At 37.7% G+C, this 72,089-nt stretch overlaps 4 protein-coding genes and 1 long non-coding RNA gene across 7 annotated transcripts; all 5 read right to left on the bottom strand.

Annotated features, from left to right (window-relative positions):
* Positions 1–7,476: 7,476 nt before the first annotated feature.
* LOC149940278 (uncharacterized) lies at positions 7,477–8,382 on the bottom strand. The gene has a single exon (XM_090179204.1). The coding sequence runs from the start codon at positions 8,380–8,382 to the stop codon at positions 7,477–7,479; it is 906 nt and encodes a 301-aa protein (XP_090035330.1).
* A 10,489-nt stretch (positions 8,383–18,871) lies between these two features.
* LOC149940275 (core histone macro-H2A.1-like) lies at positions 18,872–42,964 on the bottom strand. Of its 3 annotated transcripts, XM_090177198.1 has the most exons (10): positions 42,883–42,964; positions 42,565–42,803; positions 39,130–39,236; positions 28,887–29,141; positions 26,973–27,065; positions 23,740–23,830; positions 22,809–22,898; positions 21,602–21,776; positions 20,306–20,479; positions 18,872–19,918 (listed from the first exon to the last, which is right to left on the bottom strand). In XM_090177198.1, the coding sequence occupies exons 2-9, from the start codon at positions 42,734–42,736 to the stop codon at positions 20,317–20,319; spliced, it is 1,146 nt and encodes a 381-aa protein (XP_090033324.1). In that variant the 5' UTR covers positions 42,737–42,803; positions 42,883–42,964; the 3' UTR covers positions 18,872–19,918; positions 20,306–20,316. The 3 variants fall into 3 exon arrangements, with proteins under 3 accessions (XP_090033324.1, XP_090033323.1, XP_090033325.1); XM_090177197.1 differs by having other exon boundaries at positions 42,565–42,926; XM_090177199.1 differs by lacking the exon at positions 21,602–21,776 and adding an exon at positions 21,282–21,456 and having other exon boundaries at positions 42,565–42,926.
* LOC149940277 (uncharacterized) lies at positions 33,185–34,879 on the bottom strand. The gene is made up of 3 exons (XR_016481128.1): positions 34,655–34,879; positions 33,613–33,841; positions 33,185–33,552 (listed from the first exon to the last, which is right to left on the bottom strand). It is a non-coding gene; the product is annotated as an uncharacterized LOC149940277 (long non-coding RNA).
* On the bottom strand, positions 34,969–37,467 carry LOC149940276 (uncharacterized). The gene is made up of 5 exons (XM_090177200.1): positions 37,312–37,467; positions 37,026–37,254; positions 36,771–36,968; positions 36,657–36,687; positions 34,969–35,217 (listed from the first exon to the last, which is right to left on the bottom strand). The coding sequence occupies exons 1-3, from the start codon at positions 37,453–37,455 to the stop codon at positions 36,814–36,816; spliced, it is 528 nt and encodes a 175-aa protein (XP_090033326.1). The 5' UTR covers positions 37,456–37,467; the 3' UTR covers positions 34,969–35,217; positions 36,657–36,687; positions 36,771–36,813.
* Positions 42,965–56,496: 13,532 nt separating the features above from the next.
* Positions 56,497–57,550, bottom strand: LOC149940274 (uncharacterized). The gene is made up of 2 exons (XM_090179203.1): positions 57,486–57,550; positions 56,497–57,400 (listed from the first exon to the last, which is right to left on the bottom strand). Exons 1-2 carry the CDS (start codon positions 57,548–57,550, stop codon positions 56,497–56,499), a joined length of 969 nt encoding a protein of 322 aa, XP_090035329.1.
* Positions 57,551–72,089: the final 14,539 nt, after the last annotated feature.

Genomic DNA, 72,089 nt, shown 5'->3' with positions numbered 1-72,089 from the left:
CAATAATAATTTAATAAACATATATTTCATAAACAATAATAATTTAATAAACATAATATATTTAATAAACAATAATAATTTAATAAACATAATATATTTAATAAACAATAATAATTTAATAAACATAATATATTTAATAAACAATAATAATTTAATAAACATAATATATTTAATAAACAATAATAATTTAATAAACATAATATATTTAATAAACAATAATAATTTAATAAACATAATATATTTAATAAACAATAATAATTTAATAAACATAATATATTTAATAAACAATAATAATTTAATAAACATAATATATTTAATATTTTTAAAATAAAAAACCCGAAAAAACCCACTGGGCTGGGTATTTAAAAAAAAAACGTTTTTTTTTAAACCCTGGATTTTTCCTTCGTCTTTTTTCGCTTTGAAATCGTTATGTTGTGGTTTTGAGTTGCCACTATTAGAGGTGTTGGTTTGGCGTTCTCTGTTAGAACTTGATGATAGTTTATTTTTACTAGAACGTATGCGATTAACCTTAAGCTGTGCCTGCGCTTGTGTATTCTTGTCCTCAGATTTGCTTTCTCCAATACTGTGTTTTGAATTTTCCATGGCTAGTAGAATTGCAGCAACGAGTTTCTGTTGCATGGCGTCGTCATTTATTCCGAAAATGATCTGGTCGACAATCATTTCATCTGGTTTGTCAAACTTACAATTGACGGATGGAGCTTGCAAGTCGGCGATAAAAGCCTCTACCGAGTCTCCCTGGTGGCGGTTTCGTCGTGGAAATCAAAGACGGGCAATGTACCGCAACGGTGTCGGGTTGAAATGTTTCGATAACATGTTTGTGAGCTCGTCGAAAGTTTTGGAAGCTACCGTATCCGGGCGTAAGCGGTTGCGCAATAGTGTATATGTCTCTGATCTTAGTACCGTTTGTAATACGGCCTTTTTTATTGGCATCCGTAATTCCATTTGCGGTGAAATACGCATTGAGCCTTTTATTGTCGAAAACGTGCAAATGGCTATCATTGCCATTTTGACTGCCTGCCTATCCTTTAGAATTTGTCGTGATCGTCCAGACTTGTTGACAAACCGCGAGTGGAATGCAGATTTCCGTTTACGTTTTACTTTATAAAAGAACCTTACTTTCTCATTGAAATGCGTTTTGGTGTATCGTTGAAAAGCGTTTAATACCGTATATCTCATAAAACGTTACCCGGATCGTTGTTCCTTTAGGCCCGAAAGTATTGTTCTTTGTTTTTGTTTTGTTGTCCGTGAAGTAGCTGTCTTAACCCTCGGATACACCTCGTGTAGTTCGTTCACAGGATATCTTCTAAAATTCAGACGTTTTCTTCTAGTGTTGAGATCCCTTCTCCGTCGTCATATTGTTTAGTTCGTGAATAACAATTTCTTTATCCAATAATTTTATTTAATGAACATATATTTACAAAGATAATACGGAACTTGGTTTTAGGCTAGCGCTCATCTTCGAGCCCCCGAAACAAGGATTGAAGGATGATAAAATCATTCCCGCCATGGACTAGCTGTATACCTCTTAAAGTTAAGTGGCGCCATGTATCGTATTTACTAGATGGCACCCTGTATTATAATTCTTAGGTTTAAACGCGTGAGTACAACAACATCTGACGTACATTTTCGTAACATTCATTGGTTAGTTCCTCGTCGGTTAGAGCATTGAAAAAATATTCTTTCAGTGGCAATTTGGTTTCATTATATTTATCCATATCACTCATGTAGTCATAAGGGTACGATTTTTTTTAAGTAACCTCATTGGGCGAATAGACTGAGTTAAGAATAGGGAATTTGTCAGGTCGACCCTTCGCTAAATTAGAGACAAGGGTTTCCAGAGATGCTAGCATAAATCGAACGGAATCGATAAAATGCAGTCGTTCAAAAGTAAAACTAATGTGAGTTTCTGCGGTGGAAGGGATGCATGTAATTTTTTCTTCCTTCTTTAAACCTATTCTTTGCATGATAAGGTGAGCATCATACCTGTTAATATGTAATCCACACTCTTTAAGCAAAATTAATTAATTTATATTCTATAAACGTGCTGAGATAAATTGTGCATAATAACTGGTATGAACTTTCCCACTCGTAGCCAGTAGCGGCGCTAAGGTTTTTTCACAGGTGGGCTAATTATTTTGTGGCCCCTAAGAATTTTGTGGCCCTTAGCGGGAACCTTGGATTGACCATATTTAGGAAAAGTGGTGAAATCGAAAAAACCCAAAATTTTCCAGGAAGCGAGAAGAGCAAGGTCGTTTTATTGTTGCGGCTCTCGTCGCGTTTTGTGGACCCCCTACTGACCTAGTATCTGACCTGGAGGGGACACGTGCATGCCTGGGATATTTCCCTAAATTCCCATAAGCCCCTTTCTTTTCAACTTTATCTCAATTTCCGCTACCTTCCTCCCGAATCCATATGTTTATGGTCTACTACCTTTTTGAGTAAACAAATTGATTTATAAAGATTTTTTCCAGAAAAAAGGTATCTTGGCAATAAAACAAATTTCTAGAGATAATGAAAATTCATAAATTAAAATATGTGGCCTCTTAATTATGAATATGTGGCCCTTTTAATATAAATATGTGGCCCACCCTTAGCGCCGCTACTGCTCGTAGCTTTAAATTACAAGAGTTGTGTGCAATTCCACGGAAACGCCCTGAAGGTGGGTGCTCAATAATTATATTCTTTACACAAAACTATATATTTTTATTTACCTGAATAATGACAATAATCTTTGGCCGGTGGATCGGCAAGAGTTTCGGAGCAAACATAGCATTTTAATTTCTGAGGGTGTAAGGTTCAGCGGGACGTTTTTCTTTAATAAATGATGATTTCCTGTTCCACTAGTAGGCCCTCCAGAAACACGTCAATAGCATCTGTCCCTCTATAAGTCACAGGTGCGTTCGGTGTGCCCAAATTATAATAAAATTATAGTCTAGATCAGGAAAATATTACAATTATACAATACCGTCTGGTCCTACAACTACGTAGCTCAATCCACAAGCTTCGTGTTCTGACAGTTTGGTAGTGGATGATAAGATTGAATCCGGAAAACAAGTCTGAAATCTCACAATAAGAGACTCGAAGGCCGCAATTATAACGTACGGCACCTGAAATAATATAAACTTAGTACATCTAATAATGTTCCAAGAAAAAAATATTGAGTTACTTTTTGTATCCATCCGAATTTGTCAAATTTCAAAATTGGAGTTTTCGGGGGCATTTTTATACCTTGGGGTCCATGAATATGACAGTTTTCAATATGATTTTAGTGGTGTTGTTTAGAATTTGCTCCAGAAAACCGATGTAGACAATACTGACATACGTAAATCTTACCATTATGTTTAGTGGAATTGCACAGCAATCTACTCATATTACGAATCACGCAAAAATTGTGTTTTGCTCCGGAAATAATGTACAGAAGTTCAATTTGTCGAACTTGAGAAACTTTATTATCACTAATGTGACGAGGAAAGACATTATTTTTTCCCAACCAAAGATATTAATTGGCAGATCCTTATTTTTTTCAAATTTTTTAAGCATTTATGTGTTAAGTTGAAAAGGAAACGTAATATCGGAGCATACTAATTCCATCTCAAATGGAGTATATAGATGGACTCTTTCACTGTGGTATTTGGCGGGATGGAGCTTAGGAGAATACACCACAATAAACATTTTTTATCCCTCTATTTTATATTCACTATTCCTTTGCAATAACGAAGATTAGCGGTGAAAACGACTAGCGCACCACCTACAAGTGGTCTGTACTTAATTATGTCTACTTGCAAAACAATAATACAATTAATTATCCATCCACTACCGATGTCTTGAAATTCCTCCATTGCCTTGCATATCTGATCTAGACACGTATCAATTTGGCGAGGGATTTCGTCGGACACCAAAGTGCATTGATTTTTGCTTCGGAAATATGGAAGCGCTTCCACTTCTTCCCCATTGTTCAGTTCGCGTAAATAACGTACACGTATGAAAATGTTCCATTCATACCGTTACTCGCAATTAAATGTTTTTCCAAATACCTTATTAATCCAAATTTAATTTCCTCAATTAATAGATGAAATTCTGTGTGGGTCGACTTTGGCGAATACCGCGTACTAACTACGACGTTTCTCAAAACTGCAAGATCTTCAATATTATCCCGAAAATTATCCGTTGAGGCTACAGGTTGCTGTTGATCTGATGTTTGAGGCTCGTCTCGGTTAGTTAATTCAGAGTGGCACTCGTGAACACGAAAGTGTCTTGAAACTCGATCTTTGCGCGCGAACGACTGTCCACAAACCTCGCAAGGATGATTATTCGCGTATGTGACGATTTAGAGTACATTTTCTAGCAAACTCTTTCATGCAAAAGTTACAAAAAAAAACATGATGGAGAATAAGACGGTGGTCTTATTCGGAAATTGTATTAGCGCAATTTTTCGTGGGTTTTATACTACGTTGACTAGACCTTTCACTTAAAAAAAATCGACAACAATGTACCAATCCTTATCCGTCATAAAACTTGAAAATAGCGTTTCCATTCGATTATCTTCCAATGTACATCATGGATTAATTAACTAAGGGATGTTCCAAAGCGAGCGTTAGCGACTGTTCCGAAATTATTTTAGCCGCGCATGCGCAAATCACCCTTTTACCGATACAACCGGATACAAGTTTTGATTTTTTCCCGCGTGTCTCGGATTGAATATCTCCTCCATGGATTATTTTTCGGAATAGATCGAACATCAACCACGTTTATTTAATCATCCAGAAAATCGCGAAAATTATTTGGTTTTAAGCAAGTTATGCATCAAGTTCATTTAATAATGAATGAAGATTAATAAAGTAATTTCATCATACAATTGTGGCTTTTGTGAGGTAAGTTTAAATATGAATTAAACTGTTTCAATATTACTTGGGCAAAGGCTTACTGTTAATTGTTTTGTTCATGTTATTTTAGGAATAAAATTTTTGCACAAAATGAGAATTATGCATTGTGTTTATAGTAGTTGCAGGAGCGATTCTCGCTATGCACACAAATTTCCGCGTCTTCACTTTGTCACGTTTGGGACATGTTTGAAAAACCCACTGCAACCGCCCGTCCGCGTGTGTTTGTTTGTATCGGTAAAAATTAAATTTCCGCTATTGGTAATTTTCGCTAATAGGTGGCGTTCGGAACAGGCAACTTCGATATTTTTAAGCCCGTACGAAGATCCAGTCGAAGACGTAAATAAATTAAAAGACCTAATTTATGAACTGAAATGTTTAATCGTTAATGTAGTTAAAATACACTATAATCAGTCTATTTAAAAAAGAGGTGATGTTATGAACTATAATAACCAGGGGGCGCCACTTGGTGGGGAAGCTGAGGGAGCTCTAGTTTTATGACCACCTACACAGTGGTCTACCGGCTGCCGACATGTTCGGTACTCTTACTTAAAACTTCATATGTAAAAATCATCATCATCATGGAAATAAATCTTATAGCTTCAATAGAGAGTGTTTAATTAACAAGAAGAAACACATCAGATTGATTAAATTAAGGGGTCAGCGCGATTTCTTATGGCTAAAATTAATACAGCCAAGCGCAGGAGAATCAATAGTCGGGTCGCTAAAACATTTTAAGACTTTATTTTAAGCAATTTTCATGCCCAAGATTCAGTATTGTGGATGCCTAGCGGGATTATTCTTACTGTCAACAATTATTGTCTGACAGTATTACAATTAATATTAATGAAACAGCGTTGGTGTACAGTACAGAGATACTCATACGGATTTGTTGCTACTGTCAACTTCAGCGAGAAACGTATTAGAATCCCGTTATTTAACGAAAGTTAGTCGACTGTAGATAAGAAGCTTCGTACTGTTATGAGTTAGTGTACCATTTTTGACATGGAAAGCCAACTTATCAGCTCGTAGCCAGTTTCCCGGAAAAATGCAACAATAAAATTTTGTCCGTCTTCGAGTTAACGTTGATTTTCGCACTTTACTCAAGAAATAATAAACCATTTCGTATGGGAACTTTATTTAAATCTCATTATTTATACGTAATTAAGTATTTTTAAGTAACAATAATAATTTTCGTAATTCATTTAATTGCAATTTAATAGTAGTTTACATTTAACCGTTAAGCCTTTGCTTCGTAGGGAAAATTGTCCTGTAGAACCCAATCATATATTCTAGGTTAAAACTAACGTATTTAGAAGTACCAGAAATAATTTTGTGGAAAGTGAAATTTAGTTTGAAGTTAATTTTGTTTTATCTCTTACATATTTTTTTTTACCCAGCTAATTTTTTCAGAGTTAAAAAAAAAATAATCCTTGAATTTTGATTTAGCATTGTGAAAATAATTTTGAGAATTTTAATTACAGTAATGAAGTATGGTAAATATTTGAATAATTTTTCATAACAATAAACGTTTTGGGCATTCAAACTTAATCCTCTATGTAAAGGCGTCTTAATTATTCAAAAGCTTAAAGATAAATTATTGTTATTTGAGGATCAGTAGTGTACGAGCCATACCGTTGTAAGGTAGTACAGCCAGAACAGGACTGCAGCCCCCCATTCAAGTAGTTGATAAATGTGCTTACTTACACTAAGCGCGTTAGAATTTTTTTTTAGATTTTTAATATAATATATATTCATATTAATTGCCTTTGTGGCTATTTTCATTTACAATGTCTGTGTACCCCATTCTATTATAATATAAATTACACATGGTTGGTTTTTTATTTGAAAGCTCGGCAGAGTTGGAAAACTCTTGATACATGATTGAGATAAAAGTAAACGATTAGAAGCTCTTCACAAATCATGCTATGCTACCCATAAACACTATCTCATCAAAGGTCTGTTTTTGATTGAAAGTTTTACTAAAATTAGCATATTTCACTTGCTTACTAGAACCAGTTATACACCTATTATCTTGTAATCTAAGTCTTAATGGCAAATTAAACCTCAATTTGACATAAACAATTATCATCTTTATTTCCCAATGTTTAGTAAAATATTTAAAATAATATTCAATATATTAAATTACATTCAATAATATTAAAATGTCTGTACAAAATGTTTTTTAAAATAAAACCTATTTATTTTCTAACTTATGGATTTTATTTTCAATTATAAGTTTTAGTCAAAATTTGCCCTGTGATGCAGAGCAAAGGGACAGCTATTAAATAAAAAATGCTTTTATCAAAGCAGTTGGAAGGTTGATTTAAGGGGTAGTTCGGATCTATGAAAGCACAGATATTTGAAATGTTTTAGATTAAAGAGTTATTTTTTGGAATTATTTTAAAAAGAAAAATATATTTCTAAAATAATTTCCATAAATATTCCCTCACCTTTTATATATTTTAAAACCATTTCCTTATTATTATTATTATTATTGAGAGGGGGCGGGGAGCCATAAATGCCCACCCATGCACTTCGACCCTAGGTCCATTGTGCACCCCTGACCCATGACTTAGAAAAGTCCTATCTCCGACACAAACCTTAAAATATTTTTGGCCGGCATATTAAAGAAGTCGTTAGTTTCTAATTGATGCATCCCAAGATGCTCTAGCCTTTGAGCCGCATAAAAGTCGCAGCTACAAAGAACGTGAGAGGCAGTCTCCTCCTCGGCCTTGCAGGCCCTACATAGTGGGTCATCACTGATACCAATAAGATTTAAATGTCTATTGAGCTGGCCAGTAACCAACCTTATACTAGATTTCGAGAGCGAAAGCAGTTCTTTCGCCCTTTGCCTAGAGGGGCCAGGGATAAACTCCTTAGCCTGTCTTTGGCCATGCATCTCGAGCCAAAGCTCGAGTTGACGGTTAGTCATGTATTTGGAGACCAGGCTGCGTATCAAGCCACGGGGGATAGGGATAGCGGGTTCTGGTCCACAGAACCCAGCCGTCGCACCCTCCCTGGCCAAGACGTCAGCCTTTTCATTCCCATGATACCCCTCATGTCCAGGGACCCAATAAAGTTGAACCTTATTAAGCGTCCCGAGATTAAAAAGGAGATCCAAGCAGCTAAGAACCAGTCTAGAAGAAACACTAGACTGGTTTAGAGCTTTTAAAGCAGCCTGGCTATCCGAACAAATTTGGATAACTTTCCCGCGATAGTTCTTCTTCAGACAGAAGTCAACACAGAAGCAGATAGCAGAAATCTCTGCCTGAAAGACACTTGCGTAAATTCCAAGGCTTTCGTAGAAGCCGTATTTGGTCGTTAGGCAGTACATCCCTGCGCCCGCACCTAGATGGGTTTTAGACCCATCGGTGAACCAGACAACTTCCCCTCTGGTACCGAGGGTAACATTTGACCATTCCGTGCGGCTAGGGAAGTACACGCCGAAAGGCTTATTAAAACGAAGTTCAGCAGCCATGTTGTCAGAACCCATTGAGAGAACAGGTAACCGACTGGAAATATCCCTAATAAGCGTAGTGTGGCTCTTTTCCCAACTATTGGCCATCTACCACCCATTTTGGTTTAGCCTATAGGTACCAAAAGTAGCAGCTTCCTCTATAAACAAATGTAGAGGAAGAATATTCAGTAGAATTTCTAGAGAAGCAGTTGGGGCTGTTCTCATAGCTCCTGTTATGCCAACGCAAGCTAGCCTTTGAAGAGCGCGCAGTTCTGACTGCACCGTTTTGAGAGTAACCCTTGGACACCAGACCACAGCTGCATAGGACAGTATGGGTCTGATGATCATTGTGTAAAGCCAGTAAACAACTCTAGGACTCAAGCCCCAGGACTTGCTGACCGTACTTCTAATTATCCAAAATAACATTTTTCCCTTCTTGATAATATAGTCAAGATGTGGTTTCCATGTTACTTTGTTGTCAAGGATAACACCTAAGTACTTCACTTCAGTGCTTTCCTCCAGGTTGGTACCGAACAAGGAAATACCATTAAACGCTCCCTTTGTCCTTTTACGGGTAAAGGGAACCAGAACCGTCTTACTGGGATTGACAGTGAGGTTCACTTCATTGCACCAGTTTTCTACCGATGCAAGAGCTCTCCTCATAACATCCTTAACTGTCGTTGGGAATTTCCCTGTGACAATGATAGCAATATCGTCGGCGTAACCAAAACAGCGGCACCCCCCTCTGTTCAGCCTCCTCAACAGTTCATCCACCACGAGGCACCACAACAGGGGAGAGAGAACCCCTCCTCCTGTGGGCACCCACGGCTAGTGGAGACCGTCAGGGAATCGCCAAGCAGGAGGGATGTCACCCTTCGGTTCGTCAGCATAGATTTGATCCAGAGACAAATTGTGTCATTGATACCAAACCTCTTGGCAGCCTTCATCAAGACTGCACTTGAGACCTTGTCAAAGGCCCCTTCAATGTCGAGAAAAACCGCAAGAGCGATTTCTTTGAACTCAATTGCTCTCTCAAGGCAATTGCTAATGCCATGTAAGGCGGTCTCAGTAGATTTGCCCTTTTGATAGGCATACTGAGCAGTAGAGAGAGAGGCGTTTGGGAAATAACCTCTTCCCTGATATAGCAGTCTACCAGTTTCTCCAAAATTTTTAGGAGAAAAGAGGTAAGACTAATTGGCCTAAATGCCTTAGCCTCCAGGTAGTTTGACTTACCGGGCTTAGGGATAAAAATGGCCCTAGAGAGCTTCCAGGAGCTTGGAATATGCCCTAAGGCAATACAAGCCCTGTAGATTCTGCAGAGCAGTGGGCAGAGAATATCGCTGCCCTCCTGCAGCAAAATGGGAAGGATCCCATCCGGACCTGGGGACTTATAAGGATTAAAGGAATTTATCGCCCACATAAGTCTGGAGTGTGTGACAACCTGTTTTGCCACAGCCCAGTCTTCCCTTTTGGTACGTTGTATCCTAAAAGGGAGACTATCAGTGCCACAGCTGTCTGTGACCCTAGAGTCTGGAAAGTGCGTCTCCAACATATGTGTTAGAGTTTCCTTTCCAGAGGTCGAAAAACTACCATCCTTCAACCTAATGGTGTCGAGATGTTTAGTATTATCATGTGCCATAATTTTCATTAGTTTGGCAGTGCTGGGAATATCAGATATATTCTCGCAAAAACTTCTCCATGATGCCCTCTTGGCATCGCGAATAGCTTTGTGATAGGCGGTTAGGGTACTTTTGTAAGAAACCCAGTCGCCCGTCTTTTTTGCCCTATTAAAGAGCTTCCTTGTTTTGTTGCGAAGTCCACCAATCTCAGCTGTCCACCAAGGAACTAGCCTTGGCTGGTTGGTAGACTTCACCGGACAGTTTCGGTGGTAGGAATCGATTATGGCATGTTGCACATGATCAACAGCTAAATCGAAGTCCAGCACCGATGAGAGCCTTGGCTTCTCATCTTTAAGATAAAGACCTAGGTCTTCCCTATAGCCAGACCAATTCGTAAGTCTGGGATTACGAATCCCTATGTCAACCCGGGTAGGTTTGACCAGGATACTAAAGCAGATGTGTCTGTGATCCGACAATGATGGTTCACTAGATGAATTACATCTGCGACATTCTCTGTACACAGAGTAAGATCAATGACCTCACTTCTGTTACAAGTAACAAAAGTTGGTAAATTGTGTTTATTGAGAATATGAAGTTTTGTACTAACCAAATATTCCAGTAGGTCCTCGCCACGTCTGTTGCAGTTGCTGCTGCCCCATACTACGTGGTGTGCATTTGCATCGCATCCGATGATCAGCCTCTTTCCCTCTCTCTCACAGTGGTCGACCAGGTTGGTCACCTATTGTGATGGAGGGGAAATGGCTTCATCATATGGGAAGTATGCCGATGCTATAGTTAGCTCTTCGTCTCCCGTCAGTCTAACTACAGTCGTATCCCTAGAGAAGTATGCAAGTCCTAGGTGTATCGCAGTTATAATCGTAAAAGACATTACCTGCACTTTTAAGACCAAGAATTTGGCCCTTGAGAGTCCATGGCTCCTGCATGAGTGCAACGTCTATGCCCTCCAGTGCAAACCTGCGGCATAATACTGCTGAGGCTGCCTTACAGTGGTGCAGGTTTATCTGAACCACCTTGATGCCCATCTTCTGGGATAGATAGCAGAGGAGTACCCGTCACTACTGATTATTCCCAGAGGTGGGTGTGAGAACCACACCACTCCCTCCGGCTTAATCAGAGTTTCTTGTATCCTCCTCTGTTGCCCCTTTAGATGAGGCATCTCCCTTTACATCGGGTTCTGCACCCAGCAAGGTGTCCTCTATATCTGAAATAGAGATACCACCCATCCCATCTGTTAGTGCATCCTCTCCACCTAACAGAGTGTTCTCACCTTCTGTGCCAGACATGTCTGACCCGGCCGTAGCCTCATCTTCGGGTTTATCCGAACTTGGATCGTGAAGCACTTTGAAAATGCCCCTATCCAAGCCGGTGTCTGCACTGAACTCTGCCTTCCTAATAGCAGACATCGAACCCCCATCTATCTGGAAAATCCAGCGAATGGAGGTTTTTTCTGCTATGCAGTTTACAACCCTCCAACAGTGAGTGTTCAGCTCACTGTTGTAGGCCCTCAACCTCTTTAAAAGAACAACTGGGTCCTTCGTCCAGACGTTCTTAGTTTTAAAGGCGACCTTGAAAGGTTTTGGAAGCGCACTGGCTACTGTGACCAGAAGCCTCGTGCCCTCCAACATCCTATCATTTTGGTCGAACTCCTTCTTCAACCATTCACATGACAAATTGTCACCGCATATATAAGTAATAGCACCCCCGGATAGTTGGAAATTCGAGAAGCGAGGTAGAGGGTTACCCGAAGGTATCCCATCTATCTGCTCAAGAATTCCACACTGGATGGTGTTAAACTCCTCATCCGATATAGTGGCGACTGGAAAGCCATCTTTGATGATGGCCATCTTGGTCGACCCTGCAACTTCACTATAAGGCCTAGGCCTTTTGGAAGCCTTCTGCTGAGACTCGGAAGATACAGCCGAGTTATCAGACCTTAGTCTTTTGCCAGAAGGAGGGTTGACTACGTCCCCTAACTGTGGACCATCTGCCCCCTTCTGCTTTTGAACCTTCTGGCGCTCTTTGCGCTTAAGGTTCTTGTTGGATGTTTTTGACTGGGTACCACCAGATCCAGACCCTTGTCCGGGTTGGGTACCCCCTTGGGAGGACCCTAACCCTGCAGACCGGGTACTGGTAGAGATAGACCCTTGTCCTGTACTATTTGAAGATTGGTTGCCCTGTTTGTTTTGTTTAAAGAATCCATGCAGATCCCACGAGTAAAGAGGAAAGTATACGGTCACCACCCTTAATCCTCTGTCCAGGTGGAAGGCTAGAATACAACGGGGTGTCGCCTGGTTCCCCGAGGGGATCGTTAATGATACCGTATTTTCGCTTCCCCGGTACCACTCAGCCCTCAGCACGATACCTTACACCTTAGCTTAAGGAAGAAGCAGAGCCTTAGTTGGCCAGCATGTAAGGTTGCCCCTCCACCTGTTACTCCCTTCCACCACGAAGAGGTACAAGGTAAACCATTTCCTTAAATTTAGGCCTTGAAACTGTAACAGTAAACTGAGAAAATTGTAAATTGTAAAGGATTACGTGTAAAATAACAGCATTTAAATTGCTGAAACTCATTATAGAAACTAAACTAGTAAAGAAGTCATCAATAAAAGAGATTTGCAATCAATTTCATGTATTTAAACAAAATTTTTATTTAACATATAAAACAGCATATTAATTAAGGTTATAATAGTTTGCGAGTAGTCGTTTAGTTGGAAACGCAAAACTGCAGAATCCAATTACGACAGCATAGCAGACGTCTATACAGGGCTTCCACATTTGATACCTACAATTTTCCTCTTGCGATAATTTCATTTTCGCGTTTTCTACCTAGTAATTCCCATTTTTTATTCCTCGCTCTTAATACTAATTTATATAGATATGAAGATTAATTCTTAAAATTATTGAAAATTTAAGGTTTCATTTATTACAAAATTACTTACATTTTAATAATTTTGCAAAAACATATCCTCAAAAGTTGCTTTGGATATTTAGATTGTGACTTTCATTACTTTTATAATGACCCTTTATTAAATTTCCATCGCTTTTCCCGTTTTCCCTTTTAAATTGCATTATTCCCTTTCAGCGTTTTTAAAGGTTGAAAAATTCTGGAAAAAGGAAAAATTCCCCGAATATGGAAGCACTGCGTCTATAACATTGAAAATCAATGCCAGAAATAAGCGTTTCAAAAATATGGTGCCTTATCAAGCAAAATAACTCAGCTCGTAGTATGTCTTCTCTTTCGAATTTTTTATCCCACAGCCTTATTTTATATCCATGGCGGCCGATTTTAAAATTCATTTTAAATATTTCCATTAGAATATACATTATTCTGAACTAAACACGCGTACTCCTTTACAATTTAAAATTTTCTCAGTTTACTGTTACAGTTTCAAGGCTCAAATTTAAGGAAATGGTTTTAAAATATATAAAAGGTGAGGGAAAATTTATGGAAATTATTTTAGAAATATATTTTGCTTTCTAAAATAATTCCAAAAAAAAACTCTTTAATCTAAAACATTTCAAATATCTGTGCCTTCATAGATCCGAACTACCCCTTAAATCAACCTTCCAACTGCTTTGATAAAAGCATTTTTTATTTAATAAATATTGAACTGAAACAAAATCCATTGAGGTTAATCTACTTATACAGGGTGTATCCTAAACGGTGGTAGGACCGAGCGTCTACGGGTTCTAGAGATTATTTTAAGACGAAAATGTTCTATGGCATTTTTCAGATTTAGGCCACCATTTCGAAGTTACGAAACCATTGATGTATGGACGACCCCTTCATTTAACATTACATTTTAATTCCTTAACGTAAATTAGCTGTTTCATTCAACGACATCTACACGCGGCCGATTGGTCATCCAGGATTGGTTTTAGTCTGATTAGTTTCAAGCTTTAATTTTGCGTTTTTCTTCAGAGCGTCAATTTCTTCGGCGTTATCTTGTTCCTGGATGCATTTGATCCATTTTATTTCAGCATTTTTCATATCGTCAGCTTCTTTGGGTGGGAACTCTCCCCTCGTTACGTCTTCGGGCCAATTTTCTTGGTTTTCTTTTAACCACGGGGCTCCTTGCCACCAAAGTTGACTTTTCTGTAGCTCTTCGGCCGTCATTCCTCTTGTGGGAAGGTCGGCTGGGTTTGTATTTCCCCGGACAATGCGAATATATTTTTGGGGTTTGCCATTTGTCGTATTTCTTTCTCTCTGTTTTCAACGAAAGGCGTGTGAGCTTTATTCGTTTTTTGGATCCCGTGAACCGCTATCGTTGAGTCGGTCCAAACGTACAGCTCTGGATCTTCGGGTTCGAAGATTTTCTTCAGCTTTTGAATCGTCTTGCGCCTTGGATACACCCCATTAGCTCTAGGTGTGGAAGTGTTAGGCATTTTTATCTTGGTTGAGCGGCGCCACCCTTGCCTTGGAAGTGACGAGGCGCACTCCTACTTCCTGATTCATGGTCTCGTACCTGACTTAAACAACAGCTGCATAGGCTTTGGTCGATGCGTCATAGAAGCAATGTAGTTGTATATTGGTGATGTCTTCGGCCTTGTGACGAGAAGTAAGTCCTTGAGCTCCATACACCATTGATGAAATTCTTTGCCTAGTCTTTCTGTCAGTTCTTCATCCCACGTCACCTTTTCTATCAATAGTTCTTGGAAGAAGATTTTGGCTCGGATCATGTACGGAGCAAGAATTCCAACTAGGTCGAAGATACACGAGACGGTACTCAATACGTAGCGTTTCGTTTTCTTGACATCTTTGAGTACGTCGATCAGGTTGGTTAAGTCGAATATGAAGAAATATTGTTTTAGATTCCATTGTAAGCCGAGGACTTTCTGGTTTGTAGCGCCGGTGTTTTCACCGAATCTGACTAAAGCGTCTTTTTTTTCCTACTTCTTGGCCCAATTTTTCGTTTAACTCGGGTGAGTTTGACAACCATTTTCTTAGGTTCAGAGCTTCTTCAACGTTTTTTCCTCCGCTTAGGAAATCATCGACATATAAATCTCCGTTGAGTGCCTTTGTTGCTTGCGGTTCTTTTTTGAAGTAGCCTTCCATGATGACTGCCGCAGGCCTAACTAAGCTAGGCAGATACCAATTTTTTTCATCTTAGTCGAACGCAGAGAAGCTACGATTCGCTGTTCGACGAACGATATTTAACCTGAGGAAAACGTGAAAATCATTGATATTTACAGCGCGACAGGACCTTAATCGTACGCTAGCAGCTCAGGTGGATGCTAAACAAGGTTATTTAAAAAAAAACCCACAAACAACCCTTCTTCAAGGAAAAATGGCTTAATACGTAATATTTACGTCATGAGAAGCCGTGAATATAGAAACCCGCGCTAATGGTGAACTGCGCAAATGAAAAAACTGCGGAAATGAGAACATTTGCGCAAATGGTAAACTGCGCTATTGAGGATCAGCCGCGGAAATGGCCACTGCGCAAATAAGAAAATTCGCAAATGGGAACTGCGCAAATGGTAGCCGCGAAAATGGGAACTGCGTATACGGACCCAAACCCCGTAAGTTATGAAACCGAACAGGATCATAGTGAAGAAGAAGAGAATGAGCAAGTTCCTTTCGAATTACTTAGTTTCAATATGGGAGGATGGAAACGAATCGAAAAAAGGGAGATCGTACTAATGATTATTATAAAAATGACAAGACAACGAAGTATATGATCTTACCCAATTTTATTTTAAGCCATCAACAAAGGCGAAATCAGATAATACGGAGTCCCATCTAAGTATATGACCCTGTTAGCATTGATCTTTCAACCGAATAACATTGAACCCTAGGGTGGTGCCATCTAGTGAAGACCCATACAGGGTGTTTCAGAGATTTCTGGCACAAATTTATAGGCGCGTTATTTGAGTTTGAAGTTTCTATTATTCCTTGGACCCAATTGTTTCCTTTCACTAAGCATTGGTTTCATATCTTTTACGATATAAAAAATCTAGTAAATTAAAATGAAAGTCTAAGTAAGCTACGTGTAGAAATACAAACAATATCAAGGTGTTTCTAATTAAGTGACTACGCTTGTTTTAAAAAAAGGGAATTATTGAATTTCGTTTTTTATACTTCTAATTCCATAAGTACGTACAAATTTAAAACCTTGTGAGGCGTTTTGAAACGTATCAGCTCTTCTCTGTGTTTTTTCCCCGAATGCTAGTACACCGAAGAAAAGAATGTATTTAGTCTACAACACAGGTTCTAATAGGTTTTTTTGGACGAGTACGAGGATCTAATTTGCAATAAATTGAGGGGCCTCAATAATTAAATTCACATCTCGTATCTTAAGCCTGCTGTGCTATGGCGTACTTCAAGAATGCAGAATATGCCAATATGCATCTTATGCATGGACTCGCTCAGGGAAATGCGGTGGAAGCTCGGCGCTTGTATCAGGAGCACTTTCCTCAAAGACAGCTTCCAAATCGACAACCGTTAACAGCGGTTGACAAACGCTTAAGAGAAACTAAAAAAATAGGACCCACGGGATCTGCTTCTGCAGAAAGAGATGTTCCAGAAAACATGGAGGAACAAGTACTTACTATCTTCGAGGATGATCCTACGACAAGTACGAGGCAAGTTTGACGTCAATTGCGAGTGACCATGTATTTGTCTAGCGTATCCTTCGAGGACACCGGTACCACCCATTCAAAAATGTTCAATCTTTAAATAAGGCCGATTATCCAAGACGAGTCGAATTTTTTCAGTGGTTTCAGCACCAGACTACCGACGTCAATTGGTTAAGTACGCTCTTAGTTGCTGACGATTCTAATTTTTACCGTGACGGAATCTTCAATTTACATAATCGTCATGAGTGGCAGCAAAAAATCCGCACGCGACTACCATTAGGTCACATCAAGTGTAGTTTAGTATAAACGTCGGGTGCGGAATCGTTGGCGACCATTTAATTGGACCTTATTTTCTACCACCAAGACTAACTGGTGAGTCGCACTTAACCTTTCTACAAGACACTTTACCAGAGCTACTTGAAGACGTACCGCTAGCAGTAAGACAACGAATGTGGTTTTAGCACGACGGAGCACCCTTCTAGTTAGAGCTCATCTTGATGCTGAGTGTCTTCAGAAAGGGATAGGTTGAGGCGGAACAGTCGCATGGCCAGAAAGATCTCAAGTGATTTCTATCTTTGCGGCCATATCAAGGACGTGGTATACAAGACTGAAGTTCGAGACGTTGAAGACCTACGTCCACGTATAATTAACATCTGCGACACAATCCGAAACACGCCAGAAATCTTTCGTCGTGTTCGAGAATCTTTCCGAAGACGCGTCCAAGCTTGCCTACATGCCAATGGGGGCCATTTCGAGCAACTTTTGTAAATACAATAATCAATGTAATGTTGTTAGGTATAAATGTAACCTCTGAGAAACTATAAAACAAAGAAATAAATTTTTAACTGCCTCTTGGCAATTTAAACCACCTTGTCATTATTTTAAATCGTAACGATAACATACTTCTAGATGCGAACGCTTTATATGCTAGCTAGTAGCTTTTGCTAGTAGAAATTTTTATTCACTTATTTCATAAGAAGTTTTTAGTCCTTGTTACTCAAAGAACATTAATTTCTATCCATATCCAACTTTTATTTCTGGAAAAATTGGTACACAAGACTGAAGTCCGCAACATTGAAGACCTACGACGACGCATTATTGATCGCTGTGAAACTTTTAGCGACCGAAACGGGTCTAGATAACGCAACGGTGCCGAACTGTATGCAGGGTCTAATTACGTCAAGCATCTGCTTAAGTTTCTAACTTGCTAGCTCCCACAGTGTATTATATTTAACCTCCGCTGTTAGAAAGCGCAACCATAGTTTTCGTTCGCGAAATCGTAAAACTCCTCGAATCTTCGACCGAGTTCAAGAATGATTTTCGTGTGCCCCAGGTGATCATTTTGTAATTCAGTTAATTTTGTATTTATGGCATTTGAAGAAAAAAACGAAATTCAATAATACCCTATTTTAATAGGCGTAGTCATTTAGAAACACCTTGTTATTGTTTAAACGTAGCTTACTTCTTAAATTTTGATAACGCACTTTTGATACTAGTTTTGTTTTTAATCGAAAAAGATAATCTTTCCATAAAAACTTGTAGACGTTAACAGTAACAGTAAGTGAAGGGAGCTGTTGGCTCACGTGGCTTGAACGGCTGGCCACCACCCTCCTATGCATTGATTATCATTCAAAATTGGTTGGACATTTTTCTGTGTGAATGATGGTCGAATTATCTGACTGCGAGTTGAGTCAAAAGCATCGACAAACCAACAAAACGTTTTATCAAATAACCCACCAATTAGCTAGCTATTAGATTCACAACTCATGACAATCCATATAATATTTATTGAAGCACGGATTTCAGTTTGTTTTAACTTTAAATGTGATCAGGAGCCAAAGTTATGCTATATGCTATTGCAGTTGTTTTTAGCATCAATAACATTTTGAACAGTTAAGTTTTCTAATATAGCATTTGATAGCTGGTGCAATTGTTTTCAGACAATTTTTCTCATTCACTTAGCAGATGAAACAGATGGTTTTTGGTGGAAAATGGTCAATCCCATATGTAATAAGTGTGGTAATTTTTAGAGCATCCAAGTTGAATCACATTTTCACTAAACACATGCAATCAATTCATGCCCCATACCCCATACTATCTAACTCTGCCTAAGTTTTCCAAATTTTCCTCTTGCGTACATAACAAGTTATATTTTTTGAAATAATAAAACCAAATAGTTTTATTGCAAATTTTGAACAATATATTAAAACATATCCACAATAATTTGCAAAATAGGCTACTTTTTCTATGCAAATTGTTATACTGATACATTTTTATTAGGTTGTGCAAATACCATTTTTTTGGGACAGAATCTTATGTAAAATTCTTTTAAGCACTTCAAATACCAAAGCGAATATTGAAATCGTTGAATTTGTATAGTTATTTTAAGGGAAAACTATTGACCAGTTTACTGATCAAATACCAAATATGTTAAATATCGATTAACTTTTCGTATTTGTTTAATAATTACATGAAAATAAAAAAAGGATTTATTTCAGTCACTTGACTCGCGTTATAATCAAATCAAATTCTTAATATCATAACCATGGAATAAAAAAACTATACCAATGACTTGCCAATAACTAAATAATTGATTTTATCAAGGCGTAAGAAAATGTTACCATTTCAAAATTCTACAAACAGCTGATAATGTTACGAGCAACAATGGATATTCTAGTACAAGGTGGAAACATTTTTATTAAGCTATTTCTCGTGACATTAAGAGCGTCATTTTCATTTATAAAAAGAACTATTCAGTAAATATTTCAAAGTAGCGATAGGTTGGTTAACTGCAGATTATGGTTCATAAGGATAATCAAGTATTTAATTAGGTACAGAAAACCTCATGAGGTTACAGAATTACCTAGGTCATACTCCGTTATTTGACTAGTTTACGACTATTTGATAATGATATACTTTATAACCCCCTTTCAAATATTAAACTATTTGATCAGGAAAATCAAATATTTACAAATTTTTTAAGCTAGATTCTATTTGACGAATCAAATATTCAATTTGATATTTGGTTGAATTATTCGTTGTCACCAAATATTTTGCACACACCTAATTTTTATTTACTTATCTTACAAAATCACATCAATGATTGATATATATATAAATAGAGAAAAAATCACAAATATATTGCAGTTTTTCAATATGCAATTTACACCAACTGTGAAAATCCATTTAACCAAAAAAATTTAATTGATGAAATATGTGAAAGTTTAATAATTGTCTATTGGCAGTGTACTCGCTATATGATGAGAGATGAAATTTCATGTAAAAATTTTTTCATTTATACATCTGTATAATATTTATATCCTTTTATCTCCTACAATCTAAAATTAAAAACATTTAACATTTAATTAAGCACTGGGATTCAAACCACACAAAAACTATTTTTGATAACTAAAGGGCCACACTATTTTAATTTTACTAGTTACACTAGTAGTAAAAACTAGCAGTTAAAAACTACTTTAAAGGTACAAACACTATATAAATCATTTCAAGAACCTCCATGCAAATAAATTAAATATCCTGCTATGGTCAGTGCTTGAAATGGCACGAAAGCCGAACCGTTTAATAAAAGTTTTTCCTCAAATCATTCTGGTTCATAAAGATTATTCTTTACTGAACAGCTCCCGTTTTTCAAAATAATCCGACGCTTTGAAAGGAAGTCCATTTCAAGCACTGGCTATGGTGTTTAATAACTATGATTGTCTTACCTGAATGTTTATTAAGAATCTAATTTTGCTAGTTCACTTGTGTAAGCCCCAATATTTTCCATATCATAGAGAACAAAATATATCTGTTTCAAGGAACTAGACATCACATTTACAAAATAATTTGATATCGCTTTTAATATTATTTGCGCTGCTTGTTGCTTCGGAAATCCAGCACTAAAAAAAAAAAATTATACGTAATTTAAAAAAAAAAGAAAACCAGCAGAAGAGAAATTTGAGAAGGGTTGTTAAGTTCTTACAAAATGCAACCCTTTGAACATGATTTAACATTAATAACAATCAAACTCAAGTCTACACGAACCTACAGCCAGAAATGCAAACTTAAAATATTTATCTTTCTTAGATGATGCAGTTGCTATTCATAAAATCAATTCAATTCTATTGACTTTCATTGTAATACGTAACTACGTAAAATGCGTTTAACAGTTTATAATTACAATTATACTTGTACAATAAAAACCACTCAAAAGTAATTCCAGACACACTGCTTGAGCTGTAATTCAAAGTAATAATCGTTCTACTTTCTAATCAATGAGAAGATAAATTAGAGGGAAATAGTCTTACTGTATGACTGTTGAAATTGTTTGTTAACCTTATAGAAGTTATAAAATAATATTTAATAAGAAATTGAACAGCAGTTAAAAAAATAAAGAATATAAATTAAATAATGTGAAAATAATTATAAAGTATATAGTAGTTTTGCGAGGGGTTGATCACTATGTGTAATCGGTGTACAAGCCTGTAGCTTTGACTGTACTAAATAGAATACGCATACAGAAGTGGTTATCCCCTTGAGTTTTAGCATCAATATTTTAAGCATTGAATTTTACCGGACTATAATATGGTTTTGTCTAACAGACTTAATTTAATAAGTGTAACTCACTGCCACATGAAATTTTATTCAATTATTAAATTTAAATTATTATTTATACTTAAATAAGTATAGCGTATATATTACCGGCCACTGCCAATAGCTGGCAAAGCTATGGATTTAAGATTTTCTTTATCAGCCAGAAGAAGGCAGTTTCTAACAGTAAGAGCCAAACGATCTTCAAAGTTGGATTCTCTTATAGTAGGTCCATTGCAATGAATGATTAACTTTGCAGCTATGTTGAAGGCTTTACATACGGCCGCTATGGACAGTTGACATGCGTAGAAACACAATTACGTTGAATGAATTCCAGGCACAAATTAAAAGTTCCAAGGATGGAAACAAAACCGAACGGACACCAAAAAGAAAATAAAATAAAATTACAATGAATGAAATTTGTAGCTTACTTTCCACTTCCTAAGGATGGTATTGCTATAGACTTTAAATTTTTCTCATCAGCTAAAGAAAAACTGTTTTTAACAGCTTTTTCTAATAAGTCACTTGAATTTGCAATCGTAAAGTTTGGAATGTTACAATGAATAACATATTTTGCCAGAAAATTTTGTCCCATGGAGATAGCCGCTAAAAATTAATAAATAATGTAAGTCAAATGTATAAATGTTAAAATCAAAGTTTAAGTGTCACAAAATTTGTTACACTGAAAAGAATGGATTTTAAATGTGTCCAGAAAATTTTAAAGTTGAATCAAAACAAATTTGGCACGCCATTTATTCATCAAGCTGTCAATGATCTCAAATTAAAACTTAATAAATCCCTCGATTAGCCTGGAATAAATTAGAAACAAGGTCAATTTTTGTAAAATGGTTTATGGTTCTGAAATTAAATGGGCTATGAAATTTTGTAGAAGTAGCCAAAAGTTTGTTTTATTGAATTCACTTTTAAATTGTCAAAATTGTGTATTTCAGTGAAAATTTGTCTTAATATCATTGAACCCACAGTATTTTTCTATTCACTGCTAAGTGAGTAGGTAAACTATTATGATAATTGCACATGGTTATTCAAAATTTAAAAATGATTGGTAAATATTTACTATTTTGGAGAGGAGGGGAAGGAAATTAACCCATGGTTGTTCTCTATAGAGCCGCGCCTAGAAAGTTACTTAGTTTCTTAAGCTAGAAAGATAAATTTGGTTTTAAGGGAAAAACAAATCAACTGTAACCGTATTTTTCAAATTCCCACGCTTTTCCAATTAGAAAAAGGTCAGGGATGTGCTAATAAGGCAAAACCAAGAGTGTATGTTTTTATACTTTAAGACAATTACTATGTTGAGACGTATTTAGCACTGCTCCCAATTCCCGTGCAAATAGTAAGCCTTTTCCCCCTGAAAAAATTAAATCAGCCCAGAATCTCATTGCTTGAATAAAACTGACGTCTTCCAACTTGATTGGCATACATATGACATTCCTAGCCCCCTCTAGTTTCAGGGAAAATTCAACAATGATGCCCATCACGTTCTTCCTAAATATCAATACATACATTTTTAGTTCAGTTTTTAAATTTGTTCCTAAAAGATCTCCAACAATACATTTCTTTTCCTAAAAACTCTATAGATCCATTATAGTTTTAAAATTTACTAATGTTTAGTTAACATACCACTAGAAACATCCAGTGCTCCATTTGAAGCAAATAAATCTTTAACTTCTTGCTGGAAATCTTTTCCTCCAGCTTTCTCCAATGCTTGACCTTAATATTAAAATACAATTTTCTTATCACAAAAAAGATGCTACAGTTGTTTTTTCAACATCACACTGATTTAATGCAGTTTTTGAAATACTTCATTAAAAAATTTACAATATTTTTCAAAACAATTGGGTTTTGTTCATTTCCAATTATTTTTAAGTTTTTACAACCATTCCTAAAACCCTTAACTTTCCTACGAAATGTTTCGGCAAAGCTTAATTTAAAAAATGTTTCATACACATTTTAAGAAAAATTTATGCCAAAAAAGATTACCACTCTGGTTTTTAGGGTATTGCTAATTATGGTCTAGAATACTGTAGGTTAGCTGAAACTTTTTTTTCATTAAGGGTTATATACGAAGTGTTTAAACAAAGCACATGTGATGAACGCTCATTTTAAGGTTGACTTTGACTGCATCAAGAACATAACTTCACTGGTTCTTGGCTTCTGTGGCCAGCACAATACCGTTGGAAAATCTCAAAAATGAAATGAATATCCAAGTTAGAAGTATTTTGGAGATGCTGCAGTGAACTTAAACCATACTTAATACTAGCATTATGTTTTTACATTTATTTTGAAAAGTATAGGATTTCCTCTTCTACCCAATGACTATTGAAAATTGTAACTGATTTTTCTTAAAATAGTTTCAAGCCATAGAAAGTTTGAGCTACACTCAATCCTTGTGAAACCCACTGAATGAGATATTTTTTGTTACTTTTTACTGGTTTAAACCACTTTTAATCAGTTTTGGTCAACCCTTATAGAAACATTAATTACTAATTTGTCATATTCTCATTAAGTACCATTACTATCCCTCAGAAAACTATTAAGAGTTAATACATACCAACTTCACCTCCAAGATAAAAAGAAGCATTGGTGGGATTTACAATTGCATCAGCAGCAACATTCACAATATCTCCCTGTATAACTGTCAACTACAAAAGATAAAACATTACATTCGTACCAATTTGAAAAAACCTTTCAGCAGTCCCAGTAAAAACTTTTAAGTACAGGATGTCCCAAGTTTCCTGATTATCTGGCCCTATATCACTTACAGTATTTTGTGGCTAAATGGCATAAGAAATGTGACAATTGAAGCTCTAGCTTAAACTAAATTTCAGTCCAACTCAGTGGCATAGCGAGGGGAGGGCAGGTGGGGCATCCACCCCGGGCGCCATTCATTAGGGGGCGCCATTCATTAGGGGGCGCCAAAAAACGTTTTACAACCTTTTTGTCAACGAACAAAGTGGAATTTTATATATTTTTAAAGCAAAAGGGCACCATTTCAGAGATTTGCCCATGGCGCCACAAACCCTCGCTACGCAACTCGTCCAACTCCAATAATAATATTCCACAACAAATTTTGAACTTAAGAGTCTCCTTAAGTCGACTTATTTTCATCTAAAGACATTTAGGTTCAAATCAATGTCATATAAAACAACTAAATGCCATATTTAATGGTGTAGGATATGCAGTTAGCCTAATAATCTAAGATTTCCAAATAGAAAAAGGATTTCTGAAATTAAGTCACTATTATGTTTCTACAATCAAGGTTTAAGTACTGACAAAAAGATAAATGGAGTCCAGAAAAGGAATAGGTTTGAGAGGAAACTTAAGTCGATTCTAATTTTTTTAACACCAATATGTTTAGTAAAATGGAATGAAACTTTCAATCAAGTTTACAACAGCACAGCAGCGGCGATCGGAAAATATTTATGTAGGGGCACGGTCAATTATTTTTTCATCCAAAAATTCTTATACTTAAAACTAGAGCAAGAAAATGTACAGCTCTAAATTTTTATTACTATATATATTTTTTTAAAGTATTCTTTCTAATATCTCATCCATCAATGAATACGTTGATAATAAAAGTTAAGTCGATTCTTTAGAAAAATATCTGTGTACATGGCTAGATAATTAAGCCCTTCTTGGCAACATACTTAACGAACGTATTTTAGGTAAAATAGGGTACACGACGGGTCAATTTTCTGTTTGGACGAATCTATCGAAATCAGTTTTACGGTTATATCATCTTAATGCTACTCACATCGGCAATCTCAAAATAACTTCTGTAAAAAGACTGAATTCGGACCCAAGTAAAGACAGTGGGATTATAAATTTTTCCCTGATTGCTAGTTTTCCTCAATTTTATTTCTGCCCTTGTTTCTTTTCCCTGTAGGGGCTCGAGCCCCAGAGCCCCCACGGAATCGCCGTCACTGCTACAGCAACCAAAGTGGTCCAACTAAATTGGACGTTTACCTTTTAAGGCTATATACAGGGTGTTAACTGAAAAATGGACCAGGGCGAATATCTCAAAATGTGTTTTAGCTACGATTTTGAAATTTTAGGTTTTTATAGAGCACTCAGGGGGTCAACCAACTATGAAAATTTCAATGACCTTGAGCCATGTCTTCAAGGTCATTCGAAAATTAACTTGAGAACCGTAAGAGTTACGAAGTTGGTTCCAATTAGAAAGTTGTTCCCCGTCACATTTTATGGTTAACTATCTTTGACTCGATCTGATTTGCGAAATAGGAAGTCGAGAAATGATAACGTGTAGAAGACGAGTTTTGGGAGCGGAAATTTTCAAATTGAAGACCCTCAACCACGATGAGGTTGTCTAACAAATTCCAGTACTCTAACAAGAGTACCTTTAAAGGTATCAGTTGAACATCGTCTTTAACACGTTATCAACTTAACGGCCTTCTTGATTTTGGCCTAACATTGCTCAACTTCCTATTTCGCAAATCAGACCGAGTCAAAGCTAGTTAACCATAAAATATGACGGGGAGCAACTTTCGAATTGGAACTAACTTGGTAGCTCTTACGGTTCCCAAGTTAATTTTCGAATGACCTTGAAGACATGGTTCAAGGTCATTGACATTTTCATAGTTGGTTGACCCCCTGAGCACTCTATAACAACCTAAAATTTCAAAATCGTAGCTAAAACACATTGAGATATTCGCCCTGGTCCATTTTTTAGGTAACACCCTGTATAAGCCACAGCCTTTACTGATATAGAAAATTTAATAGAACTTAGACTAGCTGGTAGCCGTTTTGATATTTAACAAAATGAAGTAGCTTTAAAGGTCTCTTCCTCTAGGTTAAGGGGTTGGGAGCAACTAAAATTGAAATGCTGTTGCTGATCTTCGGAATATTTTAAAAGTTTTTCCTTATAATAATACAATTTTAGTAATACTATTAAGTCTTAAATTTATTTATGAACAGTATTTGAAGAGTTCACTATTGCAGACTAGCTATAAATGACCAATAATAAATAGCCTGAAACAGTGCTTAAAATGGACCGGAACGTCGTTCCTTTTCATAAGTTTTTCTTCATATTGTTCTGGTTCGTAAAAATTATTTTATAATGCACAGCTCCTGTTTTTCAGAATAATCGGAAGCTTTGAAAAGAAACACGTTCTGGTTCATGAATAAGTGCATTTCGAGCACTGGCCTGAAAAAGGAATACAGTTGATGTTGTAAACTTGATTTTGCTATATTTAATAGATGGTAAAATCAATGGGGTAGTTTTTTTAACTTTCACTGCCACTTTCAAATTAAAATTAAAAAAAACTTTATTTTTTCAAGCATTTTACTTTAAAACTGGACACTAGATATGGATTGGTTGGTGCAAAGACCAATTTCTGACTGTCATAGAGTAGCAAATAACTAATTCATAATTAGTCGTGGAGTACGTGGCGCCATCTAAGTAAACTGACCATTATACTTCGCAAATAAAAGCTTGACAAAATGGTTGTTTAGCTGTAAATTTACCTATAACTGGGAATTTGTTAAAAAAAAATATAAATTTAGTCGAATCAAAATAGACGTAAAAAACGGTTGAAATGACTTCAGTGACCAATGAAGTCCCGAAGCAGTGAGGCTGGCAGCCATGCTGTCACAAAATGTTCCCCTTCTTTCCTACCCCCAAATAACTTCAGAGGCTCGAAAGCCATTTATTATTTTACAGTCTCAAATTATTTTACCACCTACAAGAATTTTAACACATTAACCTTGATTATGTCTAGGAGTATAATTTTTTAAATTATTAAGTTAAAAGTAATAAAACCATACCTTTTGGCCAAGGAATAGCTTTTTCTCGGAGAGAACAGTGATACCGCTAACTGCTGAAGATACCGCATTTGTTGCAGCTTCTTTAATTGGCTGCTATAAATAAAATTAATTTATCTTAAAGGTCATTCCATGACAAATCAACCAGAGGTGTCCACCCTACCGTCTTAGATTTCACTAAAATTTAATTGGTTTAAAGGGTAATTTTGGGCCAAAAAGGCGATTTCCAAATTTATTTAAGGAACTTTAAACGGTTTTGGAGATATTTGATACCAAATTTGGCCAAAAATGTAAAAAAGTGACCATGGCCTCTAAAGCCAAAAATTCATCTCTCTTGATATAAAAGTCTGATTGCAACCGAAACAAAGTTATTATAAAGACATTTTTGCGTTCTTTTCAAATAAAAATCTAGAAGATTCTACATTGAACCGTTATTTATGAAAATTCAGATTAAATCATTTGACCTTTACTTGTTACTCAATTTTTAAAAATATTTTAATACATTTTTTCAAATTTCCCAACCGTGATTTATCAGCTACGCTAATACCAAAGGCACCGCCTTAGGCCTAAGTAATCAAGCGACTTTTAAGGCCATTAATTCAGGTGGCCGGGTTACAACGCATATTATTATTATTATTATTATTATTATTATTAGAAGGGTGGTGACAAGCCCTGCATGTCACGCAAGCCAACAGATCCCTACACTAACTATTACGGTTAACCTCTACAAGTTTTTATGGAAGGGGAAAACCAATAAACCAGTGGGGAGAGAACTTGCAATTTTAATATATAATGTTGAAACCCCAATATATTGATTTTAGTTTTTGAGAAAAAAATGATTTTCTACAACACCAATTGACCAAGTAAATGCCGCAGCTCTTTCGTCAATGAAAGATATGAAAACCTTCAGGGCAATGAGTCTCGAATTACCACATGTCTTTGGTGAAATATCTACTGGTGATTTTGTATCATGTTTATGAAAACCATTACGCTATAGCAGTAGTTGAGAAACTTTCGCATGAATTCGGCGATATAAAGGTATCCTGCATATGTCAAAATGGTCATTTGGATTATTATTCCCAGCCTTTAATTAAGGATCAATTCTGAGTACCATCTGACAATATGTTGTGCAAAATTGAACGCAGTTTTAGATAACTAGGCTAAGGTAAAAGTATACTACTAGCAAAGAATACCAAAAAAATTAAAATTTCAATGAAAGCAAATAATAATTAAACACTATTAAAAAAAGGGCTCTTGTGTTTGAAAAAATGTGAGGTATTTACTTGGTTGATAGGTGGTGTAGAAAATAATTTTTTTTCTCAAAAACTTAAAATAATATATTGGGGTTTCAACATTATCTATTGGGAATTCGAAAAAATTTATTAAAATATTTTTAAAAATTGAGTAACAAGTAAAGGTCAAAGGTCAAATGATTCAATCTGAATTTTCATAAATAATGGTTCAATTTAGAATGTTCTGGATTTTTATTGGAAAAGAAAGTAAAAATGTCTATATAATAAGTTTGTTTTGGTTAAAATTGGACTTTTATATCAAAAGATATGAAGTTTTGACTTTAGATGCCATGGTCACTTTCCCATTTTTGGCCAAATTTGGTATCAAATATCTCCAAAACCGTTTGTAGTTCATTAAAAATAATATGTAAATCGGCTTTTTGGTCCAAAATTACCCTAAAAACCGAATTTTAGCGAAATCTAAGACCCGTTGGACAAATTGAAAAAAAAAAAAAAAAGGCTGATTTGTCATGGAATGACCCTTAACACACTTAACAACAGTGTTTCTAAGTGAAAAAATCAAGATGGAAAATAGAGGAAGACACCAGCCTGAAGAATAACGAATATCTTTACTAAAAAAAGTTAAAAGGTACTGTTTTCATAAGAGTCAGATGTAAATAATTACCTTTTTCGGCGTTTTTGCTACAGTCTTTGATACAGGGGTTTTCTTAATAGGTGGAAGTATAGGATTTTTTTTTCCAGGAGACACTGGAGGTAACAATTTGGTCTTTTTCGCTACTGGCAAGCCAGAACTAGATGCTCCTTGTGAAGAATGAGCAGGGGATGGCATGACAAATCTACTCCCTTTCTTTTTAGCAAGAAGCTCTGGGTGAATCTTTGGCAGGACTCCCCCTGAAGCAATAGTTACACCCCGTAAAAGCTAGTTAAAAATAAAAGAAAATTAAAAAATGTATTAGACTCATAACACAGGAAAACATGTCTTTCACAAATAGATCGAGCCACAACACTATTTAAACTCCAGTGAAATGTTACAGAGGGTGCCCCAAGCTACATATTGCAGAAGGGTATGTACATCAAGTGATGCACAATGAACCTTTCAACGAAGAGCTTGGATTACTCACCCCACTCAATACAACCAAGAAAACATAGAAAGACACACTTGGAATGCCCATCGCAGCCAAAGCTGTTCAAACTATAGGCACACATGCAGGGCGGGGCCTAGCTCCATTGACGTCGCTGTCTTTAACGTCACTAACGGAAGTTCTAAAAGTCGTCCGCTTAAGAAAACAAGGCTTAAGGTAGACGCGGAAAATGGCAGAGAAAGGAAGTCAGTGAAAAAATATTAATACCAATTGATATAAATCTTTTAGATGAAAAACTAATTTTAAAATTAGTGAAATGAGTTTGAAAACTAGACAATTTTTAGAAAAATATTAAGGGTGTGAGAGTCCTGTTTTTTGAAATTCGAGTCGAGTCTCGAGTCTTAGAAACTTGGACTCGCGAGTCCTCGAGTCCAAATATTAAGGACTTGATCGAGTCCTAGAGTCCTAAAGAATTAGGTTTAAAGCTTTAGAGTCCAATACGAGTCCAGAATGTTTTTAACGAGTCCAATTCGAGTCGTAATTTTTATCGAGTTCAATTTGAGTCCTAAGTTATCGTGGCCAATTCGTCTGAAATTTATTTGCCGCTGTTTAAATAATCTTGCCCAATAATAATGGACTCGCCGAGTAATATTAGACACGCCGGGTAATTTTCAAATTATCTATTTACTCGAGTCCGCTTCGAGTAATTATGTACCCTTTTCGTGGGAATCGGGTACCCGTGCGAGTAATAAAATTACGTATTCCGAGTCCGAGTATTCTGACTCGGACTCGATAACGAGTACTCGCAATTTTCGAGTACTCGCACACCACTAAAAAATATGATAAACATATACTTAAAGATAACGAAGAAGTGTTTGTTGGTTCTCAAAAACATTGGGTGAAGTGTAGTACAGCGGCCTCATCGAATTTGATATTAATTTTAGTTGCGCCTGATAGACCTTGTCACGTAGATGTCGAGGGTATTTTTTATTTTGGCCGCAAATGATTATTTAATTGTTTAACTTAATTTTTTTAATTTTAAAAATTTCTCATTTTCATTGAATTTTATAATAATTTTGGTTGCGCCTGATAGACATTGTGGCGTAGATGTCGAGGGTAATTTTTATTTTGGCCGCAAATGATTATTTAATTGTTTAACTTAATTTTTTTAATTTTAAAAATTTCACATTTTCATTGAATTTTATATTAATTTTGGTTGCGCCTGATAGACCTTATCACGTAGACGCCGAGAGTAATTTTTATTTTGGCCGCAAATGATTATTTAATTTTTTAATGTAATTTTAAATTTCTAATTTTTGGGTATTTGCACGTGTTTTGTTGTACTTATTTCCGTCGTGTGTTCGCCGGCAACACAGTTTCGGTGTCCTAATGAATTCCACGTGATATTCCCTTTTTGTATAAAATCAATTACAGTTTTTGTTCATTTTCTCGGTGTTTTCTATTATTGGGCCACTTTGTTTCTGATTGAGATTAAAATTATATACTTGATGCGTAAGGCTTGGTACTGTCCTCTAGGTCGCGTTATAGATGGCCCATCGCTTTTTTTAGTATGGGGTTGGGGAGGCGCTGCGCGCCCCCAGCGCTTGAGCGAAGCGAGTGCGCGGCGCCGTCAGGCGCCAATACGGGGAGTTTAGTAACGTCTTTTACGTGTTTTGGAAGTAATTATCTTCGTCGGGTTGTCGCCTACACCACGGCTTGTTACTGTTTGTTTAGGTTTCCACTCTACTAACTTTTTAACATTAAGTTAATTAATTTAATTATCATTTTCGACCCAAAAACCAAAGTTTCGTAATCAACGCGTCAAGTGCTACATTCTCCGCCACCCAAAAATACAAAAACACGGTAATTTCCTACAATTAGTACATTTTTAACATTAAGTTAATTAATTTAATTATCATTTGCGGCCCAAAAAAATTAGTTTCGTAATCTACGCGTCAAGTGCTACATTCTCCGCCACCCAAAAATTCAAAAACATGGTAATTCCCTAAAATTAGTACATTTTTAACATTAAGTTAATTAATTTAATTATCATTTGCGGCCCCAAAAAAAATTAGTTTCGTAATCTACGCGTCAAGTGCTACATTCTCCACCAAAAAAAAACACGAAATTACATGAGGCCGCTGTAGTGCAATTTTGCCAAAACATTCAGTGGTAGGCTTAAAAGTCATGGAATTTTGGGATGAAACTGAAGGAACGGATTTTAAATTATTAGTTAGGCTTTTGTGGGAAAAATGCAGGAAACTTTTTAAACTTTACTATAGCGCCGGCCCTGTCTGTCGTTACCTGGGGTCTGAAATTCCTATAGGAATGCAAGCGTTCTCAGGCCCTGGCCCACCCCCAAATTATTTTACTCAAAAACTTGTATTTTTTCAAATAGTCAAAAAAATTTAGTAAGGCACCTGGGGGAGCGGGGGCCCGGGTTACTTTTGCCCTGCTAACCCCACCCCCCTAACGCCGGCTCTGACGACAGACTTCATGATTGTCTACAACGAAGAAGGAATTTATGCTTTGGAAGGAGCCTTAAAATTGGTCAAATTTCTATCATCAAGTAAGATACATTTTTCTTGTGTAGATTACAGGAATGGTCCATTTTATAAATTGTTTTGCTTTTAGTTGTTCAAGTTAATAGTCTAAATGCTACAGAAAAGGTGGAGTGCATTAATTGCAACTTATCTTTGGTTTTACAATCATCAGGCACTTGTATGTCATTGTCCTCATAAATAAGAATAAGTTGAAATATATTTAGACTAAATGCTATAATGTATTTGACATTTACTTTTAGAAATAATTAATTTCAGAGATGCTATTGCTCATATTCTCTGTCAAGAATATCTGACTGAGTTTGATCGGAAGAGTGAATTTCTACCACCTTGCCTCAAAGAATTGGATGGTGGTGGTTTAAACCTCAATTCAGAAAATTTCTTTGGAAATTTGACTTAAAAATCAAAGAAAGTTTTAACAAGGAATATTTTACCATTGAGTATTATCAAAAAGCAATAACTTAAGTGGCCTAAGGTGGAGTATATGTTTTTTAGGAAACGTGTCCAAACCTAAAGGCTGACCAAGAGCTTGTTATGCAATTGACAGCTGAAATATTCATGCTGATAGATAAGCATGACTTTGTTAATTTATTCGCAGTTGAGCTTATCTCAAAAATGTGCCATGCCAGGTATTGGGATTTCATTAGTTCCAAATTTAAAGACAGTGTGGAGTATAATATAGGAAAAGGTGGTTCAATGTTGATAGACGATTTGAAAAAAGTTTCAAAAAACTAAAAGAAAAGGAATTCTAGTCGTCCTTCTTTAGACTTAGTTATTCAGATATTCAGTAAAGAAAAACCTAGTCAGGAAATTGAATCTCATATTATAGTTCCTAGTCCTCATCCGAAAGTTCCAAGTCAAAGCAGTAATATGTGTAGTGAGATTTTATGCAATGTGATAAGCAATGTTCCTTCAGAAACCTTTCACCTTGCCAAAAATTCATTTAAAGGTTCCAATAAATCTAGTCAGATTTTCTACAATTTGGTACAAGAAACAATAGAGTTTGTCATTAACAATTATATCGGAGAAGAGTCTGAAAACCCTAGTCAGTCAGAATCTTCATCCAAAAAAGCTAGCAAGATTCAAACCAAAAAAGTCTCCCCCGAGAGAAAAGCTTTCATGAATATTAAGAACACATTCGCTTGTCCAGAAACACCACTAATAACAAGTGATAAGAAAAGAAGCTATAGAAAAAAAAACAGCTCCAAGGAAATTAGTTTTGTAAATTATTTATTCAAAACTTAACTTTGTTAATTTTGCAAATTTTCAATGAAAGTTGGGCTTAGCTAACCAATTGAAAGGTTTCAATCTGCTTTAATTCATTCAAATCAATTCCAGGTTTGATTACTTCTTCTTAGTTCGGTTGCCGCAATGGCTATTGGGGCTTTTCTATAATCATCCTTGGTAAATTTTTTTCCATGAATGTCATACTTTACTAACAAACTCCTTTGCGCATGACTATAATTTATTCCTGTCAGTTTTCCTGCCGATGTAAAGCCAAGTTGTCCAAATATAGATTCTAGTGCACTCCCATTAACCTTTATAGGTATTATAAATCTTCCTGGGAATTCTGAGATGTCTTTAGCAAATCCATTGAAACCAAAAACCATCACCCTCAATAGGTCCCATGTCTGCCACAATATAAATAGTTTTTGGTCCTTTGATGTGGCGCAAAAATCTGTATTTTCTACATAAATGTGAAAAAAAATTAACTCTTCGATACAACTCAAAATTCCATCTGTTTTACCTAACAACTTATTTATCCAATCCACAAAGAATTTGTAACCTTTCAAAATACTTTCAAAGAAAGGGTCATTTACAGACGTCACATTTTATGTTTTATCCAAAATCACATGCTCAAATATTAGATTGCAGTTGCTCAGATACTGTGGAGTCATAATTTCAGTAGCTCTAGCTTATGGTGGGGTAGTTGATGGATTGGCAATTTGATACAATGCGGAAAGCACTACTTCTTGCTGTAAACATTTAAAACAGAAGACATCAAAGTTGTTATAGGGTTGATGGACATAAGTGTGATCACTTATTATTTCCCCAAATATTATTATAACAAAATAATTGATGAATAGATAATGAAATATGCTTAATTTTACACATTTTGTATATTTTCAATATTAATTTAAATTAAATTTAGTTTTTAAAAATTTTTAGTTGAAAAAATGTTATACTCTTCTACCCAAAAGAAAAGTTCTAACTGACATTTTGGTATTTTGTAGTCTGCTTAACCTTTTACCTGCTACAAAAATTTTGTGTTTTTGCTAATATTTTGAGGTTTTCAAAATTTTATCTGAAAAAAGTAAGCATGTGCGAGTACCCGATTTTAATCGAGTACTCAATCGAAAATTGAGTCTGGTACTCGACTAGATACCCGAAAATTCTTATAAAAAAAACGAAAAAGTTTTGGGTCTAAACTCAGAGCATAGGCTTAGATTTTCGGGTACCTGACAGGCCAATTTTTGCAAAGGCCCTACCCGCGAGTTTTCAGCGGGATATTAAAAAAAACCCGTTACGTTTTATGAATTCCCCTGTAGCAAATTAGAGTCGGGCCGACGTCGGCAAAGGGTACTAACACTAAAGTAGGCCAATCTTTGGATTTAGGGTCGAAATGTCCTAGGGGTAAAAGGGTCGGCCGCCTACGAAACGTCGACTCTTTACCGCCTTTTAATAGACCTAAGCACCAACTCCGAAACGACGTCATCCCGACTTAGAATGTACTGTATCATTATGTCGGCCCTCAAGGGGTCGGAGTGTGCAATAACTGGTGGCTTTACCGGGGAGTCGGGGTCCGGCTCTTGTAACCCGTAAGGGCGGTGGCGCACTGGGAGATGTTAGCTCCGTCCAAAGGGTCCTATCTCCAACCTCCGACTTCGGTCAGGTGTGGGCTGGATACTGGGCTTTGGCCCAGGCTAATGGAGAGGGGCCGGGCAAACTGGCCGCCTCGGCGGATTGGGTTGCCTGCTGTGGGGCTGCGGGCCTCCGTATGAGGGCGCGGCGGACCCATCTCCCGGCCTTTTGGGTCACACCAGGATCTCCGGTGCCAGCTGTGCTCTCTCCAAAGGGCTTGGCTCCCTGCCTTTGTAGGTGGGGTGTCGGCCGGAGTTGCTAGAGCATCCGTTCTCTATCCCACTGCTGTGTGCGAAGTGGCGGGCTGGTCGTCCCATTGTTGCACCTTCTGCTGGGTTGAGCGGCTTGCGTCGAGGGTGCGACCATCAGTAGTGGGGTTCTGCTACCCATGCTGGTTTTGTCACCTGTCCGGGCTTGTGGACGCTGGCGTAGGGCATTCTGATGATAGGCCTCCGCTGGTGTGGTTTCTTGATTTTACCGGTACAGCGGGCTATAAATTCTCAGATTGAATATAAAATCTTTTTAGAAAAAATATAATACAGAAAGGAAGTTATTTTAAAAATATTTCAATTTGTTTTATTAAATAGCCAAAGTTTCACTTTTTTGAGCGATTAATTGGCAAAGCGCGACCTTAAATTGACTCTTTGCGATACAGGGGAATTAATTAAATGTAAGGTCTATTTTAAGTCGGATAATGGTCGGCATACCGACCATAAATAGTCCCAAAAAAGGATTTACGGTTTTAGTGTCGAAAAACGTTCGGACCTTTTTAGTTCGGTATTTGGTCGTCGACTATAAAGCGACTTTTCGACCGTACCCCGACCCTAAAACGACTTCATGTGCTACAGGGGTTTATTTCCAAAAAAAAACCATCTTTTTGGCTCCGCCTTAATCCTCTAATTGGTTGAAGAGTCAGAATAAATTCTTAGGTTCTTCCTGATTGGATATTGTTTTAAAAGCAAGTAAAGGTACAAAATGAAACTGAAATCAAAAGCAAAACCATAACTTTAAGTTCCCTCAACTCCCAGTACTTTTTGGTAGCTTGTTAATCACTAGTCACGAACCATTTGTAGGTGGTTTAATTTTAGTTTGGAAAGTTATGCTCAGTAGTGTAGTATATTTAAAAGCTTTAAATATGGCTCAGTGTTAATTCACCAGTTTTGAAAGTAAACTGTTTTTTCCTAATAAAATTTAGAACTGAATACTCGAACCATAATTTTTAGCTAAGCATAATTATTCAAGTACTCGAAGTTACTCAAGTACCCGAGGTTACTCGAGTACTCTAAACCCCTTTTTTAATCTAAGCCTAAATACTCGAAAACCCGGAAAAATTTAGATACTCGACTCAATACTCGAAAAGCAAAATTTTTAATACCCAATACTTCACCCGAAAACCCAAAATCAATATTCGCACATGCTCAGAAAAAAAGTCTTTCAAAATTTGCAGTGCGGGGTAAGTGTGACCACATGAAGATATTATTTTACAGCTACCAAAAAAATGAAGCTTTATTGGGACACCATATTTATCCGCTATTGCGATTGGTCAAGGATTTCACAAGATCACAATTACCCAACCTCCCTATCTCACTTGCAACGCATTTTAGGAGTAAATGTGACCACACAAAGATATTATTTTAGATCTACGAAAAAAATATAGCTTTATCGGGACACTATTTTTAACCTCTGTAATTTATGCGATTGGTCAAGGATTTCAAGTGATCACAATTACCCCACCCCCATATCACACTTGCCCCCAAAATGGGATGCAAGTGTGATCAGTAAGAGTTAAATTAAATAATTAATATTTATATCACTATTTAATTGATATTATATTTGATTGCGTGGTTGTGTAGGATAAAGTGTCTGTATTAATGGTACCAATTCTAAAGATTCTTACAAAATTAACGAGAGAAAGAAATCAGACAATACCTGCATGATTTTAGCCGGATGCACGTTTAACCTTAAAAGAATAAACCGACTTAGCCCAATTTGTAAATTATCTAAAATTTAAAGACACTTAAAACAATATTATTATTATTATACCTTGTCCAGTTATCCTTATATACGTAACTCTTCAGCAAGTTCTTCACTCTTTTCGCATCGCCATTTCCAGCTCTTTTAACGTCAAAATCATAAACTTCTTCGATAGCAGTCCAACCAAAGGTAATGTTGTTATTTTCAAAAATCTTCGTACCACCTTATATTTTTGGCCATGAGGAGTATTATTGCCATGTTTTTTAGCTAAAAAAATTACGAGTGATTAATTTATAAATTTCAAAGTCATTATAAAACCCTTACCTGGTGTGACGGGCAGATTATAAAATGTATTTTGTGGAATGGCCTGTATCGATCGGCATGGACTGATCGTATGAATCTCAAATAAATCTTCATTTTCTTTACGTCCAAAAGGACCGGAAACATGCATCAAACTCTTGATTAAGCTTAGATTGACACTGGCTCCATCCAATACGTTAAATTTATATGATTCGAAAACTCTTAGAACATCGTACAAACTACAGAGCAAAGCCTGAAAAAAGTTTTAATGTAAGCAAACTGCTATATGGATAAAATACATTAGTTTAACCTCTTTCCTGACTGGTCCACAAGATGTACAAATCAAAAGAGTACGAAATATCTCGAGAATGTAGTTGATAGGTTTTTTCTCAATTTTGTCGTCCTTGAGCAGTTCATAAATATCCTTCAGTTCACTATAATCACCATGAGTCATTGCCAGACCAATCAATTTATTTCTCGAGGAATTCCACATGATTTTGGAGTTTACTCGAGAAGGAATATTAATATTTGATGAAGTTAGATCTAACTTCATCAAATATTAAGATTCCTTCTCCTAGGGGTTCTGGAAAAAATTTACTAGTTTGTTCCGATTTAATTTTTCCATAAAGATCTCGCTGTTCTACTAGGTAATCGTGGTTGATTCCGCTGTCTTGAAGCCGAGCCTGGGTAAAATCTTTTAAAGATCTTTCTTTAACTATTTCAATCATTTCTTTATTCTGGTCATCAGAAAGTGATACAGTCATATTTGCAATTTTTTCTCGGAGGCATGAAACTTCCTTTTACAATAACATACAGCTATGGCAAATGCTCTTGATACGGACATCATGGCTTCTTGGACTTAAAACTGAAAGTTTCACACTAGGTGATACATCTGGTTCACAAGTCTTTTCTTGAGGGATTTTAAGTTCTTCAATTGTTGTATTATGTTTACGTTTCCTTTCATTTTTTTTAATACTTATAACCACCCCATTCATCCAAATTTTGCACTCTCTGCATTTACTTTTGTCAACACTTTGACCAGGATTTATGAGACTAGTGCATCTTGGTGCCTCAAAACGACAAAATGGAATTGTTTTAGGTACTAATGAGGTTAGTGTAGTACCACCAGGATTCAGCTTTATATCTTCCATCGTAAACCCCTCACATATTGTATAATTCCCATAGGATGTTAATTTTTTAATTAGTGATGAAAGTTCTCCCGACAGTTAATAATATTTGAGACTACGCCTATTTCATAACCAATACCGCCAAACTGGCTCCTAAAGTTCAAAACGCAGTAGGTTTCTTTCCACTCTTGTCCTTTCAAGGCGATTACATCGTTAGGCCTTGCACATGTAGGAAAATAAACATGGTCCTTTCTTCTTAAAATATACTCGTATCGGTTGATTTAAACCGTTCTAAGTCGTCAAATGGCTTATAATTAAAGCATTAATCGCAGGTTTAACTAATTCATATAAATTATATTCCCTACAGGAACTTTCTTGAGAAACCAATTCCATTATCCCCTCATTAACTTTTCCCTAGAAATAGTAGATGCCAATTTCCGGAATTGTTTTTTTTTCTTCAAATTTCAATCGAATTACAACAACCAATCAGGCACTTAAATGACATTACGTAATAAACTCACAAGTTTTAGCCATGCCTACGGTGTGTGTCTATTGTTTGCAGCTAGTGTGTTCTATGTTTTCTTGATACAACTTATATCAAGTAATTTATTTGCTCAACACCTTAGCTCCCTTAGCTAAGGATCCTGAATTAAATACCAAATCTGCTGTGATGTATTGAGTGTAAGATGGTGCTACCTCCACCTGCAGAATTTCTAGAACTTTTGAGAGCACTCCCCACAGCAGAAGGAATCAGACGGTGAGCCCAGTAGCAGTGATTACCGCATATTCACTTCATTCATTTATTTGTTATGTGCATTCTTTAAGTAGTAATAATAACTCATTGTTATTTAACCAAAGGTCTTTACTTTAAATGCATATCAAGACATAATAGCTGCTTAGGGGTGATCATTAACTAGCCCTTATAGGCCCTTTCACCTTATCGCAGTATACGTTAAAAACGGATTCAATTCAGCAAATTGTACTACTTTAAATTCACATACTTGATGAAGTTCCTCATCATTTGCAATAGCAAGAAGAATGTGTCTTGGTGTAACACGACATTTCTTATTATCTCTAGCTGCATTTCCAGCCAATTCCAAAATTTCAGCTGTAAATAAAAAAAACAATGAAAAAAAAACAGAATTAGTAATTTTTGGAATATGAAACTGAACACCAGCTTAATTGAAGTGAGAATTAATCTATTTAACTGATTACTTGAACTGTTCAGAAAATGAACTATAACAAGCTGATTACCATACCTGAATTTTAACATTAAAGGGCAATAAGAGAGGAGTGAGGGAAACTAACAAGGAGATGACCCGAGGTGGTTCTCACCGATTTTGTTCAAAGTTGGGGGATTGTTAGACCTAGATGTAACATGAATAAAGCTAAAGGGAAAAGATATGTAGAAAAATTGATTAATCGACGAATAATAACGGAACTTATTGCACCATGAGTTTTATTGATACCAGAAATTTTGCAAAATGGCATCGGATTTTTATGAAAATCTATAGTACTAATTCACTCGGGTAGATTATGTAACATAGAAAATCTCAGAATAATCGGATACAAATTACTGAACTTATCTGACCATGATTTTTATTTAGGGGGGGGGGTGGAGTGGTTATCGCTTTCGCCTCGCAGCAAGAGGAGCCGGGTTCGATCCCAGCTTGTGGCACTGGGTGCAAAACTCGGAACTACTCCTTCTGCGTGGAGTTTGCCAGATCTCTCCCCACTGGCTGAAGGGGTTTCCCCTGCGAGTTCTTCAGTTTCCCTATTCCATAAAAAGTTGTTGAGGTTAACGGTAAAAATTAGTGTAGGGAGCTGTTGGCTCGCGTGGCTTGGATGGCTTGCCACCACCCTCCTACACCTTGTAACCCGGCCACCTGTTTAAAGGCATTATACGTCGCTAGATGACTTGCGCCCAAGGTGGTGCCTTGGGTATTAGCCTAGCTAATGATTACTTTATTTATTTATACCCGCCATTTTCTATCAAAATTTAATAGGCTGTTTATATATTGTTCAGATAATATAATGTTGAAATTTTCAGACTTATTGGCAAAAATATGAGTTATCACAGCTTAAGTTTTACTAATATTTTGAATTATACCCTTAGAATTTGAAATTTTCCCATTTTATTTTACGTTGAATTTTTTTATTTGTAGTTGTCAGAAACATTTTTGGTTGCCATGGCAAAACGGAAGTCCAGCGTAACTTTTCCCTTTAGCTTTTTGAATGTTACATGTAGGTCTAACAATGCCCCAACTTTGAACCAAATCTGTGAGCACCAACTCTGGTTGTCTCCTTATAAATCTGCTCAAACTGCACCGTGACACAAGCGAAATGGGGTTAATGTGGCATCAAATAATTCCAAGAAAGTTCACCTATGACGCTGATGTGCAGTTTAAGCAATTTTCTCCTAGCCACTATTGTTGCCCTTTAAAACTATTAGCAGTGGTGTAAATAGCAGCCCGGCAGGGCCCACAAATATGGGTCTCAAAAGAATCTATACAGAAAGATCCTAGTGATAAGAAGGGGTGGGCCCCAGAAACCTTAGTTACGCGCCACTGATTATAAGTAAAACATTCTGAAGAATTGGCCATCAAATTCAAACTAAACATTTCCTATTATTGTCCTAAAAACTAATAACTCATCAAAAGACTCAAATAATTACTAGACTAATCATACTAATGATATAACATTAAATTTTTAGAAAAAATTTGATTAAATAATTACAGACTTATGATAGATAGTAGTATAGATTTTTCTTAAGCCTTAAATCATTTTCTGGAATTTTTGCCAGTGCTGTTGTTATTTTCATCATAGATTGATTTTACAATTAAAATTTTATTTTCATTTGGCTACCAATTCAGAACAGCTACGAATAATATGAAGTGTGGTTACCAGTAGCGGGATTTGTTTCAAACCTAACCCTTGGAAAACAAACTCTGAAATTATGGAGTTATTAAACATTTCCAATGAATTTCAAAATTTAAAAAATCTTTGGTTCTAATAGGTGCATTAATAAAATCAAGGTCAGTGTTAAACTTGGAGCCTATGCCATTCTCTTTACTGCAAAGGCCAGTGGGGTAGTTCCATGAAAGATTTATGTACTTGTCCACACTAAACATTCAGACTTTGTGCAAAATTTGTATCTAGGGTAAACATTCATACAGCCCTTTTAAGATACAACAAAGCAGATTTTACGAAATTTTAAATTGACTACTATTCTAATCCTCAATGTATAGCTCAGTGTCAAAATTAGGTGGGTGCACACCGTGCAGTCCATCCCTTGCTAAAATTTTGTTAACCGAAAATAATTGAAAGGAGTGGCAAAAAGTTGCAAAACCAAAAGCTGCCTTAACCAGAAAAAAAGCCAAAGGTTTAATTCAATTTGAAGATAAAGATAATAAAAAGTCAATAAAGTTTTGTTGTCTCTATTAAATTGAAAGGTTTGAAATGTTTAGGCTTTTAGCCCTCAAAAACCTACTTTCTTTTCAAATGATTTATCAAAATAAATCATGGTTACAGTTTCTTTCAGGCTGTAAGCACATTTTAGTTATAAGGGCATTTTTAAGTGTAAAAGTGTTTTTTCTTTGCTCTGAAATTTTTGAGAACTCTTGAGACGATGGCCAAAGCTTAATTTTTAATCTGAGCCATGCATTTTTTTGTATCCAAGGGGTAGGGGTGACACCTGCATAAATTTGTTGTGTAAGTACCTAACAAATGAAATTTATTGAAATATACTGACATACAAGTTGTGTTACATTATACCGTAAGACAAAAAGGCTTGAACTTTATTTTAAGGACAATGCGATTAATGCAATTAATAAAATTTATAGTTGCCAAAACAAAAGTAATCAATTGCTGTTCAAATAACCTGGATCAGCACGAACAATTGCCCAAATATGCAAGTGCATAGGGCTTACAGAAGGGAGTTAGATTTCTAGAGATAAAAACCACAAACTAGTTATATATATACAAAACCCCAAAATCTCAATTCCTGGCAGAAATTTGTTTGAAGTTAAATTTGGGTTTCAAAGAAGAGTAGAGTGGGGTGTTGAAACTGCAATATTTTTTCCATAATTTCTGCTAGCCAAAGTTGTGTTTCCCTTTCATTTCTAGTGATATCGAGCACATGTCATAATTGTAAATATAAGATTTAAATTTATCCTAATATGATTTCATCCAAGGGATAGCCAAATTATCAGCATTGAGTTCCCTACTTTCACTACCTTGATAAATTTTTGTATAACATGATGTAGCAAGCTAATTTAATATCACTTTTCAGGATAGAATTGGAAGATCACCAAAGAATGTAAATTATCAGTAAGTCGTCAGCACCTTACGTGAGTATCATTGAAAGCTTCATTGTAGTTGGCTTGAGAATATGGTAATGAACATTCGATACAAACAGCTAAATACTCGGACCTTACCAGTCAGATATTCAATAACAGCAGCAGTATATATAGGGGCACCAGCTCCAATTCTCAAGTGATGCGTGCCAATTTTTAAATAACGGTGCATTCTACCCACAGGAAATAAAACTCCAGCTTTAACAGAGCGAGAAGTAACTTTCCCTCTCTTCTTGCCTCCTCTTGCAGACATCTGTTAATTAATAACACCGCGATGACTAGATAAAAGGTTCACGTAGTAGTTAATTTCACGTCATGAACTATGAAAATAGCCCAAGTTCGAAAGAAATAAAAATAAATTAGGTTCGAATTCTCATTTTAAGCTGTAAAAATTATTACATATTTAAAATAACCCTAGGCTGTAATTTTAGTAACTCTTTCAGTTTTTCTACGCGTCTTTTAGTCCTATTTTATGAAGCAGACGACAATATCGTCACACTAAGGTCACGTGACCGATTTTAATTTTATCTTTCTTTTCATTCCAATAGCAGAGGGTGCACCATGGGGTGCACAAACTCCGAGTTTAAAATAATAAACAATTTATAATTACATTTTTCAATTGACTCTTCGAGACTCTCCGAATTGATCTCATTCCGATTGAACGACAAATGGAACATATTTCAAAGATTTCGCTTCATTTCCGAGCTAAAACAAGAAAACAGGCGAAAATGGTTTCGAGTGATCTATACGCATTGGAGCACGTTCCATTGACCTGTTGGTTAGGGGGGACGAACGGGGCAAGTTCCCCCTGTTTCATGAACTATGAATATACAAAGAAAGGTATGATGATTGTCCTTCCCCATATAATATACTTTTATTTTAGGATTGAGAAAGTGGGATACACTTATTGTGCTCCTGAATACGCACTTAGTAACGTACAACAGGGAAAGTAGAAATACAAACAAAAATACAAATAGGGAGACTTAAAGGAGAATTTACACAAACACTATGGAAAGTTAATGAATAGAAAAGGGTATTTACAAAGAGTGGGTGGAGGTAACCAAAAAATATATACAGAAGTATTATAAAGAGGGCGGGATAGACTAAAAAGTCCAGCCACGAAACTTGTCCAGACGGGGTTTAAAGGCACAGACCGAGGATTTAGCTTTTACAATCGAGGGAAGCTCATTCCAGTCATTAATCACACGTTGCGTGAAAAAGACCCTTTTGGTTAGACTTTTGCATCTGGTTTTGAACAGAGTTGGAGCTTTACGGCCAGTCAACTTAATCGTAAAAAATTGGTCGGCTTCCACATCGTATAAGCCATGAACAATTTTAAAGGTCTCGATTAAGTCAGTGCGAAGTCGACGGTCAGAAAGGGACAAGAGGCCCAGGCGTTTAAGGCGATCAGTGTAGGGGAGGGTACGTAAACCCGAGACACATTTTGTAACTTTCCGCTGTACCCGCTCGAGTCTCTCAACATCTTTAACTAGGTGAGGGGACCAAATACTTGAGCAGTAATCAAGGTGGGGACTGACGTAGGTACTATATAATATTTTAAAAGATTTGTCACTGAAAAAAGAAAAGGAGCGCTTTAATAGGTACAGGGCTCTCATTCCCCGGGCAGAAGCAGCTCTGCAGTGAGTGTCCCCCAACATGCGGCCCGAGAGCATTACCCCTAAATCACGAATGATATGCTTGGACTCAATAATTCGGCCATCAAGACGATATTGGAATTGGGGATTATTACTCCCGCAGTGCAGGACTGATGATTTTGCCGAATTAAAGCTCATACCGTTAGAGCAGACCCAAAGGTCGAGAGCATTTACATCTGATTGAAGGAGCAAGGCGTCGGCCGTTGAGGAAACACCCCGTCCAACCTTGCTGTCATCAGCGAAAAGTTTCAAAAACGACTCCTTGATCACGAGTGGGAGATCATTAATAAAGATGACAAAAAGTGTGGGTCCTAACCATAGATATAAGAAATGTATATAAAGGTCTAGATAAATTTCGGGTCGTCTAAGCCTAACATAAAATACGGAATTGACACCTAGCAGACACCGAGGAAGGCACGTGACCAAGAGCGCGAGCTCTCTTAGCATTTTAGGCCGTAGTCTTTAGACACCATCTGTTGGTGACTTTTAGTATAATTTTTAAGCAGGAGACAATGGCTCTCGCTACGATAGCATTAGCTTTCTTACCGATTGATAGCGCCTTATATGGATAGCCTGCATAAATTTACGCGTTTCTGCTAGCTGTCACCTCCGTATTCACTCCCTTTGAAATATTTTATCTAGACCTTTATATACGTTTCCTATATCTATGGTCCTAACACCGACCCCTGGGGGACACCACTAGTAACCTCGCACCAGGATGAAGCTACACCATTGAGCACAACACGCTGAGACCTATTGCTCAGGAAATCCGCAATCCAGTTAACAATAATGGGGGAACCTCTAAGAGCTCCAGCTTGCGAATGAGTAGGGAGTGGGGGACACTGTCAAACGCTTTTCGCAGATCGAGGTATATAAGGTCAACAGAGGTTCCATTGTCAAGACAGCGCGTGGCCTCCTCCATTGTAGACAGCAGGTTTGTGAAGCAGGAACGTCTGAGGAGGAAGCCATGCTGGTCTTTGGAAAAGAAAGACCTTTTCATGAGGAAGGATATAAGAGCGTCACGAACGTGCGTTTCGAGCTCCTTACTGGGGAGGCAAGTCAAACTAATGCCACGGAAGTTGTCAACCGAACAGGAATTGGGGCACTTTTTGGTGGCAGTGATATTTGCCTGTTTCGAAATAGACGGCAAACGGCCAGACTCAATAGAGTGGGTAAAAATAGACAATAATGGGGAGGCAAGAATGGCAGCACCCTCTTTAAGAAGACGTGGATGGAGATCATCCGGTCCCGGGGATTTAGAAATGGACAACCGATTGAGATAAAGTCGGCGGAGCAAGAAATCTCGTAGGAGGTCGGATTGCGTTCAATAGACGAAAAAAAGTCTCCCAACAGCACTGCTTCTGTGTGAGACTCAATCGAGAAAACCGATTGAAAAAAATGTTTAGAGCTGATACTATTTCATCGGGGTCCCGGATGACCTCGCCATCCGAATTCTCAACAACGACGACTGGCCTTTTGGGTTTGGTAGAGCGGGAAATATGGGCAAAGAGGGCTTTAGGGTTCCTTGGGATATCGTTAACTAATTGGGCTTCATACTTATATTTGGAAGAGCGAATATGGTTGGTGAGTGTGTTACGTTTGTTCGCGAAGGCGTGCCGAGTCAGCTCAGACGGGGAGACGCGAAATTCTCGGAACGCAGCGCGCTTGTCACTAATTAGTTTTTCGGTGTTAACTGTCCACCATGGTTGTCGATGGAGCCCCGACCGCTTGTGGGGGAGAGAGGCAACCAATGGGACACTATCGTCGCGAGCATCAGCAACTATGCCTACGTAGACTATAGAGTGTTGTCGTCTGAAACCCTGCGACGTCACCATTGTAATTTGATAAAACCGGTAACTGTCATGGCGGCCACTATTAACACTACAGCTGTGACGTTACAAGTTTTCGAAATCGTATCAGACGACAACACTCTATAGTCTACGTAGGCATATGGCCCCTACCACAACACACGAAAAATTGGTCTTTGCAGATGAAATGAAGTAAACGAGAGTTAGTTTAAACATTTATTAGTAAAATATTAGTAATCCTAAAATATATCTACATCGAGTTTATATACAGTATGCTTATCAGAAACGAGTTCTTTTTATTAGATAAAGATTCGTAAAACATTATGTAATGGTGTTTAACAGCTCCATCTACTGTGAGATGTTAGTACTACTTCAACCCCTTTTTATTTCGTGCCCCCCCTCCCCTCGTGCAAGATTATATTGAAAGAGGGATTGGGACGCTGCCACTTGGATGGTTTCCCGCTAACATTGGGCTACTTTGGGAACGCTATAGGCGCTTAAATAAATCATCCACCCAGGAAATCGCAAAGAAGTAATAAAATTATTAATAATTAATTAAAAAATGTTTGCTTCTATCATAATTTCATAATTGTTATGTAAAATGTATGGTTCACGATCATAAATATTCTTACTGCTATAAGCAGAAATACATGTATTTCTGCTATTATTCCAACTATATATGTCACTATAATTTAATGAAAAAAATGCAATTATTAACTTTTACGACAAACAAATTATTTCTTAAAGATATTAAAAGTATTTTTTATATTCGTTACACTAAAATTTTTGTTGCATCACTTTAAATATCAGTTTAACTACTTGCCATTAAATAGTTTTAAATCCCACCCCAAACGTTTGATGAAAATAACACATAACTCGACACCAATTTGTGTTACATCGAAATTTTCGCAGTAGGTTTCTCCCTACATCTTGTATACGACTTGAATATTTCAAAATCGTACCTAAAACAAATTTTGAGATATTCACCCTGGTTCATTTTCAGTGGACACCCTGTATAAGCGTTATTTTTGAGAGCGCTCGTTTTATAATTTGAGCGCGCTCTCTAACTTTAACAGAAAGATAAATCTAACCTAATCACGTGATCTCTCGTATTTTATAGAAAGACCTATTGAAAGGCTGTAGGACAACGTGATTACGTAAGGGAAGTGAGACTTCACTACATAAGGGGGATGAAATTTTGACCCAATGACCTAAGTTAACTTAACTGGTTAAAAAATATTAATTCGTGATTTTTTACGCGGTGAAGCAATATTTGAATTTCATTAAAAGCCCGCCCAAAATAACAATAACTTATGACCAGGAGAGCAATAAATAAGTCTGACACTACAAAATTTGAAGAATTCTAACAAAATATAGACAGAAGTAATAAATGTGACACCAAAAATTTTTCAAAATTCTAACAAAATATGGCCATAACAATAACGTATTACCAGGAGAGTTATAAATAAGTGTGGAACTAAATATTTCAAAAATCATTCAATAAAATATGACCATAAGTAATAAGTGTGACACTAAATGTTTTATAAATTCTAATAAAATATGATCGGAAGTAATATATAAGTGTGAAATATTCTTCGCGATTTCTGTACAGGTTGTATGTACAGCGGGACTAAAATATTTACCGTGATTTATGTACAGGGTGATTAAGGTATCTTAGGTATTTATGTACAGGGTGATTAAAATATTCTTGCTGATTTATGTACAGGGTGATTAAAATGTTCTTGCTGATTTATGTACAGGGTGATTAAAATGTTCTTGCTGATTTATGTACAGGGTGATAAAAATATTCTTGGGGGTTTAAGTAAAGGAGGATTTAATTCAGGTTGTGATTAAAAATTTTACTCAAAATTTAATTTCATATGTGAGATATATTTACCACATCGAGGAGTAAAAAGTTTATCTACAGTGTAAATAATTTACATGCTCGTATAAAAACGCATTAGTTTAAAGCCAAAGTCTAAGTGACTGCTCTTTTGAATACCGACGTATTGGTAAATTTATGCACTGTAGTTACAAAGAAAAAAGATTAAATCAAATATTTTTATACAAACTTTACACTGTAATATAAAATTAGCATTAAAATTTTGTGGGACAAATGTTAATTCTAATATAACGCGATTTGGATTTTTACTCTTCCCTTGTGAAAACGATACGAATTAACGCTAACATTCACTGGAAACAAAATAAAATTAGCATCAAAATTATGTGGGACAAATGTTAATTCTTATGGGTTACAAGAGCCGGACCCCGACTACCCGATAAAGCCACCAGTTATTGCACACTCTAAGCCATTTAGGGCCCCTATGTTAAAGAGTGGCCACCGTCTACCCTCAGGATAACCGGGTGGGCAACCTATACAAAAACTGTTGAGGCCATGTGATTTACTATCGTTTGATATATAATTTACCATCCTATGTTAAAGAGTGGCCACCGCCCACCCTCAGGATAACCGGGTGGGCAAACCAATACAAAAGCTATTGAGGCCATGTGATTTCCTATCGTTTGATATATAATTTACCATCCTATGTTAAAAAGTGGCCACCGCCCACCCTCAGGATAACCGGGTGGGCAAACCAATACAAAAACTGTTGAATCCATGTGATTTCCTATCGTTTGATATATAATTTACCATCCTATGTTAAAGAGTGACCACCGCCCACCCTCAGGATAACCGGGTTTGCAAACCAATATAAAAGCTGTTGAGGCCAAGTGATTTCCTATCGTTTGATATATAATTTACCATCCTATATTAAAGAGTGGCCACCGCCCACCCACAGGATAACCGGGTGGGCAAACCAATACAAAAGCTGTTGAGGCCATGTAATTTCCTATCGTTAAATAGACGGAAAGTATCAAAGGTGAAATAGGTAAGCAAAACACGACGAACATAATTCTTTTAAATTATTGAAATTGGTGGAAACATGATTTAAAGAAATTCTTAAACTGGGATTCAAATGTGTTTATTTTAGGAAATTTCTATCAAACATTTGGGTAGTTTAGGCACCAAAAGTCATGTAAATTCCCAAATTCATAAAAACAATACCTATGAATGTAATTTTGCAGAACAGATATTAATAGAATATGTCATTCTCGAATGTTTTATTATATCGGTGATTAAATTGGTATTTTCTTAGAGCAGATATTTAATATGGATTATTAACAACTGCATAAATCATATTATTGCAAGAATGTATTTATGTACTAAGAATATGGCAAGACGGATATTCTGTCCCCATGGTCGCATACGTTTCAGCTTAAGGGCCTGTTGCCAAAGTGCTAGGCAAAGTGCTAGCCCATTGAATTTAACATGTTTGATTCTAGCAAAGCAGACTTTTGCAACAGGCCCTAAGTTCGACCGCTTTGGATTTTTTGGTCTCACTCTTTCACGTAGACGCGAGCGTAGACGATTCCAATCTTTTACTTTTATTGTTCTATCGAATGAGACCAACTTTTTTTCGGTTACTCTCCCTTTAAGGTGGATGGTCAGAGGGGGCGGAAAATAACGGCACTGCGTGCGCGTCAAAGAGTTCTATCGAAAGAGACCAACTGGTGTTTTACGCTCACTTTCCCTTTATGGGGGTTGGTCGGAGAGGGCGGAAATTAACGGCACGCGTGAGGGGCGGAAAATCTCTGGACGAACTATACAAACTATAAAAGTGTTCAACGTTAAAATTCAAGCATGAAGTTCGAAGAGAACGGCGTGGCTCGTTTGGTATATGCGTCGGTTCTGGAAACTACGCGGCCAGCAGCTATCTGGAGTCGAATCCCGGTGTCGTCAATAATATAAATTATTTAAATAAATTTAAATATTTTTGTAAATTATTTTTCGCAGCTCCATCTACAGTGTCGTCGCTTTCCACAACAAACAAACAACAACAACACATTCCGTCCTTAGCAATAGTCCCACTTTGATATATATATCTCGATGTGGAACTAAAAAGTACAAATTAATTCCGAAAACTCAAAGTAGATGGCGCATTAACCATCAAACCTCGAAATTGTTTTCGTGCACCGTATCAAGGCCGAGGTCAAATAAAACTCTGAATTTTGAAAACTGATTTTCATCGGAAAGAAGGAAGCGAAAGAGAAGACCCTATCGTTCGATAAGAAATCAGCTTCATGCGAACGCGACGCCCAGATATTTTGGGCACGTTCTCTCTCTGCACCGAGAGCGAAATCATCTTCGTTCGCGAGTGACTCGTTCGTCACGCCGTAAGCGCCTTCCGTTGATCGCGGCATCTCCACGCTTAGAGAGAGCTCGCTCGCTGAAGAGAGAGCAAACGAGGAGAGAGCTGGATTCGTTTAGCGAAGATTTAGCTCGCTCGCTGATAAATCGTCTATAGTTGATTTTGCGATATTTTAAGAAATCGATGTGTAATACTATCAGCAAACCAAAATAAAAAATATTGTATCTTAGCTTGCTTTTTTATTAAGCAAACTGATATGAACTTTTTTGGCTTACTTTTTGAACGTGATTATTTACATTTAAGTAATCACATCAGTTGCCCATGTTTGGGTTAGAGACGTTATCGATCCCCGGGGAGGTATTGTGAAGGCCAGAGATGACATCGTATAGCTCCGTTTCCGTAAAAGGGACGTTATACCTGGTCGGCGGTCTTTCCAGAAAAGGTTCCTGTCGGTAAGGCTGATCCGGACCGAGTGTTGGCTGGGGGTGAATATCTGCTCCGGCGGACTGAGCCAGGCACTCGGCAACTGGGTAAAGAAAAGGTTATCGACGTTATCGGGTGGTATAGGGGGTTTCTAAGTTGGGAGAGCTACTATTTATTGCAGATGCCGACTGAAAAACACCTGAAATTGCTTAGTACTACTGCGCGACTAAACTTATTTAATGACGAGGCGATGATTAAACAAAACAACTTTATTACAACTCCAAGACGCTACACTTTGCGTAAATGAAAGTAAATTTTCCGCTAACTGGAGAGGTGGTCTCTACGGCGACCGATTTTCGTTGAGAGTTCTAACTAACTACCTGGTCTCTTCCTTGACCGCTAAAATTCGTCTTCTGTTCGGAAAAACCCCGTACAACACGGGCTTTCTCCTTTCAATATTTTTGAAACTTTCCATTTCAAGAGCTGGCGGGCTTAACCCTCTGCTCAAATTCCACGGCCCTACCCGTTTCACAATATTTCTCAACTGGTGGCTCCCATACAGTAACCTTGAATTCGCAATTACCATAAAAATAAGCCAATTTTCCCACAAATAAATTCAAAATACAAATTAAACAGCAAAATATCTTGATACAATAAATAAAAAATCGGCGTACTTCTTTATTGTCAATGCTCTTTGTCCGCACGTTTAAATGTCGGAGCATTGTCGGTGTAGACGACGCTGGGGACAGAGCGTCTGGAAATTAATCTTCTGAACGCCATCATGAATTCGTAAGTGGAAAGCGAAGGCACCATTTCAAGGTGTACGGCTCGCGTTACTGAGCGGGTACATAGATGGATGTAGGCTTTCTCTAGTTCCTTGCCCATCTTAACGTGAATAGGCCCGGCGAAATCTAATCCTACGTTCTTCCAATCTTTCTTTTGGGAGTGGCGCTTCTGGAACTTCGCAAGGCTTGGCTCTGAGTTTTCTGCAGATGGTACAACGATTTATAACCACGTTGGCTAATTGTCTAGCGGCTATGATCCAATATCTACTTCTTGATTGCCTAATGATGTTCTGCACACCGGAGTGCATAACTTGCTGGTGGCACCTCTCCAGTAACAATGTTGATAAATGGTTATTTTTATTTAGGATGACCGGATGTTACTCTTCTTCCGTCAAATTTGACTTATCCAACCTTCCTCCCACGCATAAGAGGCCGTCTTGATTTAATTGTGGCTTTAGTGTGAGTATTTTAGAGGAATTGAATACCTTTCCGTCCTTCTTTAAGCCCTCTAATTCTCTTGGGTAATCTTGACTTTGGGTGCTCTGTAACCATAGAATTTCGGCGTTGCTCAGTTCCTGAGCTGTAATCGCTTCGGTTTCCGTTTCTATCTTTCTGCATTTGTGGGCGAATCTTCGAACGAGCGCTGTTACACGGAACAGCTTGTTCACTGAGCTGTAATTCCGAGCGTTCATTAGTTTACCGACGCGTGCAGGGCCGGCGGATAATGTGGGTATGGTGGGTAAAAGTACCCACCCGGGAAATTCCGGGTGGGTATTTTACCCACCCGGAATTGATGTCATCAAAGTCTGTACTGTGGGGATAGAGCCACGGCCATTGTCACAGAATAGCTATGTTTCCACTCTCCTCGAAAAGGTTTTACAAAGAATAATAGAGCCATGCCGCCTACAAAATAATGTGCACAATTTTCCCGGGACTACGTATTTTTCCTATCCCCTCCTTCATTAAGTTAGTACCGGCCACAATTAAAAATTCGTCACTGAGAGAAGAACCGCTTTCCCAGTTTTTCCCCACCTTCTTCTTCGCCCGATTGTAGGAGTGAGTCCGAGTAACGTTGTGCAGTGAAAATTCAGTTCCTGGTAAGTGGTCAGTGACACTTTTCAGTATAAAAACTGCAGAAGTAAATTTGTAAAATAGGTTATTAAATATTCGTTTTTAATTCTAATGAGACAAGCATAATTAGTAAAACGCAGTCTTCGCAAAAGGGCAAATCACAACTTAAGCATAGACCTTTGACAAGGTTTTTCATTTCCTTCGCGTCAATCCCCTTTCGATTTCGGAAAATACGGTAAAGACTGACTTATATCGGGAAGTGATGCGGAAGTTAAATAGAACACTATCTTTATCTCATGCATTAAATATCGGTGCTGTTGAAAACTATGCACGCGGAACTGCCCCGATTGAAATAGATTAAAATAAATCATCATAATCAAAATTTAAAAATACGTAAAATGACAAAAGAATAATTTTCATAAGTGTATTTAAACGTTAATGTTTGTCGTCATTAGTCTCTTTGTATCAAACATTTATATAAAATAGTTATTAGGTGTTACATTTCTACCTCGCGTTGTGAAGCAGGATTGATAATTGCATACACTATAACTTTTAGAAGGTAAACGATACTAAATGTATATTACATATATGATATTGAGTTGATTATTCGGTTAGTAGTGGGCTCTAATCTAAGTGTTCAAATAATAAATAACTGATTCTCCCTAAACTGCTTATTTGCCACCAAAGCCATAAAGTCTCCATTTATTTTTTAAATAATTGTAATTTAAATAATCGGTGCCTAGTTTCAACGTCTTCTACCACAAATTGCGGTAGGAAAAGTACCCACAGTTGTCAGTACTACCTTTTACGTTGTCTCTACCTTTCTATATAATTGAGTTTAAATATTAGTACTCAGATCCTTCAAACATCGTTACACGTAGCAATATGAATTTTAATAGCTACATGAAATCACCCGTCCAAATATTTGGAAAAATTGGTGAATCAGTTCATTTCCGAAAATGCAAAACGCAGTACAGTTTTTGCATTGCGCAATTAATACTATGTAATAATAAATTTGAATAATACTAAACTTTTGTAGTTTTTACCTCTATCAATTTCTCCTAATTAGTATTATATAGGCCTATCTTTATATGTAGGATAACCCAATACCCCCCCCCCCCTCGTCTGACTACCCACCCGAGATTAACACGATCCGCCGGCCCTGGACGCGTGGTGGGTCTTCGCAGATTACAGCTGAGACGGTTTTGCAATTTTTTTCTGCTCTTCGTCTCTGTCCGGCGTTACTGACCTTCTGGCGGCCAACTTGCTGGTTCCTCACTTAGCCATCTCGGTCCTCCAAACCACATCGGATTATTTACTATGTCCCGCGCTCTCGCGCCTCTGGTCGGTATATCCGGCGGATTTTCGACTCCTGGGCAATGAAACCAATTATTTGGACTAGTTAACTCCCTGATCTCTACAGACCTATTTTTGACAAATGGTCTTCGAATACTGGGCTCTTTCTTGACCCAGCTTAGAGCGATGGACGAGTCCGTCCAAAGAAATTATTCGATATTTCCGTCTTTGAAAAGATCTTAGACGTTGTGGACGAGGTGAGCGCCTAAAAGGCATCCCATCAATTCGAGACGGCGCAGAGATAGTTTTTTCTCAATAGGAGCGACTCTTACTTTGGACGATACGAATGCTACTCCTATTTTCCTTGACTCTGTTATATATCTGACGTATACGATGGTAGCAAACGCCTTTGCGCTGGCATCGCAAAAACAATGCAATTGACGGCTTTTTATTTTATCTTCTGAAAAGTAGCATCTAGGTAGCTCCACTTTTCGCAATTCCGGCATCTCCATTAGCCATTGCTCGAGTTGATCCGCCAATTTCTTGGGCAGTTCTGAGTCCCAATTAAGTGAGGGTTTCTTCTGCTCCCAGAGCTGCTGGAAGATAAATTTGGCCCTAACGGTGTAGGATGAAATGATGCCAACTGGATCGTAAATACGTGAAAACGCACTGAGTACGTAACGTTTTGTTTTCTTCGTGTCTTGAAGAACTTCTAGTAGTTTGCGTAAATAAAATGAGAAAGTATCTTTCTCGGGATCCCAAAGCAACCCAAGAATCTTTTGGCTGGTTGCGGCGGCCTGACCTTCAAACTTGACAACTTCCGCTCCTGACTGTTCGGCTTCCGATCCCCACATCTCGCGTAGTTCTGGCGAATTCGTTTGCCATTTGCGGAGGTTCATGCTCGCTCCTTCCAATATGGTCGAGATTCTCTTGGATAGATCGTACGCTCTTTCCGGTGTATCTTCTCCCCCCAGGAAATCATCTACGTACAAGTTCTCGTCTAGAGATTCTACTGCCCCTTTGTCCGATGCGACGTATTTACGAATATGCGCCTTTATAGTCACTACCAATAGAAATGGAGAGCTCGTGACCCCAAAGGGTACTCTGGCCATCTGTAGTACTTGAAACTTGTTTTCCAATACTCTTCCTGACGGATCTTCTTCAGCCCAAAGGAACCTGACGCTGTGTTTTTCCTCCTCCAGAAGACCGACCTGGAGAAAGGCCTTTTCTATGTCGGATACAATGGCCACCCTATGATTGCGGAATCTTAGGAGAAGCTTAAGCAAATCAGGATTCAGATTCGGACCACTTGATAAGCATTCGTTAAGAGAAAGTTCGCCTTTAGCTTAGGCTGAGTCGTCGTAAACAATACGAAGTTTTGTCGTAGCGCTGGACTCTCATCGTACGGGCTGATGCGGGAGATAATAGGTTCCCGCTGGCATTTCGGTTTCATTTTGAACTTTTTCAACTATCCCCAGCATCATCTGCTCATCGATGATTTTCTTATATTCCTCGTAGAGAATTGGATCCGAATTAAATCGTCGCGCTAAACCGCGCATTCTTGTGGTTGCCATAACCAAATTGTTGGCCAAACTCTCTTTCGGGGTGTTCCATGGAAATCTTACGTAATATCTGTGATTCTTAAATACGATGTTGTTTTTAAACTCTTCTATGACGTCATCTTCAGTTACATCTTTCTCTTGGTCGCTTCTGATTCCGATTGTATCAGTTCCCAAAACGCTTGAAGCTTCTCGGAAATTTTCATATCTTCTACGCTTATTTTCAAGACGTTTACTATGTTACTGCTAACTCCGTTGTACGCTGGGGCGGGGCCTTGTATCGCCCAACCGAGCTTCGTTTCGATGGCTACGAACGAACTTTCAGTTGACTTTCCAAATCGCTCCGTCTTTCCGCTTACGATTTCCCAGTAGAAATCCCCTCCAATGAGGATCCCGATACTCGAGCTTCGGGTAGATCCTACGGCGGCTTCTTCGGATAACTGGATGCCTCTTGATCGGGCGAAACTTTCTATTTCTACGCAGTTGACCGTGGTGATTGCGTTGCAGAGATACGGGACGACAATTGCTGATATTGGAACTTTGACGTTTGGATCTTTGGCGTTTGTGAGGGTTAAGCGCACGATCTGTCTACGGACTTCTTCGGGACGTTCGTTTCCAAAGTTGTGAATGGAGATGGTCTTTTCGCCGATTACTGGTAATTTCAAACGACGCGCGATATTTTCTTTAAAGGAGGCTTGGCTGCCTGTATCCAACAAACAACGGACTCGTTCTCGTGGCTCTTCGTAGGCGGGATTTGTGACGAACGCTTGGGCCGTTTGTAATAACACGGTCTTCTCACAATCGACCTGAGTAACAACTTTACTGGCGGTTTGATCGGTCGGATTTTCCGCGACTTTAACTTCACTACTTCCCGCGCTCGCGATTTGATTATTCTCGATCTTATGGCATTTGTTTTGATAGCACATAGCTATGTTTTGTTTTTTTCGACATAGTTTACACGCTTGCGATCGCTGACCGCAATCACGAGCTTCGTGGTTTAATCTAAGGCACGCGAAACACCTGCGGGAATCTCGCACAATTTTTCTTTTCTCATCCAAAGTGAATTTATCACAATAGGAGGTGGCATGCGCGTCTGCTTTACAAAAAACACAAAACAATTTCCGCTCCCCTACTTGGGTCGTGAGCGTGGAGGTTGTTGACGGGTACGCTTTGCGACGCGCACCACTGACATTTTCATTTCTATCATGTTAACTAGACCTTTGTCTGGAATTATCAGGTTTGCGTTCTTTCTTCACATTAGAATTATTACCCAATAAATGACAGGTTTCACGACCTTCTACTTCTATTCTTAAGAACTTAATAAATTCTTCTATATCCCAGTTTGCGGATTTGCCACGGCTCATACTATATTTAAGTCTAATATCATTTGGAAGACAACTTACTAAATTAGAACAAATAGAATCACTATTGTTTGTTACATTCACTCCTATCGCCTTTAGGCTTCTAACATTTATTTCAACACTATCATAGAATTTGCGCAATGCGTGAAAGTTATTAGAGTCCTGAACGGGTTGCAATTTTTCTAGTCTTTTAAAGAGTTTATGAGTAACTAAATCGGTACGGTTGTATCTATCTTCTAAAATCCCTAACGCTACATCGAAATTTTCATCTGACGCGGTCATTTCACTTATTAAATTCTTTGGGTCACCCTCTAAATACGATACTAGGTAATCAAACTTATCTACCTTCGGAATGTTCTTATTGGCGACTGCGGACTTGAATTGACTGATAAATCCTGGCCATTTAGTTACGTCACCGTTGAAAGGTTTGATAGTTAAGGTTGGAAGTCTCGATTGGAGAAAGGACGCGTTGATCACTGAGCTGAGGTCACCTCCCGTTGTCGAGTGGTCGGACACGGTGGACGCGGCGCCTGCCGCTCTTAGCCTGCGTAGGGTCCGTTCTGCCTTGGTCCGCGCTAAAGTGATATCCTCTTGTATCTTCTGAACTGCGGTGGTCTCCATCTCGATTTCCGCTGCCATTGCTTCGTTGAATAGACCCATGATGTCCTGGTCCAATCGTTGAAGATCAGCTTCTTTTAGCGCCAATAATGCTAAAGTGTCTTCGAGATCATCTTCCGATAATCTTGCCGACCTGATTAGATCGTTCAAATCCCGCAAAATCCGTTCCGTGTTTTTACGAGTAGTCTTTCGTACTCCCGCTAACCGATTTAATTCACCTTGTCTTTGCTTCGACAATGGTTTCGATAAAACTATTCGTCTGCAACGGTTCCGGTTCCCGCATTGTCGTTAGTGTCATTTCCCGTCATCTTGAAGAGTTTTTTTTTTAAGTTTCAAACACAATAGTTCATACCCGATCATTTAACTGCTCACTGTCCCTTCTCCCGGGTTTCGGCACCATAAAGAAAAGGTTATCGACGTTATCGGGTGGTATAGGGGGTTTCTAAGTTGGGAGAGCTACTATTTATTGCAGATGCCGACTGAAAAACACCTGAAATTGCTTAGTACTATGCGCGACTAAACTTATTTAATGACGAGGCGATGATTAAACAAAACAACTTTATTACAACTCCAAGACGCTACACTTCGCGTAAATGAAAGTAAATTTCTCGCTAACAGGAGAGGTGGTCTCTACGGCGACCGATTTTCGTTGAGAGTTCTAACTAACTGCCTAAAATTCGTCTTCTGTTCGGAAAAACCCCGTACAACACGGGCTTTCTCCTTTCAATATTTTTGAAACTTTCCATTTCAAGAGCTGGCGGGCTTAACCCTCTGCTCAATTTCCGCGGCCCTACCCGTTTCACAATATTTCTCAACTGGTGGCTCCCATACAGTAACCTTGATTTCGCAATTACCATAAAAAGAAACCAATTTTCCCACAAATAAATTCAAAATACAAATTAAACAGCAAAATATCTTGATACAATACAATACAATACAAATACATATTAAACATACGCCAAATTGAAACTAAATAAATGAAATGAATTGAATAACAAATTATACACCAATTAATTATTTACAGGAAAAGGAAATTTTACATTTTTATCAATTTTATATTTTACATCACAAATTACACTATACAATAAATTTAAACACGCACATATTATTAACTTTGAATTAAAATACTAAGGGGGTAGAATATTGGACGCCTTCTAACTATTTTACACTGGGGATTGATCCGTTACGACCGCGTCCCCATGTTGAAGTGAGACGAGGCGGCGGGGACGATTACCACTTTTAAACCACCGAACCTGGGACCATACCTGAGTTAATGGGGTGTGCGCATGGAGCTTGCTGCAGTAACTTCTCCAACTGTCTCGTTTCTCTTCTCGAGTGAGCTTCTTAAAAAGAGCCCTTTCGTGATTTTAGACCACTTGGTCCAGAGAATGCCCTGAGCGTCTAGCTCGACGACGAGCCGCAGTGACCTTTTTACACTGGTCGGCACAATAAACGTCCCACCAAGGTAGCCGACGACGAGCTGTGGCACCGCAGCCCCGCTTAACCGGAATCGTGGCTATCGCTGTTTGATGTAGAAGAGATTCCGCCGATTGGACAGTCAGGTTATCTGATCCTAGAGAGTCATCCAGGAGGATACGGAAAAGTTTCCACTCAGCGGCAGAGTAGTGCCAATGGGCTGGACCTGGTGGACGGCTAGTGATGTGTGACGAGATTGGCAGATGATCGCTGGTTCCGCGGTGCAAAATTGACCATGAAAGATGAATAGCCAGTTCGGTGATAGCGCAAGCAAGATCCAACGTTCCGTCCGGGCCTTTAGGCGGGCTGCGTGTGGGTTCGCCAGTGTTGAGGAGTACCATGTTGTCATGGTATCGACGACTGCATCCACAATTTCCGCCACCATGAGGGCAATATCGCTAGCCAAGAGTAGGCCCCGGGGAGCAGCTGTCTCCGGTTTCGTTGAAGCGGTCGCTACCGGCGGTGCTTGATGACGTGGCGAGGTACTCCTAGTGGTCGGCATTATCCATCCATTATCCGAGGAAATTTCGGTTATTTTTCAAATAACCACAAAAATCAGTTATTTTTATCCGTTTTTCTACTTCTAGTTAAATGTAAAGATAATTTCATTCAGAAAAGTCAAAAAACATTTGAAATCCGATAAAATAACTTTAAATCTCCAAAAAATGATATATATTTTTTAATTACTTAAGCTTACTTAGATAGAAAATATATTTTATTTGCAAGTACGCTAAGAAATTAAGCGGGTCAGATAAATTATTGGGAAACGACGAAAATAAGATAATCTTTAACTAATGTTTACCTGTGACTTTTTCCAATTGATAATTTATATCAGATATTCCTCAAATAAAAATTGATTGAATAAAATAACTAAGTTACGCAAAGCCATCAATTATTTTTTTCGTTTTATTCATTTTTTGAAATATGGAAAGATAGTTTTTGAGAGATAAACTTTTAAAAATAAATTTATCGTATAAAATAGCAATTATAACTGAAAAAAAACGTTATTTTTATTCTTCCATTAGATTTTTTCACTTAGAAATGACACTCTAATGAATAGCAAGTTTCAAAAATAATTAGTTCTGATAGATTATCTATAAATGCCAAAAAAATAGATTTTTTCGTTTTTGCACAATTTCTTTTTCAAAAATATATTTGAAACGTTCAAACTAGGATAAATTCAATAGTCATAATAAACTTCACTTAGGCAAGTTACGTTAACATGAAGTAATACACTTTTTGGCATTTAAGTTCGTCGCTTATTAGTCTACAATGTGGTTCCTTTTTTTTTCAAAAATATAGTCATCGGCTACTTATATTTTTGCTCATAATTTAAGTAATTACGACATTAACGAGTCTTACCTATCATTCGACCAAATTCCCATATAACAGAATAAGAACTGCAAATTAGACGGTTTATAAGAAGAATTCAACAACTATTTTATAAAATGATATAGGCCAGGATCTTAGGAAAGAAAGCGCCTTCTAGATTTAGTCGTATAACATCATAGTTTTGCATTCACATTTTCAAACTCGGCCAGTAGGCGGCGACACTTCTGCCTAAAAATTTCTCTACGCACGGGTCTATACTCAAAATTCTTAAAAATTATCCTTTAGTCAAAGTATAAGTTGTTTTACCGTTAAAGGTCAGTTTAACCATTTTAACATCACTTTAACCAATTTAATCTTATCAAACACAGCATACTTCTCATAACCAAACTTTACCCCCTAACCTCAAATAACCTAGACAAAATTTTAATGAACCTCTCAATATATGCTGAATTAAAAATAATATAGTAAAAATTTCCAATATCCAATTTTTAGTTCTTTTATTTTTAACGCTACTTGTTGGTCATATATCTTAAATTTATAACGTGTATTATTTTCATTAGGAATATTAAATTACTTTCATTTTCGCAAATTACGAATTATGGAGGTGATTCAAATTATGATCTTCCTTGACGCCATGAAGCTTCTTTAGTTCGATTAAAGCTAAGCGTAACGGACCTAGTACGTAGCAAGGGCCTTCCGGAACTGAGCACGGTCGGAAATGTCCTTTGGGTAATCCGGAAGGGAATTCCACTCTTGTATGGAGGAGGGGAGAAATTAATGTTTGCGGACGGCAAGTCTGAAGCCCGGATGAATCAAAGAAGCGACCCGATTCCCTCTTGGGGGGTGATGCCAGTCGGACAGGACCGCCGAGAGGGGGGGGGGGGGCGAGGGCACCACAGGAGCGATGAACCACGCTATTTGTGATAATGAGACGCTTAAGACGGCAGCGCAAAGCTAAGGTGTCCCATTTGTTGTTCTTGAGCACGTTTGTCATCGACGTACTCCACGCGAATCTAACGCCGGTCACGAAGCGAAGGGTACGCCGCTGGATACTGTCAACCGCGTGGGCGCCACTTGCTGTTGATCGGGACCAGACGGCCAGACAGTACTCCAGGATCGGAAGGACATAGGTTGTTACGACTTCATCGCGGTGGAGCAGCGGGACAAGTGTCGGCGGATGAAACCCAAGGCCCTAGCTGCTTGGGCAATGACACGGTTGATGTGGGTTGACCACTCCAGGGTGTCTGTTAAGGTAACTCCGAGATATTTTTGGGAGGAGACTGTGCACGGGTCAGCGCCTTGAAGGACATATTTCACTGAGTGAACTGGCTGACCAACTCTTCGGTACGCCAGAGGAAGCAGGGAGCCAGTCGGAGGTGGCACCGGGGTGTACTACTTGAAACTTCCTGCTCTCGAGGTAAGCTGATAGCCAGTTCAGGGTCCTACCCCTGACCCCGCAGGAGTTAAGTTTGGCCTTAAGGAGCTCATGCGGAACCGAATCAAAGGATTTGCGAAAGTCAAGGAAAATGATATCCACTCGACCGGCTTGCTCCAGCCCAGGAGTCCAGGCGTCAACGCAGCAAAGGAGCTGGGTTTCAGTGCTGAAGCCACTACGGAAACCGTGCTGGGACGGACTCATGAGGTTGTGCTGGATGAAGTGAGCTGAGATGGTGGACGCACTGACATGCTCGTCGGCTTTGAGGACCTGCGGCAGGAGTGCAATCTGACGGTACTCCGTTGGGTCAGACTTGTCTCCACCCTTAGGGATCGGCGTGACGTTGGCCCTACGTCAGTCATCCGGGATTTCTCCCGTATCGTAGGAGAGCTGGAAAATGACAGTCACAGGAGCGGCTTAGACATCGGCACACCTGCGGAGGACCCAGCCTCGATTCCGTCTAGGCCCGGAGCTTTTTTTGGTTTGACCTTTGTGAGCATCTGGTGAATGCCTTTGACCGAGTAGTTTATTGTGAACATTGGTGGCGAACGTGGTTCCAGGAGAGGAACGGTGTCTACATGGAAAAGAACGCCAGAAGGTGGAAGCCAGGAGATTGGCTTTGGCTGCTGGAGTGGTGTATGACTGCCATGAGCAGGAGAGGTCAGGGACTCCAGCCACTTTCACCTTCATAGAGACGAGCTGGTAGAACTGCTTTCTGTGGGTAGTCAGGTTGGAAGCCAATTGTCGACATGATGGCGAGGGTATTTGACAATGGCACGATGTCGAGTGAAGGCTTGCGTTTTAGCAGCCGTAGGGTACAGCCGAGAAGAGTTATAGCGTCGCTTCGTGATACGCATCAAGCGGCGGAGAGAGGAGCGAACTCACGGGAGATTATGTCGAGAGGAGAACCTCTTCATCGGCACATGGGCAGCAATCGCCTGGGTGATGGTAGTAGTGAGTGCGCTCCACGCCTCTACAATAGAAGTGGTGGCCGTCAGGTTAACAGTTGCCAGCGACCTCTCCATAGCAACGAAATCGTTCTTGTTGAAGTCAGGGACGGAACGAGGGAGGGTTCTGGGCAGGGGGCGAACCACTCGGATTCTGAGAAGGAGAATGTCGTGATCGCTGACTCCAGGTAGATGGGGGATGTCCTCAAGTAGGTTGTCGTCAGAGACCAGCACAAAGTCAAGAATATTGGCGGCCGTGTCCTTGACCCTGGTAGGCTCGGTAACTCGCTGGGTAAAATGAGAGACCAACAGCGTGTGAAGAAAGCTTGAAGCCACTGACGAGGGACTCGTGAGCGTAACCTAGTCAATAATGGGAAAGTTGAAATCACAGATTATGATAAAGGAATGCACTCTAATTGTTAATGTAGTTAATCGTTTTTATCGAATATTTTTTAGTATTTACGTTTCAATAAGAAGATAATCATTAAAGACAGTAATAAATATGCTTTGTTATCCTTAATATTCAGAATTCGGTAGAAATATAATGCATTTTCCAATTCAAAAGAAACACGAGCGAACTATTTTTAATATAAACTTGGATATTTTATAATTTGGTTGGATACCGAAACGAGTAACGAAGGCGCTCAGTTCCGAATAATGTTAATATAAAACTCTAAGGAGTCCTAAATGGGTTGGCTTAACGCCCAATGCAGATTTTCAGTAGTTTGCGAAAGGAAGCGAAGTCAAAGTGTGATCATAAGTATAGAGCTGCATTAGGTAGTCTGTCATCAGTTACGAAAAAGGAAAAGAATAAATCTTATTATGTTCCCTTACTCGTTAAGCCAAAACTAAGATTCTTTTTATATATTTGGAAAGTTTTATAATAATTTTATGATGTAAGAAATAAACAAGTTGGCAAGCCAAAATATACCTCTCCTCGGAAGAATGGTCCCTAGTGGTATTAATTTCTCGACACGACCCCCAAAGATATCTCCGCAATTCAGAGTTATTTACGAAAAACGTATTCTCGGTTCAAACCCTGCCCGGTATAAAATTTTAATTTTAATTTAAATAATTGAGACGAAACAATCGAGTTTAATTTATTCAGAATATTATAAATTAAGTAGTTACAACAGCGAGTTAGACTTACTAAAACAATGCACAATTGAATTTAACCCTTTTTACAGTACATGTTTATCAGTTGAATATAATACTAAGCAAATTTTAATGAAAGAAATATCTACAGATGGTATTTGTATTTTTCTCGCTTACGAAATACTTGCCGCATCTTTAACGCTTATTTTATTTCAACGCTCGTAGACTTCCAGTTGACGTTGTGACACATACTGCATGAAAAAGACCAATGCCGTCCAATTTCCAATATCATATAATGACTCGCACACCCAGGAAATCATTGACTGCGTTAGAAATCGTAGATATCCAAATATCCACACCAAATATATTTACAAGAAGCAAAAACCTTACCATCAACAAAGCACAGAGAGCCACTTGACTAACCGCCAGCTCTTAAAGCAATTAACGTAAAATTATCTCCTTTGAATTAACACAACTATATATAGGTCGTTAATAATACCCGTAAATAAATAACAAAAAAACTAACAAAGTGGACCACCGACAGGGTCTACCCTTTAACCCTCTAATCTCGGCTGACTGCGCTAAAACAAGATTTAACCTTTAAAATTTCATTCGTAAAAAAACCAGATTAGGCCTTCATAAATTAATTAATAAAAAAAGACTTTATTACCTATTATGCTTATGATGCGTGTCTTAATTTCAGTGAACCTAAGCAGCTATCGGTGGTTCTGTGGTAGAGCGCTCGACTGCCAAGTCGAATGACCTGGGTTCGAAACCTGGGTGGCGCATTTGTTTTTAATCAATAGAGAAACGATAATTTAGAATTTCTTCGATGCAATAATTTCAATTTCAATTCTATTTCAATTAAACCAAAATTTCGTACTCTATTAAATACGCTTCCGATAAAGCTGAAGGTCTAATTTTCAATAAAGCGTAACAAGTGTCGGTGGTTCTGTGGTAGAACGTCCGCCTGTCAAGCAGGAGGTCCCGGGTTCAATTCCTGCCCGATGCGATCGCAAATTGATACTAAGACGAATACCGTGTACAACTGGTGGAAACCCTGCCATTGGACGTTGAGAGGTAGCATTACACTCATCACTCGATCCGTCCCAAAGTCATTAGGAAGAAATTGGAGTGAAGATGCCCATATAAACACAACAGACTCAACATGCGCAAACAACTCAACACTCACAACCTCCGCATAAACATTACAAAAACGTAATACACCGAACCGTCACGACGGTGAGCGAAAAAACACCAACCAAACCGAAAGTGATTCCGTTAACGCTCACCGTCACACGGTGGTTTTGCCAACACTTCGAGAAACTGCGAACGCAGAGATCTCGAGAAACTGCGTACGCAGTGATTACACTTTGCACCGAAAATGCGAACGCGTTCGCAGGCCTGACAGACAGACCCACAGACCCACAGACAGACACGGTGGTTGTATAACCCCTCCTAGGGGACTTTGTCCCCTCGGAGAGGTAAAAATGCCAATATTCCAATACAATATTAATGTTTCTAGTGGTCGGCATTATCCATCCATTATCCGAGAAAATGTTGTATAAGTTTAAAAATTTATACTACGGGGTAATACCTAAAAGGATAATTTTCGGTCGGTTAATGATATATTTTAGAGAAAAAATTAACCGAATATAAATCATTTATTTTATTTTAAAAAGTAATAATTTTATGAGATAAGCAAAGCAATTTAATTATTTTTCGTAATCGATTTACGGCCAATATTATTTTTTTAATACGTTTGTTTTCGAATAATTATATTTCATGAAAAATTATATTTAAAAAAAACGAACAATCTTCAGCGGTTAGTTGCTCTTTAAATTAATTGTACCAAAAAATATAAAAATATATTCTTTGAAAATATCTTTTTTTTACTAGAAAGTGGTTAATTGATAAGACGGATAAAGAATGTTTTTTATTCATTAACTGAAATAATCGATAATTTTTATTTTTCAAATATCTTTGTTACGAAAGAACATTTGTGGTATATAAAAAAATTATTCTTCGACAGATTTATCTATACGGATAATAATAGTTATCAGTTAACCGTACTAAATTGTTTATCCGAATAAAATAACTGAAACAAATAAGGTGATAGACTTCGGATAATTATTCATTATTCAAATCGCCGAGCACTAGGTACTCCGGGGACGAGCAGAGGTCGGGGAAGGTTAACTTTTATTCAATAGATAAAGCTCTCAAAATTATTCGTAAAACGTTTTGAACAAGTAATTTATATTTCTGTATTATCCGATTAATTTTTTGATAAATTAGTAAAATTAATCGGAAAAACGACGTTTTTTTCGATAAAAAGCTAAAATTTTACGAATAATACATGTTTTTTTAATCATTTTCCGAAATATTAGCCGGTAAATTTCTTTGTTTACATTTTTTCCTGAAAAAAATCAATTTAATCATGGATAATAATTAACCGTCCCCGACCTCTATAGGCATACGACTTTTGACGGACGATGGTACGTGCTTCCATGAAGCTGACATCCTCGGTTCGGCGGACTTGCAAGACCCGGTGTTCCCTTTGCAAAGAGGGGCACCCCGAAGACAGTTAATGCAATAAGCTGTCTCCAAGCACCGCTTGTTTCGATCAAAAGCATAATCCTTTCCACACTTGGCGCAGACTTCGTGTTTAGACTGTGGACCGACAGGCAGCGGCACTGTGCCCAAAACGCCTGCACCTATAGCATTGTAATGGTCGAGGAGTGTACTCCATAACTGCGAAGCTCATGCCATAGCAGAAAATCTTCCGAGGGACGGACTCTTTTGGAAATCCGATGACGTATGTGTTAGTGCGGCCACCTAGGCGACGGACGGACTTGAAAGCTTGTTGTCGAGAAATTAAAGCCTCCTCAATATCGCTTTTCGAAATGTCCGTCGGACGTGCATAATTCTCCACAACGCAACGTCCGAGGTCGACAGGGAGCCCGCCAGCCCAAATTTAAAATCGCCGAAAGAGGTCGCTGATTTGATCGCATTAACATGCGCCTCTGTTTGCGGGAAGACCAGCAAGTCCCCTTGCGGGAGGGGCTGGAAAGTTACCCCTTCTCCAAAAACACCAACGGTATGCTCGTGAAGCTTCTTCGTACCCAGGTTTGTGAATTTTTCTGCTTTCCAAAGCCGGTTTCAGGGGGAGGGGGGAAACCCGCTCCTGCGAGGAGGCGCCCCACGTCTCGGAGATTCCTGTGATGCACGGGGGGGGGGGGCGGCGAGCGCTTGTTCGGCCTACCTCGGCGGTCCACTACGGTGTACCCGGTCAAATCCTCGTCAGCTGGGTCAACTAGCTCCGTGGTTTGAGATTCGCCGGTGATTTCCGAAAAAGCAGCCATTGTCCCGAAAAGAACCAAAAGGCGCTGGCGAAAAATTCAGGACGGGGAAAACTAACTAACTAAGGAGGGAAGGGAACTGTAATAACAATTAAAAAAGAAAGTATTCCGAGTTGAAAGAAACTAGAGGAGGGAAAAGAAAGAGACGGAGACAAAAAAAGACACGTCCTTTCTCACCAAATCCAGCGACCAAAAAAAGGGAGGGTGTTGATAAAAAACACTGGTGGTCTTTCCTTGACCTTGAATGGATTATCCGGTTTGAACTATAGATGGCGCTAGTTTTGCGGTCTATAGTTCAAGCCCGGGGTTTTTAAACTAGGAAATAGGTGGAATTTAACTACTTTTATTTTTCGTAAGAATTTAGACCAGAAATTACTGAAATTTAACATTTTTTTTAACTAATTCGGTTGAAATCGTTATATTTACCATTTAAAACTGAGTTTGAAGGTTCTGCAGATAAATTAGCAATGTGTTCGACAACTGCTTCAAATTCACCAGTTTTTAGAGTTAGGATTGCGTTCTAAACCAATTTGTTTTCTTGGCATTATTCATGAAACACCAATTTATTTATTTTGTCTTTTAGGTCATTACGACCAGCATTTCAAACCCAAAGGTTGGACCTAGTAATCAATATATAAAGATCCAATTACAGTTAAAACTTTAACAATACACTTTACAAATTCAAAGTTCACCTTTCTTTATGTTTAGGCGAGGGGATGATCACTCCGCGTAATCGGTGTACAGAGCCGTACCTTTGACTGTACTAATGGGATTACGCGTAATCTTTGAAGTCCCTGCCTTTGGCAGTGCTAATCTAAGTGTAATCCGGTGTACAGACTTTCTCGTGTTTAGGAAACCTAAAAAATGATAATGTCTTGTTTTTCTTTCTTTAATTTTGGCAGCATATGAACCATATTAATCCATATTTTAATTGAAAAGACACTAAACAAAATATCTCAAGACCAAACAAAGCAAATTTCGCACGTTGTTAAATACGACTCAGAAGGAGCGGACAGACTGGCGTTCGCTGCCGCGTTTGATATTTTTTTGTGAGATGTTATCGCCACCACTACTTGACGGCACTGCGGTCACAAAAAAACCCCATAAACATATTCTGCCATATATCAAGCCAGTCTATGTAGCGATAGCTTATATAGTCTTTGGTAGCAGGACTTATTAGGCAAATCCTAACCAACTTCATATCTATCACTGGCGACCAGATTTTCCCGTCTTCAGCAATAGTAGTTTCTAACAGAGTCGAATTTATAATCTTCGGATTACCGACGGTATCAAAAGGCATGGGAAGAGCCTCTTTTAGATATGTCGCTGAAATTATTGTCCGATCAAGCTATATCTGATAGTGAAAAGGCGAGGCTCCTCGCTGTGGGCTCCTCCAAAGAGGCCGTTGCTTGGCTCAATGCCCATCCATCACCATAATAAAGAACCCATTTAAGCGACGACTCCTTTCGCATTGTCGGTACCACACACGTGTAACTACCGCATCCAGGTTGATTCGTATGGCACACATGGGCTTAGTTGCGCTAATCAACTTTCTAGTAACATCACGAAAAACGCCTAGGTCCTTGAGCCCCCCGGGGCTCTTGCAGAACGACGGAAAACGGCCGGATGGCTTCACTGGTAGCTTCGTCTGGCGGAAAGTCACTTGTGTAAGACTTCACGGATACTCTCACGGCATCGTATTTGGTTTCTTCTCCTTTAGCCCCTCACTAACCTCAACCTAGGGGATGGAAAGTCGGTAGATGTTCAAGGCAGTAGCAATTGAAACTCTCGGCTCTTTTGGTCGGGGTGCCCTGGCGCTGGCTCACGTTATTCTTGAAGTTACCGGTGAGCTTGAATTCTTAATACAAAGAATCGGCGTTGCTGTTCAGTGGTGTAACGCCACTTCAATATTAAACACTTTTCCATTTATTTATTCCCAAGAAAACACGATAAGGGAAATAATATTATGTTCCCCAGTCATTTAATCTTAAAAAAGCTACTTTAAATTTGTCTTTATTTACCAATCTCCAGATGGTAATGATTGTATCTACAATAGTTTTCGAAACAGTTAATGAGCCTGAAATACTAACAGATAGCTTTAACATAACATTGCTCCTCAACTTCACTTTGAAGTTCACTAAACGGTCATTATTTCCCAACTGAATGTTTCAAAGTATCTTTGTAGTCATCACCGTATTCTTTCATTTGGGCATTCTGTACGGGTTTTGGAGCTTTAATTCTTAGTCGCCACCCAAATGTTTTGTGAAGTTATGCAAATCGACTCGTCCACCTTGTTTCATAACCATTAGCCAGTATTTGAAGAACATATTACATAATGGTAGGTTTCGTGTAGAGAAACAGCGCTGCCAGGCAAAGGTTTCTCAGCCGGCTTAAAAAATATAGCAGCGTTGCCAGATTTAGGTTACTTTCTCTGGAATACACCGACAAATGTGAAAGTATGAAATGAATTATTGGCTGCGTAGTATTGACTAGGTAGTAGTAACTAGGAGTAGAAATATTCCCCCGGAATACATTTTAACTTTTTTTTGTGTCATGAAGTACTCAGTGTTTTTATTTTATCTATTGAGAATGATGGCTTCGGCGACCGGCCACAGACAACAGCAGGCAATTGAAGCAAGGAAGATCTTCCTTGATTGAAGAAAGATATTATGACACAATGCGAAAAAGTAAAAAACTATTAAGCAATGCCCATCACTAAACAAAACAGCAGGCAATTGAAGCAAGGAAGATCTTCCTTGATTGAAGAAAGATATTATGACACAATGCGAAAAAGTAAAAAACTATTAAGCAATGCCCATCACTAACCAAAACAGCAGGCAATTGAAGCAAGGAAGATCTTCCTTGATTGAAGAAAGATATTATGACACAATGCGAAAAAGTAAAAAACTATTAAGCAATGCCCATCACTAACCAAAACAGCAGGCAATTGAAGCAAGGAAGATCTTCCTTGATTGAAGAAAGATATTATGACACAATGCGAAAAAGTAAAAAACTATTAAGCAATGCCCATCACTAACCAAAACAGCAGGCAATTGAAGCAAGGAAGATCTTCCTTGATTGAAGAAAGATATTATGACACAATGCGAAAAAGTAAAAAACTATTAAGCAATGCCCATCACTAAACAAAACAGCAGGCAATTGAAGCAAGGAAGATCTTCCTTGATTGAAGAAAGATATTATGACACAATGCGAAAAAGTAAAAAACTATTAAGCAATGCCCATCACTAACCAAAACAGCAGGCAATTGAAGCAAGGAAGATCTTCCTTGATTGAAGAAAGATATTATGACACAAAGCGAAAAAGTAAAAGACTATTAAGCAATGCCCATCACTAACCAAAACAGAGATGGAACGGTAAATTGTATCTCATTAGTCGGCCCTGAGAATATACATCTTAAACAAAATCCACAAACCAACATAAAAATTTAGAACGATTTTTGAAAACGCATCTACCTCAACCCATAGCTAATTTAAAAGTAAAAAAACCCAGTCATTTGTAAAGAAAACAACGATTATGACTCTTTGGGTGGTCGATTCTTTGGGCACACCTGGTTTAAACTGCAAGAGAAGTTCCGGTCGTTCCTCGAGGCATGGCGCAGTAAACGACATCTTGAGGAGAGCTCTTGTTTCAGCCCTCTGTTTTGGAACCTCCCGGTCTTTCTAGAGATGACGTAAAACGTCCGGACGGTATGACCTTAGTGCCATGGTCTGGTGGAAAGTCTCTCGTTAGGGATTTTACGTGCACGTACCTTCTCGCGCTTTCGTACGTGGTTTCTTCTTCGTCAGGCCCGCTCTGGGCCGCCACCGAGGCTGAAGCGAAGAAGAGGCCGAAATACTTGGTCTCATCAATCGTTTCATCTTCAACGCGGTCGCCATTGAAACTTTGGGTTCTGTTAGAAGGGAAGGCCTTAATTTGGTGCACACTATCGGTCGGAAGATTCGCTAGGGGACGGGAGAAAAACGTTCGGTTGCGTATCTAGTCCAACGACTAGCAAATTAGCAATCGCTGTCCAGCGTGGGAATGTGGCCTCGATTTTAGGCACATTTCCACCGGGATTATCTTTGGAAGACTATACATGTATGTATAATATTCCGTAATTTTTGTTTTGTTTTTGATATTACTGAATATGCTATTTGTTGGAATAATGTTAACATTATGAGGTAGCCATTAAATTGACAGCACTGACCAATAAATAACTATTTTCATAAATTTTTACTTGTAATAAATAACTATTTTCATAAATTTTTACTTGTAATAAATAACTATTTTCATAAATTTTTACTTGTAATAAATAACTATTTTCATAAATTTTTACTTGTAATAAATAACTATTTTCATAAATTTTTACTTGTAATAAATAACTATTTTCATAAATTTTTACTTGTAATAAATAACTATTTTCATAAATTTTTACTTGTAATAAATAACTATTTTCATAAATTTTTACTTGTAATAAATAACTATTTTCATAAATTTTTACTTGTAATAAATAACTATTTTCATAAATTTTTACTTGTAATAAATAACTATTTTCATAAATTTTTACTTGTAATAAATAACTATTTTCATACATTTTTACTTGTAATAAATAACTATTTTCATAAATTTTTACTTGTAATAAATAACTATTTTCATAAATTTTTACTTGTAATAAATAACTATTTTCATAAATTTTTACTTGTAATAAATAACTATTTTCATAAATTTTTACTTGTAATAAATAACTATTTTCATAAATTTTTACTTGTAATAAATAACTATTTTCATAAATTTTTACTTGTAATAAATAACTATTTTCATAAATTTTTACTTGTAATAAATAACTATTTTCATAAATTTTTACTTGTAATAAATAACTATTTTCATAAATTTTTACTTGTAATAAATAACTATTTTCATAAATTTTTACTTGTAATAAATAACTATTTTCATAAATTTTTACTTGTAATAAATAACTATTTTCATAAATTTTTACTTGTAATAAATAACTATTTTCATAAATTTTTACTTGTAATAAATAACTATTTTCATAAATTTTTACTTGTAATAAATAACTATTTTCATAAATTTTTACTTGTAATAAATAACTATTTTCATAAATTTTTACTTGTAATAAATAACTATTTTCATAAATTTTTACTTGTAATAAATAACTAT

This window comes from Leiobunum rupestre, chromosome 6, assembly GCF_980474605.1.
Source record: "Leiobunum rupestre chromosome 6, qqLeiRupe1.1.hap1, whole genome shotgun sequence".
NCBI lineage: Eukaryota > Metazoa > Arthropoda > Arachnida > Opiliones > Sclerosomatidae > Leiobunum > Leiobunum rupestre.
The sequence above is the reverse complement of the archived record's forward strand: the minus strand, read 5'-3'. Positions and strand labels throughout refer to the sequence as shown.

Bases quoted from the DNA above. Each gene is read 5' to 3' on its own strand.
- LOC149940278 (XM_090179204.1), bottom strand. From the start codon at position 8,382: ATGGCTGCTGAACTTCGTTTTAATAAGCCTTTCGGCGTGTACTTCCCT.
- LOC149940274 (XM_090179203.1), bottom strand. From the start codon at position 57,550: ATGCGGGAACCGGAACCGTTGCAGACGAATAGTTTTATCGAAACCATT. The intron at 57,401-57,485 runs GTGAATTAAATC...CGATCTAATCAG, and splicing joins ATTGTCGAAGCAAAGACAAG to GTCGGCAAGATTATCGGAAG.
- LOC149940276 (XM_090177200.1), bottom strand. From the start codon at position 37,455: ATGACTCATGGTGATTATAGTGAACTGAAGGATATTTATGAACTGCTC. The intron at 37,255-37,311 runs GTTAAACTAATG...AACTTTTTTCAG, and splicing joins GTGGACCAGTCAGGAAAGAG to GCTTTGCTCTGTAGTTTGTA. The intron at 36,969-37,025 runs GTAAGGGTTTTA...TAATTTTTTTAG, and splicing joins TAATCTGCCCGTCACACCAG to CTAAAAAACATGGCAATAAT.
- LOC149940275 (XM_090177198.1), bottom strand. From the start codon at position 42,736: ATGTCTGCAAGAGGAGGCAAGAAGAGAGGGAAAGTTACTTCTCGCTCT. The intron at 29,142-39,129 runs GTATGTGAATTT...ATTTTTAACTAG, and splicing joins ATGATGAGGAACTTCATCAA to CTTTTACGGGGTGTAACTAT. The intron at 23,831-26,972 runs GTATGGTTTTAT...TATCTTTTGTAG, and splicing joins AGCTATTCCTTGGCCAAAAG to TTGACAGTTATACAGGGAGA.